At 40.1% G+C, this 68,270-nt stretch overlaps 2 protein-coding genes across 2 annotated transcripts; one reads left to right on the top strand and one right to left on the bottom strand.

The window, feature by feature from the left end:
* Positions 1-13,634: 13,634 nt before the first annotated feature.
* picalmb (phosphatidylinositol binding clathrin assembly protein b) lies at positions 13,635-33,073 on the bottom strand (the record flags this gene model as incomplete). The annotated part of the gene is made up of 22 exons (XM_079224725.1): positions 13,635-15,066; positions 16,370-16,474; positions 17,291-17,350; positions 17,504-17,603; positions 17,774-17,804; positions 17,934-18,050; positions 19,270-19,380; positions 20,066-20,158; positions 20,986-21,069; positions 21,460-21,612; positions 21,774-21,874; positions 22,596-22,729; positions 22,821-22,944; positions 23,236-23,321; positions 24,446-24,487; positions 24,578-24,684; positions 24,786-24,897; positions 25,060-25,153; positions 26,027-26,129; positions 26,230-26,305; positions 26,394-26,536; positions 32,944-33,073. 22 exons carry the CDS (start codon positions 33,071-33,073, stop codon positions 15,052-15,054), a joined length of 2,121 nt encoding a protein of 706 aa, XP_079080851.1. The 3' UTR covers positions 13,635-15,051.
* A 6,771-nt stretch (positions 33,074-39,844) lies between these two features.
* zpld1b (zona pellucida-like domain containing 1b) lies at positions 39,845-49,226 on the top strand (the record flags this gene model as incomplete). Its single annotated transcript, XM_079225236.1, has 10 exons — positions 39,845-39,983; positions 41,137-41,357; positions 41,465-41,646; positions 41,959-42,031; positions 43,736-43,833; positions 44,169-44,249; positions 44,465-44,636; positions 44,714-44,819; positions 48,867-48,896; positions 49,054-49,226. 10 exons carry the CDS (start codon positions 39,845-39,847, stop codon positions 49,224-49,226), a joined length of 1,275 nt encoding a protein of 424 aa, XP_079081362.1.
* Positions 49,227-68,270: the final 19,044 nt, after the last annotated feature.

Raw genomic sequence — 68,270 nt, 5'->3', positions numbered from 1 at the left:
CAGTGTTTAGCATGCTCATGCATTAGTGTGAACATACAGAAGACAAAGAGCTGCCCGTCATTAGTCTTCCTGGTTGGTCACTGTCCTCGCAGGTGGAATCAATGTCTCTGCCAACGTCCTGAAACACAAACGGCAGGCACAGAAAGCTCTGTGCACAAGGATGCAGAGCAAACTTTGACCTACTGGACTAAAACATGCAGGAGGGTTTACCTCCTTCTGTAGAAATGAAGGAACCGATTTGCTCATCTTCTTCAGGTGCTCCGGATCCGAAAACAAGGATGGTGACGGCGACGGGATGGATGATGCTAAAGAGGGGTTGATTAGAAAGCAGAAGATACAAATCTTGACTAATTTGCTTGCAAACATGTCCATAATGGAAAAGATCAGGCATTTTTTTTACCATCACTAATGTGTATCCTGTCAGCAGTTGGGTCTTGCCTTGTTCCTTGTCCTGTGACAAACAAACAAAAGAAACCACAATCCCCCCAAATGATCTGCATATATGGACAATCTGACTTAGAGGTTGAGGACATGCTCACGTGGTGATAAAGATGCTGTGATGTCCTCCATACTTTTTGCCAGGTTTTTCGGCCTTGCTTCTGCTCTTCGCAATGCTTTCCTGACCAGGTTTTGCACCTCAACATTGTTCTCACCTACAGTACGTATTGGAGAGAAAAATCTACTTATAGTAACGACTTTACATTGATCTAAATGCGAAGATTATTATTGCTCACATAACTTGCTTGTCTGTAAATTAATCACAGACCAGTGTTTGTGAACCTGGAACGAGCAACGTTTGTCATTTTTGCTGAAGACTTACTTATAATTTTATTTACTTGTACTATGCGCAATGACGATAAAGTTGAATCTGAAATACATTTTCATTTGATTAATCTGCTAATCATTGTAGCTAATCAATACACACAAAATCTAAATATTTGTTGTAAACTTAATGAATGTACAAACTGTGAGAAATCAAGGTATTCCTAGCACCAAGGGTAGGAACTGAAGAATGATGCATATAATGAATGGTACTTTTATACGATAAAGTATATGTTGTTTGATAAGTTTCTAATTTGTATGGCGATTACTTAAAAATGTTTGGGTTTGATTCCTCTGGTAAAAAGATATTGGACATTTGCTCACATAAAATGTTGTGCATACTAGCCAAATAATAGTGCCTCAAATGTGCAGTTTGGTGACACTGGAAAACTGATGTTCATGTCTGAGGGATAAATAGTTGTAGCCTCGGCCTCAAAGCTTTTAAAAGTACTGCTAAAGAAAGCTGACATGAAGCTGCTTGAGTTGTAGGTTTATGAATTTTCTTTTTGTTTTATCTGTCAGTGAAGTAAGAGGAACATATTGCCCATCCCACAAATTAAACACAGTCAGCTGACTGTAGACACACAGAGATTTGGTTCTGCCAACAAAGATAACTTGACACGGACATGATATCAAGGATACTGCCGGATACGACCCATAGTGCTAATAGTCAACATACCGGTCAACAAACCGACCACAGGAGTTGGAATTCTTCAAAACAGCTTAACTTTTAAGACATTGTTAAAATGATGTATGAAATTTTATAAAACCGAAAAAGTGCAAATATACATTTCTTTAAGATGTTGACTGTATAGGAGATCTACATGTTTGTTAATTCTTGACTTAAACTTGTTTTGTTCTCAACATTTAATACCTGCTTTGTGAATTGTGTTTCATTTTTTCATGCAAACTTAATATATTTATCTGTCTGTATTGTAATACTCAGCATCTTAATTTTGGATAAATAATAAATTAAACAGCTTAACTGATTGGAAACAATTTACAAAAACCTTTAAAAAAAATGTAAATGTCTCCTTCACACAAAATGTATTTACATTTCTGCCACTCTTTCAATTTCCATAAATATATTTTTTGCTTTATTAATAGGCACCTTCTTGTTTTGTGGTTCTGTGCGGTACTCTTGGAAAGTTTGCATTAAAAACAAAAATTTTACTATTTACATTGTAAAACATCACTGTAAAATGCATATCTAAATAAATTGACTTTCTCTCTCTCTCTGTCTCTCATCATGTAACACCATTTAATAAAACACTGCGAAGCTCGTTCGTGTAACAACAAAAAACTGTTCTGGACACTGTCTTGCTGGACACGAATGCATTTCTATATTTCTATGTGATCCTAAGATTCTAGCGTGATCTTGTGACACCGCGAGAATCCAGCTGCCGCACAATTTAAAAACTGTGGCATAATTGTGTGAAATGAATTACATTGTGGTGTGTCGGTAGGCTTGTGAACGTTACATCTTTATCCCTTGAGCTGACTGTCCCGCCTTGTGTTTAGCAAAGAACTGCCGTGACTGGGTATGTGCATGCACACGTGTGGCAGGGTTGTTCACGAAGGTAAAAACTGCGGTGACCGGTACATTCATGGTAAACCCTAAAGTTCAGAGCAACTCCATAGCACCACCGAAAGAAAATCTCTGGCGCTGCCACTGCGTATTGCCCTGTTAATAAAAAAGTGAAGTTGGTGCTTACGGTTTGAACTGTTCCTCGAGTTGGACCAGGTTTCTGACGTGCTGCTCACAGATGATTCCTGACCTGCGTCTGAACTGCTGTAGTTTTCCCAAAGGGGTCGCTGACTTGCCTTGCTGCCCCCTCTACTGTAACACTCCTCTGAGCTCACCGGAGTGCTGGCACTCACCGGCCCATCCAGATCAAATTCATACCCAGACTTTCCTCCTGACCCCTCATCCGTCACAGCCGGGGGCAGAAAGGTGTGCACACTGGTCTCGTCTGTCATGCCCAGGTAATGCCGGTAGTCTCTAGGAACATATGCCCGCGCACGTGGAGTCAAAGTCTCAGTTGCCTCAGCTGGTCTTCTTGCCGAGGCACCTTTTTCGGCGTTCTGCCCCTGCTTTCTGCTCTGGGAGTGGACAGGGCTTACATCCATTTTACGCTCATCGGGATCACTCAGAGAAAACATGCTAGTGGCGCGACGCATGGAATTTCCACGACTGCTTGATCTGCCAAAGCTGTCTTTTCTGCTCTTTGGAGAATGGATCTCTTTTCCTGATCTGCTTGGGGACTTTGGGGGTTTCTCCTCTCTATTAGCATCTTTTGAGCTCCTTCTGGACTCAGCTGTTGCATAATTGGACAGGTTGTTTTTGTCATCATTCACTACTCTTGACCCTGTCTGTCTATCATGAGGTAACTTTGATCCATTCGGAAGAGGTGGAGATGATTTCATGACAGCAGGTCTTGGTTTCTCTGATACGCAGTAATTCTCAGGGTCACCACACTTTAACTCCTTAGATGAAAGCTGGGCACGTACTGGCTCCTTCTTTTTGGGGCTTTTGGGTTTGTCGAAGGAAGATGATCCCTTGGTATCTGACTTGACCTCACCCCAGAATTCACGGAGAGTACTAAATTGCGTTCGGTTTGTGCGTAGGGTAGGGGACAACTTGTCTATTGTTTGATTCAAAGGAGTAACAGTCAAATTGTGATAATTTCTATCAGAGTGTTCGCCATCGCTGCCTGAATCATTTCCAATCATGTCCAATGATGTCAGATCGTACTCCGACCTTGTAAATCTTTTATTCAGTTTGAATTGATTTGCACCAACTTTACCATCACCAGGAGGTTTGGGTTTGCCGGTGTACAATGGAGGCTTTTTCCACTCCTGCTCCCAGAAAGACTTTAGCTGCTTTATCTTCTCTGCAGTACTTTCTTGTTGTGGTTGACCTTGTCTGTTTGCGGGAGGGCTGTTAATTCTGTCTTTGTTAGGCGTACCCTCCTTTCGTTTAGGAGACATGCATGATTGCATGCTTTTATCCTCACTATCCCTCGTCTGTGTGTCTTCACTTGAGCCTCTACGCATTTGTGTTTTAGGGGCGATTTGCTTATTACCTTGCTTGTCGTTCATATATGGGCTGTTTCTGGACAAATAGAGCCTCTTCGAGTCTGGATCTGTATCCAGGTGAGACACAGGAATAGTATTTGACAGCATGTCTTGCACTGAGGTTTCTCTAGATTGGGAAATGCTGTCAGGTTGTGCACTGGACTGGATGGGTGTCCTTGGCTGCACACTAATTCTGTTTACAGATACAATCTCAGTGTCTGAACCTCTTCTGTCAGCTACCTGGAGACTGGCTGCTAACTGTAAATAATCAGAGTTGTATGTTGAGTCATTTTTGTTCCTCTGAGTTGAAGTATTGATCACCCGACTGTATACAGTATCTTTCTGCTGTTCTCTTGCATCCCCAGGATTTAAAGCAGACTGATCATAAATTCCCTTTTCGTTGTAAATCCCAGGCACAGTGGGCATATCAGGTGCTATGTGTGGCTTGCTTACTTTGTCCTTGTCTTTCTCCGCTGAGACGTGACCAGGTTTTTGTCCTTTGTCAGCGGGAGAATTGCTGATAAGTATTTTCTGTCCCGTGTTGCTTTTCTCCCAAAAAGATTTCAGATGAGAGATTTGGGCTGGTTGGCTTTCATCGTTATTATCTTTTACTTCCAATGACCAAATTCTTTCTCTGGTGTTCTTCTCTACCTCTTCTTGGGTTTCTTGTGTGTCTCTGTCTGTTAACTCTTTAGCCTCATTGGACTGTCTTTGTAAGGGATTTCTTCTCATTTGAAGAGGTTCATTCTTTCTGTCACTTATAATATCCCCAGAATCTTTTCTAAATGAACCTTCACCTTTTGATGTGTTGATTTCTGTATGTTTATCAAAGCTCTGCTTGGCCTTTGGACCATCTTCTGTATTTGGCCAATCAATGCTGTCTGTACTGCGGCTAAACCAGTCCAGCACCTTAGCGATGGAGTCCTCATCACTAGTGGGACTGGTGGTTTGAGAGGATAGTCGAAAAGCGTGTTTTGGATTTGCTTTCTTCTGGGCTCGCTGATCAGACTTATCAATGAAGTTGAGATCATAAGACACTGGGGGGTCTGGATCTGAAAAGAAAGGTATATCAAAGTATTACATCTTAACCCTAGAACACTAACGTCGGGTGATTTTCACCCGAGCGATTGTTGTTACGCTATTTTCATTGTGTTGCTTTTGTCTGAATTGCGTGGGTCCTTCTGTAGCTTCATGCTGCTCACAGACGTGAGTGGAAGTGGGCGTGTCTTAGTGGAGGTGGGCGTGTCTTAGTGAAGGTGGGCGTGTCTTCCTGCTCCGATCACTGTTTTTTTCTACAGGACAAGTTCTTTTTCTTTTTCTACAAGACTCACATGTCCCAGGAACATGTGGACCAAATAACAAGTCCATAGCTCCTTTATTTATATTTTTAATCAGGTTTTATTGACGATTCCCTAATTATTCACCGGATTTTGAGCCTTTTTTCAGCGTCTCCCCGTGATACCTGTTTATCGTTTTATGAGAAGTTCTATAGGGTAAAAATAAAATAAGAGTACTTCAACTTGCCTTGTATTGTTGTATTTGAATATATTTCGATGAGAAGTATATTTTATCAGGAACATTATATCGACGTTAGTGATGCTGTGACTATTTTTAACGTTAGTGTTCTAGGGTTAATGTAGTCAGAAAGCTACTGATGTCTGTGCTGCAGCAGGTATTTAACAGGACTAAGAGTCAGCCATGCTAGCTGCACTGTGAAGCTGTACTTTGAACCAAACGCTAATGTCAGAATGCTAACATGCTGATGTTGACCAGTTTAATAATGTTTCCCAGATTTACAATCTTAATTTAGTTTGTTATCATGCTACCATTTGCCAATAAACACAGCTGAGGCTGATATTATTCGCCTCTGAGGACTCTCACTGGGGATGCTCCAGTTGCTTTTTGATTCATTCTCTGGCCTTTTGAGGGAATGGACTTGACTAAAATAATATTAATGCTTTATCCAGAGAAGAATACCTCAGAGTACCTCAATGTCAAGATGTTTTTACAAAAAAATTATAATCTTTCAGCCTGTATCAGATCATACCTTAATCTCTGCCAGGTGAAAGCCTGAGGAGAGGTTATCTGTTCGGCCATATGTGTGACTGTGTGCGTCCGTGACTGATTGCGGGTGGGCCTGTTTCTATCCACAACTTATCTCACATTCTGCTGCATCATACTGCAGCATATTTTGGTGCTCAGCAATGGCTGCATGCTCAAGGACCTCTCATTTTTGCTGTTTTGTTTCTCAAAACACCTTGTTATCTGCTTTATTTGCCATTGACTGCCTGATTACTCCTCACACCACTCTTATCTGAAGGGTCACAACATCATTTTGTCACCCAAAGGTCTGTTCTGTTTTTCATTTTAGGATTACTGCGCATGTCCCCTCTGTAGACCTCTAAAAATCTAAGAAGAAAAGGTTACTCTGAAGTTGAATTGCTCACAGCTCTTGTCACAAGTAGCTTGTTTCATTTTTAAAACCAAAGGTGAGGAACTACTGCCTCAGTTGAAATGTGATAACTGGTTTTAACTACAGTAAGTAGAGTTATTCCTTGGAACCACACTTACCCACAGTGCTTTGGGGCAGACTCAGATCTTCCAGCCTCAGTGCTGTACCCACACTGCTATTGTTTTCTCTGTTTGAATCCTGAATGCTGGCTGTGTGCAGGACGACATCATCATCTCGTTCATCGCTCTTCTGTAAGATCTCTCTGTCAGTGGATGCATCGCTCCCGGTGTATGTGGCAAGTCTGAAATGATGCAGGTTGTGAGTTGCAGTGGAAGGAGGAGAGAGCTTAATTAAAATGTTGGGTTCAGAGTTAAAGGAATTGTCCACTGACCTGCCATTTGTTATCGAAGATGCGTTTCTTTCTTTCTTCAAACTGGAATTAGACGAAAGCTGAGATACATCACAGAGTGGCTGCTGGGAGTTTTCATCTAGAAGTTTGGATGGCTGAGCTGAATGAGATACTTGATAAGAAACAACACTTTTCTGAGGTATTTCATCGTGGCCCTTTAGGTCGAACTGGTTAGAGTTCTCACTGGACCCTCGCTTGAGGCTCCGTCTTGGGGTGGGAACAATCCCCGCCGTCTCTCCCAGAGCATCTGACGCCGGGCCGTTGCTTTCTGACTGACTGGAGCTACGTTTTGAGCGAAATGTCCTCGTCTTTGGCACTGGCCTGAAGCCTACAGAAGAGCACTCTGATGTGAGGGAGCCCCCTGAAGTCTGACCGCTCTCTGCTGGGTGGCTCTTCAGTGGAGATATGGGCTCTGTGGGAAACAACGGAGAAAAAACTCAGTCTAGATTATGCTTCAATATTGGTCTGCTAACGCTTTGCACATTGATTTTTGTATATTGTGATTTCAGAACATCACAAAAGTGTTTTAAGTTTCAGTTCAAACCCGTCTCAGATGACTCCTGGTCCCGACTGTTTGACATGTCATCATTATTTGCAGGTGTCTCAACAACAATAAGGGAAGCACGGTTGAAAGGGTTGTGCCTTGGCTTAAAGGGAAATTACCATAATGAATGTTTGACATTACAAAATGTGCAATTTTATTGTGACATGGTTGCAACAATACAGTCACAGAAAAAGGCTGATCTGTTTTGTAACAGTCGTTCTTACCGTTCTTGGAGAGCGGACTGCTGAATTTAGATTCTCTTTTTCTGCATCGCTGTGGAGAATTTAAATATTAAATCAGGATAGATTAACTTAAAGGAAATACAAGCACTATAAAGTATTATATCCAGTTCAGTTTAACTTGATGCAAAACATTTCAGCAGCAAAAAATATATTCTCAAAAGTGTACTGTAAACTGCATGACTGAAGCTCGCTGACTCGTAAATAACGCTGGCAACAGAACTCTACCCAACCCAATCAACCATTGATAGAAAGTAAGAGAGCATCCGATAAGATCTGGCATTCTGGGAATAAGGGAAAGCAAAACTTTAAGTAATTGATTGACTGCATTTAGAAATGTATGTGATAAAACACAGGAATTACACTGCAAAAACTACAGTAGAACTATCAGGCTACAACAGAGTTAGAACTGGAGTAAGTTGCACACTATAAAAATATTCGGCATAACAATCTGTTATTTTGACAACAACAAAATCCCCTGCTAACAGGATAGAGAGGAACATCCTGATCCTTTTTGGTAAAATTTCATTCCAGAAATAACGACCACAGTAACATAAACAGAAACCTCTACGTCAGAGTCATTATGCTGAGAGCTCTACTGAGTTAATCCCTTAATATGTCAAACCACATCCAGCAGTGTTGTGAGCAGTTACTGCTGCTGGGCTATACAACATATTACAGTCAGCACCACCTATGTGTGCACAGGCTGAGTCACAAGACACACACACACACGCACACACACACGGAATTTAAGGACAAAAAATGAAGAGGTTAAAGACAATTTACTGACAGATCAGTAAATCTATGAATAAGAAAGGAGTGTGTACTTGATCTTCAGCGGTTGCAGTGCTTCCATACTTCTGGCTGGTTTTGGTGGAGCGCCGATGTCTGAACCTCGACTGCTGGGTGTCTTGGCTCTTTCAATTCTGAGAGAACCGTCTGCAACAGAAAGGAGCTGTGTTTACAGCAGCTCAGGAATAACAACAATCTAAATATTCTGTTTTAAAATGAAATGATGCATGATGTTGATGCACCGGACATGGGGTGACAGAGCCTTCTCCATAGCTGCCGCCTTCCTCTGGAACTCTCTCCCCAAACTCATCCGTGACTGCACTGACCTTCCCATATTCAAAACACAAATCAAAACCCACCTCTTCAGAACTGCTTTCAATGTGTGATTGTGTACTCCATGTTCTTATTGTTTTTATTTGTATTTATCTGCTTTTATTGTATAGCTTGTATGATGAAAAATGTTTTGTGCCACAAAAAGCACTATATAAATTAAATGTATTATTATTATTATTATTATTATTATTATTATTATTATTATTATTACTATTATTCAGTTTAGTTCTTTCCAAGCCCTATTTTTGACCCCAGCACTCTTAATGTTTCATTTTCACAAGTTTTCTCGAAAGGGTTTTTGTGATCCCACAGATATCAACAATCTGCACCGAAGGATACATTGTTGCTCGGGCAAAACCAACATTTAAATCTAATATTTTCACTAACTGTGTCACTTCACTCTGATCTTCTTCTCTCTCTTCTGTAATGTACACTATGTCCCCTGTGTAGGCATTGGCAGGGAGCAGCGTAGAAAAGGTTGGCTTTAAACTTTGGTTTCACCCCGGGAAACATTGTATCCCTCAAGGCGGACAGAAGACATCTGAGGGATTGTGAAAATACCTCTGAAGATAAGACCTGCTACTGGATAACAGGTTAAAAAAAAATCACGAGTGCTGAGGTCACAAATGGAGCTATAACATGTGCTTTAAAACAAGCCCTTTGTCAACAGTGTAGAAGGAACACACCTAAACTAGCATTCCTCTGTTTCATGGAGGCCAGGATGATCTCCGAGCCGTGGATCTTGTCCATGTGTCTGCGAGACTTGGCCTCATAAAACCACTCTCCAGTTCGGTACTTCAGCTCGGTGTCTGGCTGCGACCGAGTGTCAGGTATTATCTCCAGTTTCCTGCAAGGGAAACACAAAGTAGACATTTACAAATGCTGAAGTCAAGAGGTTTTTCTGTACAGTCATTCATTGTCTATTTATGCAATATGGTAATCCTAGTTGAGTGGCATTTCTCCATTAATATTTATAATCATGTACAGCTTTGTTTTTTTTAATCTCCTGAAGCACTTTATGAACTCAGTTTAAGAAGGTAAATTGTTTACTGCGCTTCACTGCAATTACAGTTGCACATGATCTATCTCATGGAAAGAATTCGGAAAACATTCCCATCAAGTTCAAATTGAATCAAAGAGAAATGGCTGCTGATGAGTTCATCTTTCTTCTTGATGCAGAAACACGGCGGTCATGTGAAAAACGGGCAGCATATTATTACAGGCTGCTGGCTTAATCCTTTTACACCGGACTGGCAAAGACACACTGAGCATTCAGCCTCCCGCTGATTAAAGAAAAGAAGTTGGCCGGCCAACTCCTATGAAACTCACAATGAAAAGCGGACTGTTTTATTTTATTATTTACATGCATGACTGCATTTTTAATAGGAAAATAGAGGTTTCTCCTTTTAATTCTGCACATGGAGGGATCAGAAAAGATACTGGGCCTTTTGTTGGTCTTAACTAGCCTTGCATGTACACTTAGAGGAATGTTTGACCCCTCCCAAAGGTTCAATGGAGAGTTTAACAGCTGATTTTAAATGTTTTTTTCTGAAAGGAGGCAGTATGAGGCATCACGCTCTTCACAGTTGAGGTGTCTCTCATCATTGCAGCCTTTAAGGGTTTCTATTCTTGTCCGTCAAGGCAGCATGACCCTCCATGTGTGGACTTCATCTTGGCTTTAATCTAATTGCCCATCTCACATGGAGGCAATGGCGTCTGTATCCGGCCCAGCTGTAATCGTGTTATTCCATTATGACCAGACAAGTATTATTTTGACTTATTAAGACCAACAAAAGGCCCAGTATCTTTTCTGATCCCCCCAAAGGCCTCTTCTCACAAAACTGGCGATGGAAGGAGCAGTTATTTAATCATTAAAATCACATTAGCTGAATAACATGACATTAGCTTAAATGCTGACCAAAACATCTCTGCTCAAGTAAAATAGGCCGAGTTGGATGCCATTGTCATCTGAAGTATTCACCAACTTAGAAAACAATCCAAGGATCTAAGCTTATTTCTTTTGCCTGCTTTATTTCTACCTGATTCTCTCCTCCTCGGCCTTCTTCAGTTCGGTGTCCCTCCTCAGCACCGTCATTATCACCTCTTGCTCCTCCTCTGTCAGGTAGCTCAGGTCAATCATGGTTCCTCCTCCTACTTCCCTCAGCCTGCAGGTGTGGAAACGCTCAGCAAGCAGGGAGCAACCAGCTGGGTCTGTCACTGTCAGGCAAAGGCAACATTCCCCATTATCACATCTTAAAAAGTTGTTTCAATATTTCAAAACCTGCCAATGTCCAGTAAATATTAATTGTTTGTTGATCAGAACCACAGCATGCCATTCTTACACAACCACTACAGTGACTTCCATACAACAGGCCTCTAATTAAGGCTGCAGAATGCAGTGGCGCCAATTAGTTATATTAAAATAGAAACATCTGCAACACTTGAACCTGTTCCAACAATAACACTTATTGATTGTAAAGATCACTGAAGCATCTGGATTTGTTCAGAAACAGTGGTGGAAAGTAACTAAGAAGATTCCCTCAAGAACAAGTACAAGTACAATTTTGACTTATTTGAGTAGCCAACGTCCATTTTGTCTATCTTTATACTTCTACTTCACTACATTTCAGAGGGAATTATTGTAAACTACCATAATCCCTTTTGATACATTAAATACATCACTACACCACACATGTCTCTTGTGTGCTCCTTTTGCTTGTTTATTTAAGAAACCCTTTGTTGACACATCAGTTAATTATACACACTCACTGACCTCACTCACATTTCTACTTTGACTTTGTTATAAAGTACTGATACAATACTTGTAAAATGATATAAGGTCTAGGTCCAACATATCTTTGTGCAGTTCCAGATTCTGAGATAAAAGTGAACAAGCTGCAGGACACTGCTGGAAATGCTTTCTTGTCCAAATCAATGAAGAGAAGTGCACTTCCGCACAGTCTCGCTTGTTGCTTAGATATTTATTTGATTACAACGTATTGATTTTCTTCACATCAATTTTACCTTCCACCTAAGCAATCAACCATTTTGTTGTATGTATCCATGTTTACAAGTAGCTTTCTCTGTTTGGCAAGATACATTGATTTTTAAATGATAATGTTTCTTATAGTTCAATTTGAATGTCTCCCTTAAATTATAAGCTATATAGGTAGACTTACTTTAATTGAGTTTCAAGCAACGCATTGTCAAAAGTAACAGAAACAGTTAAATCAGGCCACTGATAACATTTTAGTTTATGTTTATGTCTCTACTTGTGAATACTTGATAATGCAAGCAAACGTTTGTAAAAAATAAATAAATAAAGAACTTCAGTTTTCTTTTAATAAGTCAGAGTGTGTCGCCTACCTTACAGGACGTCTGCAGACTTGTCACAAACCGCCACAGTAGCTCCCATCCTGATGTGTCGGTTAACAAAAGAAACAGGTGGTGTGGAGGTGTTTGTTTCCACCGAGGATCTGCTGCTGCCGCTGGATGTGCTGCCCGGTCAGGAGGGATGGACTCTGTGTGTGTGTGTGTGTGTGTGTGTGCATAGGGAGGATCTGACATGTACCGCCAGCTGAGTAGTTACTTTGTTCATGGTGTCATCTGAGCTGTAATGGCAGGTGGTGTCCAACAGGTGTCCTCGGTTTCCACACTACAGCCTATGTTTGGCATCTTCAGTGTGTTTGACAAGCAGGTGTGGAACCCAGCAGGCCAGAGCAACCGGAGGTGGTTCAAACAGCACTAACGTGTTCACAATACAAATAATGAGACGTTTGAAGGGCGGCCCTGATGTGACTCCCGGAGCCACGATCAGCCCAGAAAGAAGACAAACTAAACCAGCTGGAAACCAGACTGTGGCTGAAGCTGGGGAATCCTCTCTGGTAATGTGTGCTGGCTCGTGACCTAATTGTAAAAGGATGAACTCCAAGTGGGATACACCCTTCTAAAGCCTTCTTAATTAAGAGATGTGTTTATCTACCGGATGAGTGAACCATGAGCTGGCTGATTGTGCAACTGGTTAAAAAGACGACAACTTTATCCATATTTGTTTTACTTGAGTGATTATTCTCTCTCCGATTGTTCCATTAACTTTTTGAGAAGCTTATGGTGCTGAAAGAAGCTGAAGTGCATTAATTAGTTAATTATATATATATTTATGTATATATATAAATATATATTTTTATCAACCTATCCATTTTTCAATTAAAAAATCCAAACATTATTTTGTTTGAGCTTCTCTAATGTGCTTGCTACTGTTTTTTGACGTTGCACATTTAACATATTTGGGGTGTTTTGCTCTGTTAGTCAGACAAAACAAGACATAACCTTGGGCTCAAGCGAACTGCTGTTATTGGCAATTTTAACAATTTACTGATGTTATACCACAACTCACAATTAATCTAATATATATTATATGTATATATATATATATTTATATATATATATTTATTTAATCAAGCTTTGATTATTGTGTGACTCCCCAGAAAGGCTGGATTATCATCCAGGCCTCCAAGGGCCCTTAAAACTCCAAATTTGTTTTAATTTGATTAATTGTAACTGCTAGGAATATGGCGATCGGCGCAACTAAAGCAGAATATCAAATAACATGGTGACTTCCCGCAAGTAGGTTGTCTTGTCTAGATAGTTTTAAAGAGTTATTTCAGCTATTTGACAAGGTGCAGTTTCACCACACAACAAACCAGGAACCATACAGTGTTCAGTGTACACTGAGGTCAGCTGGGGCCCAGCAGCTCATTGTTTGATCTAAGGCCAAAACCCAGGTTGAAAACGCCACATCCAATAGCAGTAAAGGGCCTTCTATGCAGTGCCAGGTATTTACAGTATCTTAAATGAGTAATAGTCTACTCTAAATTTTACAGGTTCATAATATATACTTATGTTTGCCGTTAAAATTCAATAGATGAAACAATAAATAAAAGTAATGCACAACAGTTTGTGGAAGCTGCTCTTTATTTGTAAAAGAAAGAAAAGACGTCAGTCATTGTCTGCTACACGTTCTAATTACATAAAGAAAATATCTGCGGAGACAAACGCAGAGAATATCCTGAATCAAACTTAGGTAGAGTCAAATTTGATTGAATTGCTTTCATATTTCATACATCTTTCACTTTTGTAACTCAAAGAACAGTCAGTGTTTATATACATGAAGCACCGATCAACAGTGCTCCTCCACGCCACCCTGGTCCTCTGGATAGTTTTATACAATTAATTTACATCAAATCTGTGACCCTTTTCCCCGTTAGCGTAGCGACAGCTAACCAACAAGCAGACACACTCCGCCGCCTCGACCCCGGCCCTCCCGCTCCCGCTGAGGAACTGTCGCGTGGAAAGATGTGTGCAACATGAAGACAACTCTTCCACATTCAGAGTAAAGGCAGCCTTGAATACGGTCAGTGAGTCAACGGCATGCCAAGCTTAAAGCAAATGGAGCCCACTGCCCAGTGTGACGCTTCAGATTCGTGGATGAAGTGTTTCTCAACTAGACAGGAAGCTGATCCATTGCAAAAAACCCTAGGCACAGAATCGACTACATACGGTAACTGACTCGTACTCTAGCCCCTGCACTTTAAGTACAATGGGGATTGTGAAATCTTTCCTCTAGTAAAAAAGTTTCTTAACACAAAACTCGTAGAATATTTAGTGCTCTATCATTCCGCTTAATAGGTGTAATTTATATAATAGCTATTCTTAACTCTACCTCTCAATGATAGTCTGAGATCCTTGTTTAATGCTGAAGCACTCCCACAGGTGTTCAATGTACTGTAGATTTTACATTATTTTTTTCCTCCCAATCTTAAACCAATAATCATAAATAAATACAAACAACACACAAGGAATGTCTACTGTAAACACTGTAAAAAAGACAAAAACTAAACAGGTGTAAACGCCGTTAGCATCACTACTTAGTGACAGTTAAATAACTGTAGGGAGTGGATGACTGATGATCGGATCAAGAAAGGGAGGGAACGCTCTCCTTGTCTCCTTCCACCCCCTCCCCCGCTGAACATCGAGCCTTTACATCCACCCACAGCATTTCCAAATACATAACATCAAAGTTTCTCAGCACCCATATCTATCTTCACAGATTACACTGTAAAATGGATAAGGACTCCTCTTTTAAGGGGGTTTAGACAGCATCATCGCTCCACGTCTCGGACAAGTTACAGAATAATAGGTGTGAGCTATCGTCGAACGTCATTTCGGCATGGTTACCATGGTTTCTGACAGTCGCCGCACCATTGTGTTCTCGTGTCTGTATTTGGGGGGAGTGAGAATGTTTCTCCGAAGAGTTAGACTGCAACGAGGACAAAGCTTTGCTGCAGAGTGCTTCATCTTCCGAGAGACACTTTTCTTCAAATTACATGAACTGCATCTGCAAGAAAGGCAACAGGCTTTGTTAAAGAAAGGCTGAAATGTGAGTAGAAATAACGAATACGTCAAGTTGACTGTTCGTTAAACTCTTCCCCAGAAACCCTCACGGCCGCCGTGGCAGCCATAACAAGGCAGCTTTGAATTTATGTTGCTGGGTGTTCATGGGCAGGTTGTGTTTCTCTTTTCCTCATCATACTTTCAGGACTAACTGGCTCAACCACAGCAATAGAATGAGAGAAATCAAAATGTTTGCCATGATCGTTTGATCATCCAGCCATGTCGATTCAAAAGGAAATGTCTGTTCTAGTATTGTTCTATTTCTATAAACTAAATACTGCAATAAAAGAGCAAAGGTGTCTCTTATTACGTCGGCCATCAAATGGGGATGCTGAATTTTTCCCCGGGATCTGTTCGTCGTTTCATTGTTTTGAATATTAACCTGAATTTTTAAAATTTTTCCAGTAACGTGGAAGGAAAGAGCTTAGCGAACAACCAATTAGGTAAATTCAGCAATGGCTACAAGATTCACAGGAAACAGGTTTGAACAATCAGTGATGACAGTGGAGGACAAAAGGGTCAGAATGATTCTGGCTATGTTAAAGATGCAGCACATCTGTCAAAACAAGCAAGAAATCCAAGCAAGGAAGGTCAAAATAAAACAGAATAAATGAGAAAAATACATAGCATCTAATTAGATAATTAAGGCATCAAGTATGTATAGATAATAGAGAAACAAGAAGGGTGTTAGCACTGGGCGTGCAACACATGCAGGTGCACCCGCTAGCAAAGGGCATGCTGTACCTAAAGAGATGCTCTACAAGAAATCCTTGAGAGAGAGGTGTGCAAACGGGTCCTGTCCAGGGGCTCGGAGAGGACTCTGGCTGGAAGGACTAGAGGCTGCAGAGGGCTATTTCAGGAAGAAATACAGGAAGTAGGAGGACCAGAGGAGAAGTCAGACAGTCAGTACAGAGACTGAAGGAGGGATGAGATTAGTTTGGAGAGGCTGTGGTGTATGAACGAAGGGTTAATAAAAAGGGAGTTGTTTGGGGGAGGAGGGAGTCAAGACAAGGGAGATGATTCACAGTTTTGTCCATTTCAGCTCATGAGAGTGAAGGGTCCATTGTTAAAACTGTCATCATCTTCAGCAGTATTCACACCGACACCAACGCTTACACAGTGACTAATTATGGAACACGTCACGGCACAATGAATACACCTATTTACCCAACCTCATAACTGTGCAAATAGATACTGACTTCATTGTGCATCAGCTCGGTGGCGTTGTCAGACTGCCGTGCACCCACCTGAGCACTAGACACAGAGCCGAAGGGGTTGGGTGGCCTCATCACAGGCTGGGAGTACATCATGGTGGGTGGATTCATCATCCCCATAGAGCCCATTGGTGGAGGCTGCAGCGTGTTGCACAGAGATGAGAGACATCATTTCAGTGATGGTGGATTTAGGTCAATTACTTTACACATTTAAAGCCAGTATGTGTTGAATTTATATGTGTAAAGATTATTTTCATTTTCATTAAACATCAATAATCTGCTAATTATTTGTGAGATTTATTGATTCACCGTTTGGTCTGTATTATGTCAGAAAATAGTGAGAATCTCTCAGAGCCCAAGATAACATTTAAAATGCTTGTTTTGTCCTAAACCCAACGGTATTCAGTGTATTATGGCCAAGAAAAAAAGAAAGAAAAAAAAGGTACTTTATCTGCAAATGTAGAATTGTTTATTGGCCACTAGGGGGCACCAACCTCAAATGTATTTTACTCAAACTCTACACACACTGCCTTTTCAATCAACCTCATTTAAGCAGCATCGATCACTAATAGTATCAAGAAGACCAGTGCTAAAGAATATCTTTACCTTCCACAAGTTTATTTCCAAATAATAAAAAAAAAAAAAATTAAGAAAACCTTGTGCCAGCCAGTAAAATAAAAATATATATTAATAAATAATAATAGTAATAATATAGTTTAGTGTGCTTTAAATACAAAAAAATAAAAAACATAAGAGAATATTCATGAGAGCAAAGCAACGGCTCACTTGACCCAGTTTAAGTACATACAATACATTTTCTAAATAAAAAGGAACAGGTAAACAAACTAAAGGCATAATGTAATAATGTAATATCCGCTTAATTTTTGTTAAAAATAGATTAGGAGTGAACATGAGCTCCACAGACTATACACCGATATGTGTCGTCATACTGACCATGCCGTATCCCATCATGCCTGTGGGTGTGGTAGCAGGGAAGGCCATGACTGACGACGGCTGAAGAGACACAAACAGGCCGGTAAGAACACAAATGACCTCCAAAACAATAGCACAGCAGCACACCATTACAACATCTGCAATTAGTTGGCAGGGAACTTAGACAGAAATATAAAAGGAACCGAAATTGTGAGTGTCAAATCTGTGTGTCACCATGGAAACGGGGTTCCAGGTCGTGCTCGGCGCTGCTTTGGGCTGCCAGTGGGTGCCGCCGGTCATCCTCCTCTCCCCCGGCTGGCTCCAGTGCATGTCACTGCAGATTAAGACAGTTGATGTTAGCACCAGCTTGTGACTGCCCTGAAAGCACAAAGCTGCTCCTGTTTCTGTGTGTGTGTGCGTGTGTATGTGTGTGTGTGCGTGTGTGTGTTTGATGTGTGTGTGTGTGTGTGTGTTAAAGCCACAGAGCGCTGATGCGTCACTTACTTTTTCATAGTACCGTTCCCAATGCCAAGGTCTAAAAAAGAAAAGAAAAAAAGGACATTTAAAGGCGTTAGCTGCCTATCCGCAAATATTTTGTCCTTTTTGTGCCCTAATAAACATGTGCTTTAATTTGTGCAGCTGAAGGGCAAAGCAGCACACTCACTGCCACAAAGGTTGGCCAGGGAGGAGTCAAGGTCGTCCGACACCAGCTTGTCTGGCAGCTGACCGGGCGCCTGGTTGGAGCCGGCAAGAGTCGGTTTCAGGATGTCCCCAGAAATATCTGACCAGACAAAGAGAGATAATACATCTATTTAAAGCATTCTGGATTTAGTTACACAATACAAATTATGCAAATATGTCCAGGATTTTATTTGTATGTTTTATGTTATTGTAATGCATTATCTTTTGTGCATTCGTTGCCTTTATTAGATAACCAACAGTGAGATGAGACAGGAAATGAGTGGAGAGAGTATCAGTGCTCAGTCTTCTGCTGCGTTAACTTGAAAACATTAATGCTACATTGCAAAAACATCAATTTTAACAAGTGAAGTGGTCTCATATTCCTTCTTCAAGACCGAACTTTTATTAAAACCTAAAAGAAATCTGTTAGTGGGGAAAAAACTGATGCACGTCTTGTGTTTCATGATTTTTCTTCAAGAAATGACTGAGATTTTTTAGGACAGAATAGGCAGAGTGCTACAATATCCTTTTTTATTTAATTTGTTTAAATAAGCTTTTTTTTAAATTTTGGAATTGTACATTAATTGGGCTTTTGCCTAAAATCAGTGCATTTCAACTCAGAAGGAACAAGAGCTTGATGTTACAAAAACAAAAGTGTTTAGAGAGCAACTTTGCAAGTGCTTCAGAGTTTATTTCATTCTTTTTAAAGGGAATGAGACGTACGTACATTTTACCATGAGGTGACACGTTGAAGACTGAAAGCTCTGTTACCAATATTCTGAGATCATTATTGATTCAACAATAAACTAAATAACTTGTTTAGAGATTCTTTTGCAACAAAACAATGATTTTAGATGAGAGTAGTCAGCATTAAATGGAAACATCATGTACTTATGGGCTGTTTGCAGAATCTGATAGAGGTGGTAAAAATAGGGCGGGGAGGACTATTGTACTGGTGGCATATGAGACATGAGACAGTGTTGCAGGTGTGTCAGCCGTATCTGACATCAGGATAAGATACAGCGGACTGAAACAAACTATCATACATACTAATGTATACCTCTCGGTTGTATTTCGTCATAAAACCACTAGGACATATTCATTTGTTTCTTAAAAGCCTCTTTTCCACATGACCCTTTTTTCTCTTTTCTCAGCTGAGTGACTTGTATTTTATGTAGTTCCTTATCAAACACTGGAACAAGACTTGGCCTTTGATTATTCATTTGCACACTACAGATACGACATATACTGCACTAAAACACAGAAATGTACTGCACATGTGTTGCATGTTCACTTATACGTAAATACAGAATCCTTACCATCAGAATTGAGGCTGTTGCTTCCTGCGGCTTTGGCTCCAAAAACAGACTCAAAGTCCACTTGGAGTCCCCCTGCTGACTGCTGTGGAGGACCCTGTGGCGTCGAGTATCCTTCATGAGAGACAATAGAGAAGACAGTTGCAGTTACAGAAGTTACACAAGCTCAAAACTGACCACCGCTTGGACTTTTGGGTTCTGCACTGGCCCATGTAAGTACAGTGTCTGTACACCAATCACTGGTTAATGTAACGGAGAGCTGAATACCACCGTTTCTCTTTCTACAGAACAGAAAACTAGCATCGCTCTACTGCCGAATGAGCTAGAGCAGGGTGTCAAACTCATCTCCCTGCTGACCCACCATCACCCCTGAATGACAAGCCAACGCGAGGAACATTTTCAACAAGTTTGAATCTGAGATACAGAATATCACAGTATGCCAACACAAAAAAAAAGCTAGTTATAAATATTCCCTTTTACACTCAATAAAAACAAATCAAAAGTGCATCTTAAGGACACAAGGTAATACAACACACATAATAATGTTATAACTTCAGCCTTTTTTAACAGACTCAGTGCTTTCATGCACAAACATACAAAAAACAGTTGTGAATGAAGCAAACTATAACAAATAGTCCAGCGTGTAAACTGACAGTGAAGCGTGTTGTGAACGCACAGCATTGAGGAGTGGGAATAGATGGCACTCTGCCGTTGCGGGCCGCATTAAATGACATGGCGGGCCGGATTCCGCCCGCGGGCCTTGAGTTTGACACCAGTGAGCTAGAGAGAGCTTCAGTACCTCTGAATAGACCTGCTACAGTAGAGGGCTCAGTGGGGAATGGAGCCTGGTGTGGGAGGTGCTGGGCAATGGACACTGGACCACAGAAGGAGTCTGACACGCCACAGGTAGCAGGATGAGGAAGACAAAGAGAGCGAGAGAGAGAGAGAGAGAGAGAGAGAGGAAGAAGAAGAAGAGCAAAAGGAAAAGGCGTTTCAAGGCCGAGCCAGAGTGACAGGTTGGAAATGACAGCAATACAGGAAGAAGACAGCTAACATGTCTAACAATTTTGTTGTTAAATTCTGTGTGTTTTAAGTCAAGTTTAAGAGATGTAGAAGGATAAAAATGTGCAGAACAGTATTGCTGTAACCAAGAGGAAGGGATTAAAGGAATAGTTTGACATTTTTGGAGATATGCTTATTGGCTTTCTTGCCAAGAGTTAGAGGAGAAGATCAATACCAATCTTGAAGCTACAGCCAGCAGCTAGTTAGCTTAGCATAAAGACTGGAAACGGGCGGAAACATCAAGCCTAGCTCACTCCAAAGAATAAAGCCATTTGATTGGCTGTATGGTCACTGTGATCGAACTAATAGATGCACAAATAGGGGACGTCACTATGAAATCAATAAATATGAATTCATCCCTTTTTGTTTCAGGCTTTTTTCTCACAAGTGAACACAGAGCACATCATTTAAAGAGCAGATATTTATGGAGGAGCAGAAAATAACCAACAGATATGAGTGTTATCAATCTTCTCCTCTAACTCTAGGCAAGACAGCAAATAACTGTACTTTCCAAAATGTCAAAATGTTCCTTTCTATTAGTTTATGACCACATTTCTACAATACATATCAAAATAAGAGCCCTGGGGGTATTGCATAGGATCCTATGTTTGCCAGGGCTCAGGAAACATAGGCTGAGATGGTGAGCCATCATAGTACCTGAGATGGAGTGTTCTATCCGCACTGTGCGTTTGTAATTGGTTGAAACGGATGAGTTTGTGTCAATAAAGGGATTGTAACGATCTGGAGAATCAAAAATAAGGTTGGTAAAAGTAGAACAGGTATCAACTTAAAAAGCTCTACGGCATGTTTGTATTACAATGCAACATCATTGAAAGAGAGGATGAACTGTGAAGCAAAAATGGTTGTATGGCCTCTATAGTGGGACATGGAGGGCCCTGGTTGATACATTAGGAGGTGTTCTCGCTAAAAAACAAACATAATTTGAGCTTGGTATGAACTGCAATGAGGATCATTGTACAAACAGACAAAAGAAGATCATTTAGAGATTTGCAGGAACAGATCATCAACATTCAGCACAGTTACCATGCAAGCTAGTCATGCTTATAAGTGACAACAGAGAAATGAACAAGTGCAACAAGACTTTTGAGGAGAAACAAAATGAGTCGTTACCACCAAACATTTCATGACTGGATGTCCTAGAGGAAAAGCTAACACCGTCTGAAGACACGACAGGTAAGTGAGTGGCATCGACAACGAGCTTTGAGAGGAAAGGGTTAAGGTTGGGCATGGATTCATCTCCAGCTTCAGCAGAGGTGAAAGGATCTAGGCAGGCGGAGGAAAAAAGAGACAGAGAAAAGACAAAGACAGAAAAGAGTGGTGGGCATCAGAGTCAGACAACAAGAGAAGGAGAGCATGCAGAAAAGGTCCAGAAAGTCCAGAAACACAGATGTTTGGCTGGAGGTGTTGAAGAGGCAGCTCTTTACCTGCCCACGCCGTTGCCGCTGGAGGCCCTGTTGAGCCTGATTGCATTGAGGGCTGGAAAGTTGACTGCAGGTCAAAAAGGTCGCTCTCCATCTTCACGGCACTGCAGACAGAAAAATAAAGACAACTGATATTTTGCCCCTCTACAGGCACGGCTCTTTTTAGTGCAAAAGCCAAACAAGTAAATCCAAAGTAAAATGGTGTCAGTTATGATTGGAAGTATGTCTTTGAAGGTAAAAGTTTAAAAAATAAATTAAAAAACAGTCTACGGCCTTGTTCAGATTACCAGCCCAAATCCATTTTTAGCATATCCAGATTGTATCTAGACCGACTGCAAGAAAATAAACCTGATATGTGATTTTTGCCAAAAGAATCCAGACTAAATCTGGAGGTTTAAAATATGATTCCTATTGGATATCTACAAAGTGTCAAAGTCAAAGTGTGGAAGCTGAGCAGAATCCATGCTGCTACTAACAGAGTGCAACACAACACGGAGGAGAACAAGACAATACAATTGTCTGCTGGCCCTTTTACTTTCCTGTCACTGTCTGCTGCCTCCTCCTTGCGTCGCAATGTTCTGCACGCCGACTTCACAGTGCGATTGTTTCGAGGGCGAATGTTTCCTCGCTATAAAGGCGCGTCATCGACGTAGCTACATAGTTACACATCGCCCACGCCGTTAACTTTAAAGCAGCAACATTCAAAAGGAGATGTATGTTGCGGAACAAAAGAAATAGCAGAATGGCTATAAAATAGTTTTAAAATGATATTGGAAAACATATTTCGTAACTAGAGAGGGGATGAACTGTAGATGTAAGCCGTACCCGTTAGAGCAGCTGGGTGTGGAGAAGAGGTCGATGGCTGGTGCGGTGCTGATAGTGCCCCCTGTGGTGGAGATCGGCGATGTATCAGTGGTAGCAAAGGAGGGCCTCTTGGACAGCTCTTTGAGCCTCTGTTCCTGAGTGAGAGAGAAACTCGAATTCAAGCATACGGGCAACATCAAGGCATCTTTAAGTGTACAGCCGCTTTGATTCAAACAGCAAGTCCACCTTCAGAGCTTTGAGTCGAGCCTGTTCCTCTTCGAGAGCTGCCTGCTTCTCCCGCTCATCCACTTTAGTAAAAGACATCCCCGTGCTGGCGAGTGATGACACTGCATTTGACAGAGTGCTGGCCCTGCAGGAAAGACACAAATTCTCTCTTGATTGATTGATGTATCCATTTTATTAGATTTATTATTGAATCTCCATTCTTTTGATCTCTTGTGTGCACTAGTCTCAAATTGTCTAACCGTTTACGTTCGTCTTATCATCATCTTGTCAGAAAGGTTTGACTGATTTATTGACTAGATGTAGCACAATCGAATAAAACGTTAGAACATGGAGCAATATAAATGGAAAGGCAGTCTCTGAGAATTGAGGAAAAGATGAGAGGAATTCAGAAATAGTGACGGGAGGATTGATGTACCTGCTGGCTGCAGTTGAGTCCTTGACCTTTTTGCCCTCTAAAGAGGCCAAGTGCTGCTCCAGAGCTTCTAGAAGGCTACTGGGAGCCTGTCGTGACAGAAAACACACAGTCAGCAACTTCCTGAGACACAGAAAATGTAGTCTGCATGGATGTCAAGACTATAAAGGACAGTGGTGGGCAACCAAGATAGAGCAGAAAACCCAACACTATGAAATGCACCAGACAGACAACTAATGTCTTTAAATAGGAGGTTCAATTTTGCCCCACAAAGTTAAACTATCAAATTTGGACTATCAGTTACCCACCACTGATCGATTACTGCGTTGCATTCCAGCCAAAAAGCTACATTGGATGAGAGTAACATCTGTGTGGGATGACGTACTGCACCACGGCACTTTCAACAACCTGGGCGTTGTTGAATCGGCCGTGTCTAAGCACAACGGGGAAGCCACTTTACAGGAGATGAGCTACACTGGTTCACACCTCAATGACGGGACCAAAGTGATCAGAGTTTACCACAGCGAGCGTTTTTTCCTTCAACTGTTTTTCACCATCATGTCGGAAACAGAGCAGAGGCATGCAAAAAGACAACACTGAAGCAAGTCACGGACATAGAAGAAGAGTGAAATGATAGTACTTACACAAACTGTGAACTAAAGTGGAAAGATAAAGGGGAAAATACAGAATATAAAGGTGGTGACAGTCAGAGGGGAAATGCGCTTTAGTTGCAGTTCTGTTCCCCACAGCACAACTATTTTATTTTTAAATAGGAAACGTCTAACTGTCACTGGGCAGATTTCCTGGGTGGGTTTGCAATTACTGTGATTAATTTAACACACTTAGTGTGGACAACACCTTTATTTACTGTAGAAAGAGGGAGCAGAAGTAGGGAAGGGAAAGAAGAAAAGGAGTAAAAGCAGAAGAAGGAGAAGAAAAAGAAGGAGAAGAAGAAGAAGAAACAGGACCAGAACAAGGAACAGGAGAAGAAGACCACCTCCTCTGGCGAACATGCGCTCGAGAAAGAAATCATGCAAAGTGTTTTATCTTAAAGAACATTTGTGTCGGGTGTGCTACTCTCTAGTGTGACAAAGACAACTGACGATAAAAGAGCAATTAGAGCTGGAAATAAGAAAAAGAGGGCAAGGAAAGGCTTCCTATAAAGAGCGGGACAACCTGTGATTTCAGATCTCTTTTCCAGGCCGGTGCTTACCTGTGATAGATCTGGAATGTCTCCTCGATCGATGCCCACCTGCTGTTAGACGAGAAAGAAAACCAAGTTACCACCGTGTCTCCGCGGCATTTTACTATCTGTGAAAAACAACAAACATTTAGTGTCATTTACCTCTGCTACTTTGAGGAACTCTGATATCCGGGTCATTCGGGTGAGAAACTTCTTGTAAATGTCCAAACCATCTTTACACTGAATCTTTTTCATGTCAAAGTATTTCTCTATTTGGTGAAACAAAGAAATTGGAATGAACCAACCACGCAATATTGTGACAAAAGGAACTGACGAGAAAGAGAAGGTTTCTAAGTGAAAGTGCTCTTACCAAGCAGGTTGATAATGCCTTCATTATAAGCAGCAAAGAGCCTGATGGAGTCTTTGAAGAGGAGCATGAAGGCTGCATTGATGACGCCATTAGTCAACTCGTTGGCATTGACCTGAGGGAAGGCAATCATTTATCTTACAGCTTTTCCACGGCGGTTTGTTGACGTGGAAGAAAAAGGAAGCCTGTGAACTACGATAACGCAGCCTCACTCCTCACACTAGCAGCTTTCTATACGCGAGCTGCAGAGCCGCGGGAGGCTTCACCTTAAACTCACATTGAAATCGAGGAGTGCATCCATCTGGTTCTGAATAATGGGGATAGTCTTGAGCAGCTTCTCTGTATTCATGGTCCTCATTACGCCATCCACTCTGTGTGGACACACGGGGATTCGCAGCAGGAGAGGGAGGAGAGAGGAGAGAGGGAGGGAGGAGAGAGGGAGGGAGGAGAGAGGGAGGAGAGAGATGGATGAGCGAGCGCTGGAGCTCTTAAAACACGATAACAGACGGACTTCATTTACTTCAAATGTCTTGTTGAGGATGAAAAACAGAACCCCCAAAAGATTTTTAGTTTACATAAAGAACAGCACCAAATCCTCACATCTGAGAAGCTGAAATCAGAAAATGCAGCATCTTCGCTAAATGAAACGGCTATTGATTAATCGTTGCAGCTCTAATCAATTGATCTTTTGCATTGAAATACTTTTGAATGAATCACTGAAATTGCCATTTAAAAATATATATTTGGGCATTTGTTCCACACATATTTGGACACATGAGGACTAAAAATAATTCGATAATTAATCAGTTAGCCTAAATACAAAACATGTTTGACAATTTTGATAACCAGAAGTGATTTATCAAAGAATACATTGAAATGAAAATGCTGTCACTCATTTGAAGACATCACCTTAAGCTCGGGGAAACTGTATTTGGTATAATTTACATTTTTCAGACTAAACGATGAGTTGATGAATAATATCATCTTTTTTTAAGTTTTTCCTGATCCGATGTGAGGTCCCGGGACAGGGATGTCATGTGTACAGATTGTAAAGCCCTCCGAGGCAAACTTGTATTTGTGATGTTGGGCTATACAAAATAAACTGAATTGAATTGAATTAATAAAACTGATGATGATGTTAATCAATAATTAACATAAAAAAATGACCATTCATTTTTGACAGATTTATAAAAAGGAAATAAATACATTTAATACTGCCTAATAATAATAAAATGACTCCTTACCCGCGTTTAACTTTCGTGAAGTCAAATGCAACCTGTCTGTACGAAACGGCTTTTTCGTTCAGGTATCGACTATACCTCCGGATAAATGTGGACATGTCATAACCTGGAACGTTAAACGGCAAAAGGAAAATGTACTTATTCACATTGTGCATGAAATCAGAATGACTTAGAACTAACATCAACAACCGCCATAAAATTGCTACCTTGTAACCCACTTTTGTCCAAAAAATTACTGAGGTTGAATAGTGTGTTCCTTGAAGCCAAGTACTGAACAAAACGCTGCAAGAAAAGGGAACCATGGTTACCACCTTAAATAGTGATACATTAATGCTTGAATAAGCTGCTCGTGTCTGCTGGAGCGCCTCACCTCGTTGCCGTAGACCATGAGGTGTTGTGTGGTGATAAGCGACTTAAACACAACCACCCAGCTGGTGTTGGTGGTCCTCTCAAACAGCGAGTCGGCCAGTTGAGGAATGTTCACATTCATCTCGTTGGTGCAATGGATCAAATCTGAAACAAAGTAGAGGAAGTTCATGAGATCGCGAGGTTCAGCGCATCTTCACAAGACATTACAAATGATTATTACTAATACACATTTGTAATAATCAAGCAAAAATAAATAGCGGATCTTCACAAGGCAGTGCGTTTGTAATAATCAGCCAAATTAAATGTGTAATTGTCCTCGGCTGCAAAACAAGTCCATCAAACTGTAATAAGTCGCACAGCTCTTCTTTCATATATCATGCTTTATTCCTCAAATAATTTGAACGTAACCGCTGCAAACACATGCTAGAAAATATTTTGTATTATGATAAGACGATTAGTCAATTAATCAATCGATCGAGTATTAATCAATAACTATTTTGATAATCAAGTAAAAGTCTATGAATTTTTTGGGGGTAAAATAAATTCCAAAAAATATACAATCAAGATTCCTAAAATCAAATGTTTTAACATTTAAATCTTTGGACAAAATAAACAGTTTGAAGACAATCAGATGATGCTGTTCTAAATGGTGGTTATTTCCCCCTCTTTTCTGACATTTAAAAAACCAAATGATCAATACAATGATCAGCAGATGAATAAATAATGAAAACAATTGTTAGCTGCAGCCTTAAATATAAAATACAAATATATTTTGTGGGTATTGGCCATCAAGTTGTGATACACTGGAGCTTGAAAGTTGTGTCTTCCTGACATTAACTTCCTGAAGTTATTTCAATGTTCCTGCCAACTGAAATAAACTTTAACTTTTTTTTTGTGCATTTTACTGATTTATTGATCTTTTATGAAATCACCCACCAAGATCAAATCTGTTATATTGTGTGACACACAAACAGTCATAGCCAAAACCTCATCATGTAATGAATATTGAGGTGTCGAGTCAATGTCCTTTTTATATTTAGTTGAAATAATATCGCAACATTGCGTATAGAGCTGACCAGATATACTGTATGTTCTATGCCGATACAAATTTTTATTTTATTCAAAAAACAGTTTTCATCTGTTAAGATACATTTACTCGTAGATAATGCAACGTACTGCGAGTTAATTGCCACGTTGAGGTGATAAGCAGACAAAAACCTGCTGCCAACGCTGGCAAAGTAAAAAACTACCGCAGAGGCACAAACCAATTTTTGGAAGGTCTGAACTAAAAGCAGCCTGTGATGTGACTCATGCTGGTTTGCCCTTCACTACAGGTCACACATGTGCAGTTTGGTAACCTGCAAGCAGCATCAACAAAATCCCAAACGGACGCTTCTCATTACTCTTTGACAGGATGTTTTACAAAGAGAAGTTTGGTTAAGACCAAACTGAATGCGTTCAACAGATTCAGAAATTGAGCTCCAATGATTTAAACTAAACTAAAAGTTGGACATCTTTAGTTCGCAACACAATCGATTCAGTCGGAAACTGCACTCGATTAGGGCTGAGACAACTAGTTGATTGATTGATAAGTCGATCAACAGAATATTATTCAGCAAATATTTGAAAAAACGACTGACTTCATTCAGTGACGCCAAATGCCAAAACATTTGTTGCTTAAAGCTCATGAAATGTAAGGATTTGCTGCTTTTCTACAACTGTAAAATCAAATCATATTTACTCATTGAACAGTTTTTCTCCCTTAAGGAAAATTGAAAAAAAAAGAAAAGAAATTGTAATATGTATGTAATTGTAGAACGTTAACTCCTCATGCTATTATAAATCACCAAAATGTATAATAATATTATTATACAGACTTGACCTCAGTGTTTCCAAAAGTAGCTTTAATGGCTATTTTTTACTTTTGTATGGCATGTCATAGTCTAAATGATTGATCGACTAATGAAAAAAATAACCGACAGATTAAAAGATAATGAATATAATTATCAGTGCCACCGAACTACAGATTATATCTGAGTCACTCACAATAACACAATTATTCTACTCAAAGTAAAATTCTGCAACAGTGTGTTAAAGCACGGACGCTTTCTACATAAAATTATCATAATAAACAGTAAATCACCATCCATGCAATCAAGGATCTCTGTCGCACAAGTAGACACTGATATCGATCATTGTAAGTGTTAAAGGCAACACAACATGCTTTTGAAAGAGCAACATGAAGTGCACGGCATCAAGATGTCAACCATACATGTTCATCCCGCACCACTGTGCTGCTTGAATGATGTTAGTCAAAGTGCTAATGACCCTGCCATTCACAGCGGTGATTAGACTGACGAGGCAATTGGGCCTCCTTTTCTGTCCTATATTTGACTTTTCAAAAGGCGGGGGACTTTAAGTAGGACAGGATCACCTTCCAGAGAAGCAGCAGCCGCAGTTGGCATGGGTGGATGAAGTGCCCAGAGGTAGGAAGGAGGAGGAGGAGGAAGAGGAGGAGGAGGAGGAGGAGGAACATGGGGGTGGAGACTACACTGACAGCTCAGTCATTTTGCAATCAGCCCGCTAAATATTCACAGTGGTTGACATTCATGATTTCTAATCTAATTCATTCATGGGACACAAATGTGTCCATGTGTTACCACAGTGTGTCAACCACCATGAAGGCTGGGTTTTAATGTGTGTATTAGGGCTGCAACTAACGATTATTTTAATAATCGATTGATCGGTTGATTATTTTTTTGATTAATCGATGAATCGGATAAAAAAGCAAAAAAACATTAATTTCCAACCCTTTGTTCAAAAACAGAAGTGACAGTGCAAAACATGTTCAGAAAGCACAAACAGGTTGCTCCTAGAACATCCCCGAGCTGTTAATTAAACAAATTAGATTAAAATGGACTAACACTAAAAACATACACATGTATGCTTTACATCTGCCTTTTTACTGTAATTGATCTCCTTGGAGCAGAGGCTGCTTTAGCATGCCCTGCTTTATCAATAAGTATGAAACACTGGGACAGAGGGAAGCTGCACTGCTCCTCTCACGTCTGTTTGGACCGAAACCTCCAGGCCCAGTCCACCTCATCTCAGCTCTGCATACAGAGTCCTCTTCCTTAAACTATTTCATTCTGGGCCTCTTACGACCACGAAATGACGTTGTTGGCTAAGCCCAACTACGTGATTTGATTCATTCTACTTTGAGTAAAAAACAACCTGCAGCCAGATCCGCCGGTGAGCCGGTTTAACGTGAACGAGTGACAGCGTGAACTGACGCCATGTTTCACCACGTTACGGTTTTCTACAAGCAAGACTGAACTGTAACGGAACATAACGGAACTTTAACGACAATACACAACCCAAACACGTTAGCTAACGTGATAGCAAGCTGACTAGCTTCCATTAACAACACGTTTGAGGGAAATGAAGCCGCTGTAGACATCTTAACGCTGGTTGGCCAAGACTCGACACGTCACATCAAAGATGTTCTATTTTTGCTAAGATCACGACCTCAGCGTTTTCTCCGCGACTTTATGACTGCCGTAATAATCGCGCGACACAACGAATCGATAATGAAATTCGTTGCCAACACTTTTGATAATCGTTTTTTATCGATTTTATCGATTTGTTGTTGCAGCCCTAGAGTGTGTGTATATATATATATATATATATATATATACACAATGTCACAATTAATCAATTCAGGATATTGTTATAAAAATGTCTACGAGAAAATAGGTTGTCTATTCATGTGAATAAGTTCCCAGTATATGATACATGTAAAACAAATGGTTCACTGCATAGCATTGCCTAATACAAAACTATTTACAAATGAAACAAAAAATATCAAAAACTAACATAGTTTCTCTTCAAATTAGATATTATTTCATGAACTAAAATACTGTTGTATGACCATGGTGTTGCAATACAACTCCGATCTCTAAGTCAATACAAAAGTATATTAAAAATATTGATTTATCACACAGCAGCACTTCATCTGTGTAGGTTTGGGTATCAAACCGTAATACTGTATTTGTAGCACTGATTCATAATCTTGTTTATGTAAAGGTTCCCTGTGGGGTCTCTCACACGACGTCATGGATCAACAGGTGGCGGAAACGCAACAAGATGCACAGCAACAAGATGCACAGCAATGTCCCAGGAAGGGACGGCAAGAAGACCTCAAGCTCGTCAACATGGATGTAAACAATGATGGATTGAAAATGCTTCACAACATTGGCTTTGTGAATGTTGTTGAACTTTTGTTTGATCATTAGAAAACTATTTTCTCATTTCAATGACAATGTCGTCAATTTCTTTGCTTTTTTTAGGCCAAATTCAACTAAAAACTGTCATCGACAACTTTTAAGAATTGAAAACTTGTGTGTCTTTGTTAAATAGAAAATGGGTTTTGTACAAAAATATGTTGATACATTTTCCAAAGTCAAGTAACATCAAAATGCAGAACAAAGTAAGTTAATCATTGAATTCATTTTACAAACGAGCATGAACAATAATCCCTCGTTCCAACTTCTCAAATCAAAGGGGTTTAATGCTTTCTCTTGTTTTATGTGAAAGTAAACTAAATATCTCTTGGTTTCAGACTGTCGGTCAAACAAAAATCAAGCATTTTGAAGTCTTAACCTTCCCCTTTGACCAAATGATAAATCGAGAAAGTATTTGGCAGATTATAAAATAATGAATTGTTTGTTACTGTCCTGTATTCTACTTAAGTTTATGTATGATTGATGACACTGAATTACTGCCCAGCTCTTACTATTCATAAGGTTGGGACTCAAACGTCAAAATAAGTCAGATGCAGCAGGTAGTCGGCCTTTAGCCCGACCAACACAGGATTTTTTAGGCTGATTTCCAATATTGACATTTGATAGCATGAACATGTAATAATTATTTACCGGACTATATTAATTTTCCTGATTTAAATCAAGATTTTGCCAATTTCAAAAACGTACAACTGCTTGTTTTTAGACAGCATTCAACGTTTGAGAATCTTGGGTTCTTTTGTTAAATGAAAGAAGTGTTTCGTTAGTAAAAAACATGTTTATATTTCCCACAACAGGACAGGAACGTACTGTATGTGTTATACTGGAACAAATATCAGAACATTTCAAGCATATCCAACTATCATTATGCATTAAATACTTGCTGTTACTCTTTCCATATGTACAATATAGTCATCTCTCCACTAAAGGCAAAACATGTCTATAAAGTACTCAGAATCCATTAAGGAACTATACAAAAACCATTACTTCCTTTCTGCCAGATAGGGACATGAGAAAACCATTAAGCTGGCATAAAAAGATCCGTCTAAACCTATATAATACCTATATAATACACTATAAAACAAACCATCCAGCCTCCATTATAACATAAAAGTGTAGGACACTGTGTTATTATCTGTGTACACATACTGTTGTGTTGTGTACTGAAACACGTCAGTCACTTTAGATAGCTGGCTGGGTTGGGACGAGCCAACTGAGTGTCGCTGCCAACTTTCACTCATCTCACCTCTGGGGAGTCAGTCGCCTGAGCCGCACAACAGGTGTGGGACCTGCAACTATTACCATTAAAGCAAAAATATGCAGCACAAGTTACCATCATTCCCATTTAAGAAATCTAGATATTTTACATTTTTCTTCCTGGACTATTAGTGAACTCTTAATAATGACGCAGGGCCTTTATAAAAAAGAAAAACACTTTCATTACTGCCATCATGCCTTTGCAAGTGCAGATCGATATGCAGAACATCTACCACTGCATCTCTTAAGTACAGGACAGTGAATCCTCTGACTGCAAGTGCATCAGACTAATGATCACACGAGGATTTAAGCTCCTATGCGTGCGTCAGGGTGCATGCAGAAGTGTGTTTGAAGGTAGGAAACTCGCAGACCTCAGCCACGAGCTGAGATTTCATCATGACCCCCCTGTGACGACCAGCAGCTCATCGCAGCACTCGATCACTACAGCTGAGTGACACTTGTCCTGCTGCAGGTGCACCAAGATGGGAGATGAGATTGGATTCCTGCAAATGTTAATTTCAGGGCCTGTGAGAGGCCCACTTGCTCCCACTGGTTATTAAAAAAGGTTTCGTTGTTCCACAATGCTCAAATAGACACGTATCCTGATGTGTGCTGCTCGAGGTTCAAACTCTAAACCGATGAGGATGACGAGAGCGGCGAACAAAACCAGCCCGCTAGACAAGCTAACTGTGACAGCTATTCGTGACGAACCACGGGGAGAAACATCCCTTATCGGCCTTAATGCAGGGCGAGGCTTCTTTGAACGCCTGTCAGCCCCGAGTGGCACAGTGTCAACAAGGCCTGAGCTCGATGTTATAACAATATAATCTCTCTGGCATGTAGCAGCGGTAGCATGTAGCCTCTCGTGAGGCTTTGCGGCCTTGTCCGCCGCTCAGATGAAGCGCTGCTCGCGCTTGCGGTGTTTCAACCCTCGCGCGCTTTGTGTTTTTATATATGTATACTTTATTTTATTTTTTTAAAGAAGATACTCACAGTCCAAGTGTTTCTTCTTCGGGCCCATCACTTCGTGAGTGGTGGCCTTGCATACTGTTTTGGACACGGCGCATCCCGTTACACTGTGCTGGGCTGCAGTTATCCTGTCTGTAATGCTCTGTCCCGACATCTTCTCTCACTCAGCGCAACAAAAGACTTTCAGAAAGCAGTCTGGGTTTATCTTCGGGTGCGAGCTCTTTTAGAAAAGTAAAGAAAAACCTCCACCTCCTCCGCAACCTTGCCGTACCCCCCCACCTCCCCTCCGTTTTCCCACCTTGGTGGAGATAATACAAAAAAAATAAAAACTAGGCTATGGCAGACGCGGACCAGGGGAGGGCGGAATAAAAAGAAGCGGAATCCGACAACAACAACAATCACAAAATGTGTGATGGTCTCGGTCTCGTTGCGCCGCTCGGCTCCGTCAGTCAGACGTCTGGGCGGCCGTGATTGCAGGGTTCACTCGCTGACTCATCCGACGACCCGGGTCTGTGTCTCTCATCCCGATGTGGCACACCGGATCCCTGCGTCTCTCCTCCTGCCTGCCTCCGCCGCTCCGCCAGTCGTCGCCGCCGCTTCTCCTCCTCCTCCTCCTCCTCCTCCTGCTGCCGCTGCTCCGCTTTAAAGCGCGATGAAAGAAGAAGAAAAAAGACCACCGAGGAGGGGAAATGGCGGGCCTGCTATGCTGTGCTCTGCGGGTGGAACAAAAAAAAAAGTCTGCACGCACAACACACAGCGCCCCTGCAGAGCCTGAATCAGATGTTACACCGCTGAGCTCCACTTGAGTCTGTTGTGGTGCAGGTGTACACTAACTGACCGCAGGCCAGCTGGAGGGGGGGATGCACAAATGCTCAGTCACAGGAGTGCTAGAGGCCTGGGTGAGAGGATGAGCAGGCCTGCCAGGGTGAAGCAGTGAGACTTTATGGATGTGATGCTGAGTAGAAGCATCTCGAATTTCACCTGAAATCACCGTAATAATACTGTGATAAAGAGTGTGGGTATAAACCAGAAATGTGACGGCCTTGTTTCCATGTAAAAGATGCTCATACATGCTGGTGTGACAATAATCCAAAGAAAAGTAATCCCGACTCGTTAAAATGATGTAGTGGTGGATACATTTATTGTGTCTGAACAACTAGATCAAAAGCCACCCGGTGATTCTAAACAGAGACGTGTTAGTCTATAACAAAGAGACAGTGAGGTGTTCAATTACAAGAAAGTTCAAGGGGTTAAGCTAAAGTCTATTAATCCTTTTTACGCACGAGTCTGTAAAATATAAGAATATAGATATTAACCTTTATCATGGTACAGTGTCCTTTCAAAATGAACCCAAGAGCTTTTATTGTGGTACTATTGTGTGACACGTCCCTTTTTTCAGTAAATATTGTGATACAAAGTTCCTTGTATCACAATATGCATTAAAAAATTCAGAAAGAAAACTAAGAAATCAGCAAATATGACTTATTTTGAAACAACTAAATCAAAACTCTCCTGTGGACGCTAGAGAAGATTTATTCTACAACAATAGAAAGTTGTAAAATATTTTTACAAGTAGATGATTCATTTTTAATGATCTACTTCTAAGTGTATTGAGATTTTGTATGCATATAAGTCTACATGCTTGGTTTGTTAGTGGTATTTCTTGTCGCTGCATGTGTCTCTTTATGGATTAAACCTCTTCCTTTCTTCCCTTTAGTATTATTTAATTGTTTTGAAATGTGTTTTTAGTCCACTCTCCTGTGATGCAGCTTTGCAACTTTGTTTTGAAAATGTTTATACAAATAATAGTTATTATTAGTTTGCACCGGAATGTTGAAAGGACATTTCACCCTTAGATTTAAAGATCTAAATAATACAAGATTGAAACTATATTTAGTCTGACAGGACAGACATTGTTTTGTCTTTGATTAACTGTTAAGTTCTGTAAATATGTCTATTCTTCTAAAGCAATAGGTTAAAACAGTGCTTAAGTTCAAAATGATGCGAGTGGATAGTGGAGGCAGAGCAGAGGCAATTACAAACTGTAATCAAAGCATTAATGTACTGCTGACTGAATTTATAATAATACATCATCATTTATGAGTTGATTATTTTGTGTATTCATAATTTGAGTCTGCTGTCAGATGTTCTGCAGCGTGACACAGTGAGCACAGGGGGGCAGCAAAGTGCCACGATTATCTCCGAATGTTAAAGTCTGTCATGTTGCTCACTTATGGATTGCGGATCGGGTCAAATTGTCAAACTTGCCAAACTTCATGTATTAATGAAACTGACTGTCAAGTTCAGAATAACTGTGACAGAGAGTGTGCAGTAAATAATCCAGCCAAAAATGAAGAATTGAAAACCCATCCAGTTCTTCCTTTCAATTTTCACAATAACTTTTTTTTTCTGCTTGAATATTAATTTAAGCCAAATTCAGTTTTCACGTAACTTATTCAGTGTATTTGTGGATACTTTATCGATTATTCTGTATCTAATCTTGATTTCCTTACTCCATGTGTATGCATGCCGATACATGAGCTGTGTGAAATATAACAATATATGTTTCCTCTGAAGGGCACGTTAAAGAAAACCAGTGCTCCTCACTTGTTGTTTTCTTAATTTAGGGTTGGGTTTCATACATAAACAATAAACCAGTCTCTCACCTTGGATTTTTTTGTTGTTAACATTTCAGAAGAAATCCCCTTGAGAAAAAAAACCCTGTTGTGTTAATAATCTGCATCTAATAACCTGGACCACAAGTTTCATAAACCGCAACAAATCAAAACAATCTTAACATTACTCACTGAGGATCAAGTTGCAGCATGTCCTTTGGTGAGGGGTTGACTTTCCCGGCAGTGTTAAAACTGGAGCGTCACATTACAGCCAGTGCTCTCACGGGTTTTGTGATGCAGCCCAGAGTGTAAGTTAAATGTGTGGATGTTTCAAGCTGATCAGATAGAGATGGCAGATCTAAGTGTGGCGGTCCCTCCTGAGCCATTCAAGATGAACATGCACTGCTTTGAAAATCCACATGATACACAAGACAATTAGAACTGTTTTGGATGTATGTGCAAATGTTTTTCGCAGAACCACAAGTGTATGATTTCACCTTGTATCCTAAAGAAAGTCATGTGACTGAAACACAAGCACAAAAGTAGAGACTAAACATTGGCTAAATGGGCCATTTGCTGGGTGGGATGTGTAAAATAGACAGGAAGGTGATGGGTGCACCATATGTATTCATTTCATGTGGATGTTGCCATCTGATCCTGTTTGCTCTGAATGGCACTTGTCTGCTTGTAAGCATTTGATTTCAGCCCTTCCTCATCAGAGGGCCGATCAGCAGCTGCCTAGCAAACACCTGCAGCCACCTGTGTTTCTCAGGGCTCTGTCCTGTTTGGCTTCAAGTCCAGATCTGTTTCTGACACGCAAGGCAACAGGATGAGTGACACACAGGAGATGTTTTTGATGAAATAAATTGTATCATGAGTAGGAAGGGAACAACAATTAAGCATGTATTGTTCTATGTGCTCTTATTTTTTTTTAAATGAATGGATATACACACACATACAAAAAAAAGACAAGTTTAAAAAAGATGCGCGGGGAAACCCCTGGGCAAATTAGCTTTGGTCTTCCCACACACACAAACATTCCCCCAAACTACTTGGCCCAGAGCCCTCAAAACCTTTTTCACTGCATACATTTTGACTGAAAAGCACAAGCACAAACTAATAGCACTGACGATGGTATCATTTTATTAAAGCATCCCAGTAAGCAATGACAGAAGGATCAGTGTGTGGAATTTACTAGGATCTAGTGGCGAGGTTGCAGATTGCATCCAACTGAAACCCCAATGCTCACCCGCGTGTCAGAAAACAGTGGCTTTCAAGGAAACGTAAAAAACACAAAAGGCCCCATTTAGAGCCAGTGTTTGGTTTGTCCCTTCTGGGCTGCTGTAGAAACAACAATTCTTAGTTTCAGGTAATTATACATCAATAAAAACATAGTTCAGAATATTATATTCCATTTTTGACAATAAAGCTAAACTATTGTTTTGTGGATGCGAGACAACGCAACCAGATGATGTAATTAATGTAGGGCCAGTAAAACATCTAACAATGGAAAACAATGTGGAAAGCATGAAGGAAATATGAAATTTCTGTGTGTTTCATGTATAAGTTTGATGAAGGTTACAGTCCCAGTCGTTTGTCAGGAAATTGTGCTCCATTTGTGCTCCACTCAGGTTTTTATTTCTTTATGTGCAAACTGGAAATGCACATAAAACAGGTGGATAGAAACCACAAAACCAGGAACCTCAAACTGAAGCAGCTAAATGGTCAGTCAGCCATCATTCATTTGATCATTTACATCTGCATTCTCACTGTGACATGCCAAAGTGTCTTCAGTGATTAAGGCTTATTTTCTGCCCCAGATTTTATATTATGTCAGTTCATTTGGGAACATTTGTGATTAACCACAATATTTCCCTAACCCGGACAAAACATTGTAGTTGTGTAACCTTCGCGATTCCACTAATGACTCCACAGCATCGCTATCCGATTGTCCGGCTGTAATCCTCATTGTTGATAAAACCAAACTGTTAGATAGATAAATGCAGTACTGAACACATGTTGACCATCATGAAAAATCTGAGATCACCAAAGTTCACACAGACAATGAACCACTGCACCAATGTGCACAGCAACGCATCCAGCATTTATGGTTTTTACTCTGAACAAATCAGATTAATCTAGAGTTTTGCATGATTTTAGTATTTTGACACAGAGCCCCTCTATATAACAGGGCATCAAAGACAAAAAAGGTAAAAAAAAAAAAAAAAAGATGGCCCGTACCATTCCAGTGTTGTGTTTTTCAAGTGCGTATTACCTAAAGATTTGCAATTAAACAAATTAACACAAAGTATTTGTCATCCAGACAGCCTAGGGCCTCGGGGAAAATGCTTATTTTGCTCGGTTTTTAATTCAGCCGTGGTCCTGCAGATGTGTCTAATGTTGCATCTGTTCTCAGACGACACGAGGGAATGAAGACAGTTAAGAACAAATAAACTTTGAAACTCCACCTGCAGTGGAAGATCATGTGATATACAATACAATGTGATGCGAAGCTCCAGAAAAGCTCATAAATTGATCTTGTGGTCACAAAGGTAAGCTCAATAAGCTGTTTGCCTGCTTAACAGCGACTGAGTGGCGGCAGGGCACAGTGTGTACTGATAGCTCCATCAGCTGTTAAGTGTTTGTGAAGTGAGGAGTCCGCAGGCAGTCAATGCCAACATAAAACAGGTAAGAAAACGTGTTTTGAGAAAGTGCGAGTCACCGCAATCACAAGAGGACCTTGAGCATGCAGCCCTAACTGGCCACCATATATTACATTCTGCTGTAGCACAATGCAAGATTAGCAGTGGAAAAAAACAGATGTGTCCACTCACTCAGTCACAGCCGAACACATAACCTCTGCACAGGCTTACACCTGGGCCCTATTCTTCGTACCTGGCTTACTGAGCTAGCCGGCTAATTTTCAGGATAAGATGACGTAGGTCTGGCTTTTCGGTTCCTCGAAGCAAGTTTAGAAAAATCACCATAGCAACACAGCCAAAAATGTAAACCTGCTCCCGCGCAGGCTAACTGAAATTCACTGGATAAGCTAGCCACTCCCACCAGACACAAAAGGCAGCTCCTTCCTCATTGATGAAGGAGCGATATTAGTTATATTAGTTTTATAGGGAGAGAGTTCTTCCAGATCTCCAAGATCCGTTCTCACATCTTGATGACTTCCTGTACGAGCGCTATCGATTCTGCCGACAAGGAATCACATATTTCCGAGAGCTTCTCGAACCACGAACATTGAACACCCAATAGACAATTATTATTTGAGGCTCCAACATCCCCTATTTACACCTCTTTGTATACATCTGTTATGTCTTCTAATACCCGTTAAATATATTAAAATAACTTCCGTTATGTAGGGCAGTAAAATAAAAGGGAGTGGGTTATCTCAAGGCCGAGTAACAAACCATAAAACACACAAGAGGTTCCACTTTTACCTTCTGCAGCGCGGTATACACGGTGCTGGAGCTGTACACGCCACTGAATGTCTTGACTCTAAGTGATGGCTTGTGCATCACAATTACCCACACACAGCCCTGCATCAGACCGTGAGTTGACTTTTATGTTCATGTGAATGTAGGCCACAGCAGCAGCCGATGACAGCTTAATTCAAGGGCTGGGCCCCCCCTGCTGAGGCCCACCGTTTGTGTGAGCTGACAGACGGAGATCAGACTGAGGAGAGACGAGTGGGAACCCTCCGAGTACGCTCAGGTTTCTGGGCGCTGTGAAAAGATTTGTCCAGGCCATTCAGATCTGATGGAGTTTCCCATGTTCTGCAATGCAGCAGAGTTTTTGTCAAAGTGTTTGGATAATGAGTCCCTCTATCTTTCTCATCACACTAAACAGATACACGTAAGGCTGATTTGTGTTTAGTTTAGGTCCCCCATGCCATCAAAAACTACGTACCTCAGTGTTGAACTTTTCTCTCGTCACATACCAGGGGATGAGGGGGTCCATCCAATTACTTTGGGAAAGGCAGGAAACAGGTGCAGAAAAAGAGAAGTGGGGATGAAATGAGCTGGAAAGAGGGTGACCTCAGTTTAAAAGGGGTTGGGTAATAGTGGTTTGAGCCAACATGAGCGCCTGAGGTAAAAGGGGGCAGAGGGAGCAGGATAAGAAGGATCAGGGGACCTGAGGAAAGAAGGTTGTACTACTTTGATAGAGGTCAGAGCGTGCAGCAGTCGAGCAAACAGGCGAAGCTTTGGGGGCATTGTTTTTTAACATTTGATTTTGAGATACGGGCTGTTTTTTAACACGAACCTGAGTAATGTGGATAATGCAATGTTGACCTTCTGAAGATGATACTGGGCAAACCTCTCTCAGGTGCACAAATGACACAAATGTGCTTTTTCTTCCTGCTGATGAGTAATGCCGCTTCGGTCTCCACACAGTTTAATGGATACAACTGTGACGCCAGCTACCACAGCAGGTTTCCTGGTGAGCATACTATCACATAATATGGTTTCTCTTTCCAATCTTCTGCCTACAGGGGTGAAACACAGGTACAACTTTGATGCATCGTTTATAACACTTTACAGCACACTATAATAGCAGTAAGCAAATATAATATCATTTTCAATACGCTTAATAATACGGTATAGCATATTATATGATTACACACATGAACATGGCTTTCAGTAAGATATAAAGCATTTATTAACTGTTTATACGCACGTACAAATCAATGTTTATGGCTACATTTAAAACTTATGAAGACAACTTACTACATATGACTAACCATGTTACCAACTACAACTACTGCAACTATGTTATATTATGTTATTATGCATTCATCATATCATGCATTCTCCACTTGAAGTAGCTGAAGTGGTTAAATTGTACTTATCAACAAGGAGCGATTATGTGCGATGAGTACATTACTTTTGATACTTAAAATATATTTTATGATAATGCTAAAATTTTACTGTTGAGGACACTAAGATCATGTCCTCCTACAAAGTTTCCAGAAAAAAATATTTAACAGCTACCTAAATAGATTTACTAAAAAAATAAAATCATAAAAATATTATATATAGGATAGACACAATAACATAAACACTTCATGGATAAGGACATACGGTTGTAAACTTTGGTTGCTTCTTTAATTTGGTTGATTTTAGCTCAAAATATATCTCATATTCAGTTGAAAATTCACATATGAAAGTGCTCATTGTCAAACCTCTTTCACAGCTAATGAATATCAGGAACTGGACTTCAGGCTTACATGCTTCGCCTTTGAGCAGTGGTTGTGATTTTAAGTATTTTTATTCTCATCCCACTGTATTTTAGTTACAGGTTCTACTGGGATTCAGTCCCACCAACTAATCAGAGACTATTTTCCTCCTGAAATGTCAGATGACTGCTTGTAGCTTGGCAGCTGCACTCTGAGTGACAAGAAGCAGGGGGCCGCTGCACCAAAACGTTGCACGAACATGTGATTGCTTGTGAAGACTCAAAAAATGTATCTGCAAATGTTCTAATCATTCCGGCAGCAGTGCAGTTGCTTCCAATAATTGCTGTATTGTAAACCACTGGTCTTACAGCTTTTTTGTTGTTTCATGTGTTAACTCTTCCTCCTATGTTCCTCCAGGTGAGCGGGACATCAGTGTGTACTGCGGGGTTCAGACCATCACCTTGAAGATCAACTTCTGTCCCGTGCTCTTCTCCGGCTACACCGACGCAGATTTGGCTCTGAACGGTCGCCACACTGACGCCCAATGCCGTGGCTTCATCAACAACAACACCTTCCCCACGGCGGTCCTGTTCAGCATCAGTCTCAGCACTCTGGAGGCCTGCGGCAACAGCCTGGTGGTAAAGAATACACAAACACAAGCATATAATCAATAAGCTATTTCATCATGTTGTTTATTGACTTGGGAAAAAACTAAGTGATGTGGCTGAGACGTTCCCCTCTGCAGGTCAGCACAGCCTATGGGGCCAATGCTTATGGGAACATGTCTCTGGTACAAATTGGGAATGTCTCCGGCTATATCGACACCCCTGACCCGCCAACTATAATCAGCTACCTGCCTGGTTTGTTGTACAAATTCAGCTGCAGCTACCCACTGGAGTACCTGGTGAATAACTCCCAGCTGGCATCGTAAGTTGCTGCCCAAAAAATCCTGTTCAAAAGAGAGCTTGACCTTCAAAAAATTACTTAGGGGATTTAATATTAAGATTCATTCATTTAATCAGGAATGAATTAAGATTTGTTTATTGTTCTCCTAAACTGCGATGACAATTAAGCGCCTGGTTTAAAAGCCTGAGTGGGTTTGTGTCATATGGTATTCTGAGAACCATTTATTTTAAAATATGCATTCTTAATGATTTAGATGCTAATTTACATGCATGCATTATGCTAAATGTTTTGCCACATAACGCATTGAAATAAATGTCTTGAATCTATTTACAGCTCCTCTGCTGCTGTAACTGTGAAGGACAGCAACGGTACATTTGTGAGCACGTTGAGTATGATTCTGTACAACGTGAGTACACAGCTGCGTTCAGCCTTTTATATGCAATCATTTCCATTGTAATGCATGCATTTTCAAGTTTTGGATTAGGTCATAATTTTTTTAATCAAGTTATTGTTTTCTTTTAATTAATCTGTAAGCTGTTTAAAAAGTATAGTTAGCGAGACTGAAATATCACTAGATTTACCCTTACAAATGATCTTTTTGTCAACAAATACCATAAAAAGATCAGAACCAACAATGAATTCAATGTTTTTTTTATTTTGTTACAATTAGCATGGGCACAATGTTTGTTTTGGAATCCATCCGACTCCCAAAAAAACACTTGCTTCTGCATATACGCCCCAAAGCACCAAATATCTCTTAATCTGCCACTGAAAAAAGTCCTCAACAAATGTACGATCGCATCTAATGCACCTATTTCTGTTTGAGTGATGCTTGCTTAAAGCTACGGTGTCCAGCTGTTTTAATGAATCAATAAGCCTTGCAAAAAAATGAAAGTACATTTTAGGTGCTAAATTATATTATAAGATAATTATTATAGCAGCAAACATCTATTTGCTGTGGCTAGATATAATGGATTAATGTCTCCAGAATTAAGTCACACTCTTTCGGTGTGTGTTATAATCCAAGCTTCTCTCTGCTTTGTTTGCGTAGTCGGTCTGACTGCGTGTGCATGTTAGTGCAATTTGGGATTCTGCACCTTTAAAGATTTATGTTTTAGGTGGACCAAACCAACCCTGTCTCCTAAAAATTACGTTCCCCCAGAACTAATACGCATTCCCAATTACGTTTGATCAGAAACGTATCTCCTCCCTGATTATGTTTGTGTTTGACGTATTGCACATACGTTGATTATACACGTATAGGTTGATGAAACATCTTAACTGTAACAGTACGTTGTGTTTGACATATTACAATATTTCTGTAAGACCAGTACAGTAAAGATGTTTGGATGTGGTCAGAAATGTTCTGAACACATTCATATCAGTTAGTATTTTGAAAACCGGATGTTGGGTCCCGTGACTCCTTCCGCCCGTTTGAATATTTTTCACGTCAGATTCTGCACTTGATGTGACCACAGAGATCCGAGTGTCTGCTGATGATCGCAGTGGTTTACTGCACTAGATGGAGTTCATCACACACTTTGGGCTGCATTCACAAACAACCCGACTCAGAGAAGACCGGAGCCGGCGCGAAGGAGGCCGTTAGCGACGGCCTGACGGCGACGCCAAGCGTCTGAAGACCGAGCCCCGGTGCACGCAGTAATACGTCAAACACAAACATAAAAACAATAAAACAAAAATACGTGTATAATCAACATACGTGTTTAATCAACCTATACGTGTATAATCAACGTATGTGTAATACGTCAAACACAAACATAATCAGGGAGGAGATACTTTGGGGGAACGTACATTTTAGGAGACAGGGTTGAACAAACAGTACTGAGAGACACAAAAAGGCTGTCAAAGTTAGGAAGTAACGAGAGATGGATTAACACACTGTTGGTTTTGGTCTTTTCAAGGAATTTTATTGGCAATAACAACAATATTGAAAATCATGCCTTGGAATTTTGCCAGCCTTACAATTTAAATGCTTATTATGTCAAGACTGAGCCCATTTGTTAATTCCAATTTTACCATTTCATATATTGAGTGAAAAAACAATCCTATTTTCCTTTCTTTCTTTACTTTGACTTTTTTTTCTGGACAGGATTCAACATACAATCAACCTCTCTCTATTCCAATGGCTGGACTGGCTCTGAAAACCAGAGTATTTGCTGCTGTGAAAGCCACAAACTTAGACAAACGGTACAAGATACCATCATGTTTTTCATTATTGAATCTTTATTTTCTCGTAGTTTTCAGAACTCAAACATTGTTCATGTAGCGGACATATTTTTTTCCATTACTAGAACAACTTCAGTAAAGCAAAGACAATATTTTGGTCAATCACAGCTTTCCCACCATCATTTTTACGGATTCAGTCCTCTTTTTTCTATGGTTTGCCTACATTCATTATGCCATTATGTTATTATTCTACATGAAGGCGCCAGTCTGTAGCAGAGAAAGCCCTGATCTGTGCTTTCCCATGTGCAGTTAGATCTCTATCCTCCATCCCGGCTCACAGTTTTGTCCGTCTGCAGGTGGAACATCTTGATGGACTACTGTTACACAACCCCCTCAGGGAATCCTAATGATGAACTTCGCTATGACCTTTTCTTTGGGTAATCTCGCTTTTTTTTTCTTTCAAGATGATGACTTGATAAACCACAAAAGGGAGTCATTATCTATTCAGGCTCTCCAAAGGGCTTATCCCGAATGAATGCTACTTTTTTTTCTTCTTAATTAGTGCTTAAGCATAAATCTAGACGTCAAATCTGTCATTGTTAGTGTGTGCATGTTCATGTGTGTGTACATTTTGTGTACTCTTTTGACACAGCTGCTACAAAGACCCACAGACCACAGTTTTCGAAAACGGAAAGAGTCAGTCGGGCCGTTTTTCCTTTGAGGTTTTCCGTTTTGTTAAACACAGACACCAGAAGATGTCAACCGTGTTCCTGCACTGTGTCACCAAGCTTTGCCGGGCAGACGACTGCATCATGCTCATGCCGGTAAGCGTAAAATCATGAATCACAGTTTGTTACTTGTGACCTCAATGAGGACTGAAATCGGATGATGTGATTGGCAGATTTGTGGGCGAAGGCGCAGGCGGGATGGGGAGGAGAGCCTTGATTCCCCACCAGCGGCATCTGGGACCGCTGTCATCACAGCTGGACCAATCATCACCAGGAGTGGTATGAATGATAAACTGACTCTTACAGGAATAGTTTGACATTTTTGGGAAAAAGTTTATTGGCTTTCTTGTTGAGTTAGATGGGAAGACTGATATCACTTACTGTTAATGCCAGAAGCCAATTAAGTCAACTCTTGTGTAGGCAATCGATCTCCTGCAAAACAATTTTAATGTTGTTCAAAATACCCTTTTTCAACTGAAACTTGCTCTAAATACAGATAAGACAAAACTTAAGTTGTTTTCAAACAGTCGGAGTAGCCCACAGCATATCTCTTCGGTGGTCACTCTTGAAGGAAGTGAAATAGTGGTATTTTGATTGATGTCTCCCTCACTTTTCAGCCACATGTGCAATACCTGGTGAAAAAGTTGAGGTTAAAACTGGGTTTTTATTTTCAAAATAAGCTGTGCTTTTCAAATAATGTAAAAAAACAATTAGTTGCGGCTACTTTTTTATGTGTGTTGGACTATAGTGATCTTCTTTCTATGCATGCCTCTGCTAACTGTCTTCGTAGAGTGGACGCAGCTTACCAGCTTCACTGCGGTACATTACACATTGTAAAGCTCTGACTCACCACTGTGAGTTACTCTCGGGTAGGACGGCCTACTTTGGCCTCCTGTAGGCTCTCTCATTGGTACACCCTTATTTATAAGACAATCCTTGGTCTACTCCCAAACTACCCGTGTGTTTTCATCATGCAGAGAAGTGTCGGACAATACTCTTTGTGTTCTCAGGTCTTTTTTATGCTCACTGTCCCAAATGCCAGAACGGAAATGCGAAAAGGGCTTTTGTGTACTTTGCACCCTCATCTTGGAATATGTTGCAGAATGTTTTAAAGCTCAAAAAACTGATACCACTGACTGCTTTTAAATCTAGAATGAAAGAAATAGAGGCAGGTTCCCTAAAATGTAAATGTTTCTTAAATTGACTCTGTTATGTCACTGTCTCTTAACGTTTAGTTTCTTTTGCCTTGTCTTGTTCTGTTTTCTGTCTGTAACTATGTGTTTTTTATACTGCTGCCTGTCTTGGCCAGGTCTCCCGCGAAAAGGAGATCTCAATGGGACTCTCCTGGTTAAATAAAGGTTTAAATTAAAAAATAAATAAAAGTTATCTTATCATAAAGACTCACTGAAAGCTCACTAAAAGTCACTAATTAACTTGTTTTATCTTGTTAAGTGTGGCTTCAGCTGCAGGGGTCATAGACCCTGCAGCAAAGCGCACTTCATGTTCTCCTGCGGGCTTAATAATGATCATCATAGTCCCACAAAAACTTTGGCGCGTATCTCCTCCCATAGCGTTGCCAGCACATGCGTAAAAAAATACATCAAAACGTGCGGCCTGATTGGGAATCGTGTGCTATGACTTTTCTAAGAGATTCGACCGGCCATTTTCCCGAAAAGTGCAAAAAACGGAGAGAAATTGTCCCATTCACTTGACTGGGGTTTCGGACTGAAGAGAGCAAAAAAAACATTCATCTTTGTGCCCACAGTGACTCGCCATTATTTATCGTAGAGAAATGATTTAAAGTTTAAAACGTTGACAAAAGTTTGGAGTTTATTTGCTCAATTGGGCATTTTTTGATAGCTAGCACAGTTTTCATGTAATTATTGTTCAAGTCTAGGAAAATGTGGGAACCATTTCAGAGTTTACAATGGGTGTGTATGGGGCAGGTTAGAGCTGTGATGTCATTCCTAGAGCACGAGGAGCTGTGTCCTAACGAACCTTTTTGTATTTGTATTTTGCCATTCACTCCACAATATTTACTTTTGAGGCATAATTTATATATGAAAACATTGGAAATATTTTGCCGGTGGTACACATGCGTCGTGGAATCCAACAAACGAATACTGTTTTGTCAGCAAGCCTGAAAGCGACATGAAGTCCAGGCAACTGCTCCATCAACCTCCATGTTAAATCGGACCACAATGTTCTCTCATGACGGAAACGTGAGCACTTTACAAACTGAAGTTACGCTAGTCATTTCTAAATCCTTACAAATATTTAAGTAGTCGGAAACGTTCTCAGAAGTCTTGTGCTTCTCATGATTGCGTTATTTTCGTGATGGGATTCACGGTTGTCTGTCAAATACAATAGTTTGAAAGGTTGTTTTCTCATTAAATCCACAGTCCAGTCTCCCGCGCTGTGACAGTGTCACACCTGTTTTAAGTTAGCAATCAAGGCAGTCACCATGGCAACCAGTGACACGCGGGCACAGATGCGGGAGGAACACGTGTGATCACGTGATATGTTGCAGCAAAGTGCTGTCCCATTCATATTTACACCATCAAGCCCTCACAGCTAATGTTGGCATATATATATATATATATATATATATATATATATATATATATATATATATATATATATCCAATCCACACATAAGTGCACACGTGAATAATATAAATACTGAAAATAATATATAAATACAGTGAATAATACTGTCGCGTGCACTCAGACTCTTGACTTTTGATCATATTTATGCAAAAAAATTATAATATTATTATTTTTTTTTTTTTTAAAGTCAAGGAGTTATTCATTCTTTAGAGATCAAGGACAATAGGGGCTGGTATTCATATGCAATCACGTGATATGTTGCAGCAAAGTGCTGTCCTATTCATATTTACACCTCATCAAGCCCTCATAGCTAATGTTGGCATATATATATATATATATATATATATATATATATATATATATATATATATATATATATATATAATGTACCTCAATAACACATCTCACTACCGGTAATGTATATATTTTGCGACGTCTTACGGCAGTAGTAGCCACAAATTTCTTGTGAAATTTTCTAGTTTGTTTTATTATTGTATGTATACAAAAATGTGATATTGTGGTTATTAGTGAGCTTTAGAGGGACTAGTGGATTTCGCTACCCTTAACAAAGCCATGATAGCTGTTTCCCCATAATTCCCTGTCTTTATGCTAAACTTTGCTAAGCTAAATGGCTAGTGGTATTCATATTTAATTTAATGATCATTACCACATGAGAGTGGTATTGATCTTCTTATCGAACTCTGCAAGAAAGCTTAACACTGAAAAGAGGTCCACGTGCAACAATATTCAACACCCTCTGATATATAACACCCTCTGGAGCACGTATTAACCGCTTTGCTTTTTGTCAGAGAGTTAGGTGTTGGTCGGTTTAGTTAAGCTTTAAGATTGGAAACGGGAATACTGCTTGCCTGGTCACCTCTCTCACATAATCTCCTCTACAAACACAACTTGTCATTTGTTCACATTGGTTTTCTTTGCAGATTAAAGAAACCCAATGGGATCTCATAGAAATGTGTTACATGACAACATCTTGACAACACACGGACATACAGAAACAATTGAACGTGCTTGAACACCAATGGCCATTGTTGAATGTGTTTGTTGAGCCATCCACCTCCTCTCCCAGCCACCTGAAGTAGTCCTCTGACTGTTATACTACGTCACTCTGAGCATATTCAGGTGGATGCATTTAATTAGAGTGTCCACCACGTCATAGGATCCTATTGTCTTTCCATTGGCATTGTTTCCGTAGTGCTCACACATCATTTTAACACAGGATGTGCCACCATCCAGCAATGTGCTGTTAAGAGGTCGTGGTCATTATGTCCCGTATTTCTCTGAGATCAGACTGGGAAACCTGATATATCGTGTCAATTAGTGAGCTTTAGAGGTGCTTGTAGGCATATTGTTTCCCCTCTGGGCAGAACCAGAACCAGTTTTCCTTGTTTCCAGTTTGCATGCTAAACTAAGCCTACCGGTTTCAACGTAACTTTTTTGAGAGTGGTGTCAATCATCTTCTCTATCTCCAAGCAAGAAAGCAAAGAGGTGTATATCCCAAAATGTTTAACAGTTCCCTTGAAATAAATAAATATATCAATACATCCACAGAGCCATTTAAGATAATGTAATCAGTTTAAAAAAAAGGCACAAAATGCTTATTTCTCATCGATAACTCAAAGTGTGTATTAAAAAATGTGTAATAAATGTAATCTGTAAATTATGATAATAAACATTATTTAAAATATTTCTTTCCAGATGAAACTCCTGTGAACAACTCCCAACTTGGTAAGCTCCCTTATGCAATGTTACAAAACCGAGAAAGGTTTCAAATATCACGTGTGACTGATTCCTGATAGGTGTAGAGTTAGTAGATACCCATGGAAATTGATGATTTAAGGCAAAGCACATGTCTGTTTTATGTTTCTGCTTTTCTCCGCCCCAGCATCTGGAGACCCCTCCCATCCAATGAACCCAGTGACCAGTGCTCTGATTTCAGGCGTGGTCATGCTGGGTGGGTTCAGTGTGGGCTTCCTCCTGTTGTCACTCCACCTCCTGCAGAAGTCCCGCCTCCCAACAACCACAGCAGCAGGTGTTTGGAACACCACCTTTAAATGAGTAAACAGCTGCAAATAATGACCTCTTGGTCCTGAAAATATATGCAGAATGTTTTCACATGTTGGGTACACAAACTGAACAATGTGTACATGTGTACTTCTCTTTGAACACGCATTATTAAATGTGGATATTTTATTGTTGTAGGTGTTGTGTATTTATTGTCTTCAGTATCTCAGTATTCTTGTTATTCATCATCATCTATTATTTTGTCAATTACAGTATTTACAGAAGCTTTACACTCATAACTCCAATGATAATGGACAAACACACATTTTTTCGATGAAAATTATTATTCTTTAAAAATCTTTTTTAAACGTGTTATAATATGTTATCATGTGGCTAATATCAGATTCCAGTGTGGTCACAATCCTGAACTGACCTGCATGACTCTGCAAAAGAACAATAACAAAGACATTACAGGCTGACGTACAAAAGCAAAAATGGAGGCCACCGAAGTCGGCGTTTACAGTTCATGCATAAGTTGATCTGCAGTGGAAACCAGCAAATTTGTGGGAAGATGATAACAAGGACGATGAGAAAAAAAAGGTTTAATTTTTTTCAGTCTGTCTTTTTGTGGAGCAATCACTTCTACTCATGTGGAGGTTGCAGAGTCTTAGACAGGATTGGTTGGATCTAGTGGCATAAAGGTTGAGTGAATTCCCCTTCAAAATGAGATGGTACACCTCAAGGGGTTTTATCCTGATGCATCAATGTAATAACAGAAGTAGACATAGTACTAAAAACATATTAACATTTACATCATATGTATTTTGCAGAGTGCAAAGGGTGCTGGAATAGATATGGGATGATTTATGTAACGAGTTGCTTTATAATCATGAGTTAGGTGATTATGACATTATATACAATGTGCTTATAGTTATATCTGACAGTGATGTTAATTATTTACAATTACGTGTAAAAAAACTGTTTGTATTTAAAAGCAAAGTACCAAAGGTATCAAAAAGATAAGCTCAAAAAAGTTGACGTTTTGAAAAAGTGTTTTTCACATGACAGCAACGACATGTAATGCTTAATATCAATATAACAAGCAATTGTATGTGTACGCTTGTCTGCACAATCTGGCTTTAACCCGTCTTTTCAATATCAGTAAACACCTATACCGTCTCCTAATGGCTGCCTAATGACATGATTTGTTTGTGAGCAATAAATAATTATTTTGTTTAATTTTCTCCATGATGTATCTGACTACGACCAGTTTACTTATTCATCTTTAAATTGACAACATATCTGTGAAAGTCTTTCAAAAGTCATGACCTCATTGATGTCCAATCTCCAGGAAAATGAACAAAATACCAAACACTGACAGAGCTCATTTGATGGCTGCTAGAATTAGTCTTTCAATTTTTGCCGTATTGATTTCCTTTTCCGATGACCTATATAAAGGTCTGTTGGCGGCAGTTGCATCTCACGTGTCTGACTCTGCGACTGTTTTTGTGACTCACACAGCTCTGCTGCATTCACTGTTCTTTTTCTCTCTAATCCCTCATTTCAACAGCCATTTTGTGATGTATTCAGCGTCCACAATAGCCACAGATAGCTGAAAGGAGAGGAATAAATGCTATCATTCCCCCCTCTCAATTTACTACCGGCGATAATTGATTCCACCTCCCAAAATGGAAATGAGGCTGGGATTTGGCTTTGAATGCTGAAGCCAAGATCAGGAGAGTCAAGAGCAGAGAAATCATATTCTTGAAAGATATGAGTGAGGAATGTATATTAGGGTGTGTGTGTGTGTGTGTGTGTGTGTGTGTGTGTGTGTGTGTGTGTGTGTGTGTGTGTGTAGAGAGGACAGACGGACTTATAGCATGTTTAAGTTTCAACTGGTGACAATAAAAAACGTGTCCTGTATTTGATAGTGTGGTTTCATACGTTTGATAAAACATTGACGGATCCTCCAGCTTGACCCCGATCAGAGCGTTCTCTTCCCAGGTGGCTCATTTGACAAGATCAGATTTCCAACTGTCCTTCAATCATTTTCTTTATGCTAAACCTCAACATTAAACACATGTTTATGAAATGTCTAAATGTATGGGAATGTCTCTTCTGCAAATACAAATATTCAAACGCATATATTTATTCTATTAACACTTTCACAAGGTTTAACCATGATAAATGTGAGTCACACTGTCAGTCTGACTAATATGTTTGTTTATGATAACGAGACTATGAGCACAAAAAGCCATCATATACAAGTATTTTGTGCCAATTTGTCACATTAAGCATTGTCACATTTAACCACTAAACACTGCGGAAGACGACAGGTCCTCTTTCCTCCATTATGTGTGAGGCCCCAGGTGAATAGATACCATCCTCTTTCTTTGCTATGTTTCATATTAGCAGGAAAAGGGGGCTGAATTTCACACACAAAGTAATAGAGCTTTATAAGGACATTTTTTAAGCATGTAACTTTAAAGTGGACTGTGTTGGGTTTCATCATTGGCCTCAGCCACAAAAACTAACTGAACCGGTTTAATCCAATCCTAAAACATGTCATGTCATGTTCACCATATGTTAATAAGCCCACCGCTCTCTTATCCAAAACCAGCAAAGAGACCGAGGAAGTAAGAACCAAGAGGCAAGCAAATATCCTTGATTGACAGGATTATGCATCTTAACGTGGATCTATATTTTTAAGATGGCCTCATTGGACTTTATTAGGAGTTTCTATGTTTTGACATTTACGTGCTTTCTGGCAGTGAGATGGCTTTATTCAGCTTCTTCATCTTGACATCCCTGTGTTTTACGGGCCCAGAGCCACTCAGCAAATCTGTCTGCGGAGTGTATGCCAGACGACCAGGTAAGATTAGCATGACCTTCAATCTTAATTATTTGTTTTGGACTGAAGGAGTCAAATCGATTCTGGTTTAGATAGGGAGGCCATATTGACTTTAGTTCACGCCACATATTGAACTACTTAATCTAGCACATACATACTTTGCATTTTTGCACTTCTACTGTTCCTAAATTAATAAAGTTTTTTTCTTTCACCCCAGCTATTTTATTAGATTTTTTATTATTATTATTATTGTATATATCATTCATCCCTGTTTTTATATCTTATTTTTGTCTGTAAATTGCTGCTACGTCGACACAAAATTTCCCCTCGAGGATTAATAAAGTATATATTCATTCATTCAATTTTGTGCCCCACTGACCAATCACAGCGCATGTCAATGGTCACGCTGGGCCACTGACCAATCATATACGTCCACGCCATTTCGCAGGCCCTGCACATCAAAGAATCCGCCCAGCTTGTCAAACTATAGATCTGATTTGTTGAAGTCCATGACAATAAACCACAACGTCCACTCCCGGTGTACTTTAATCTGCAAAGGCTTAAACTGCTTTGCTGACATAGAGACACCGGAGAGAAAACATGTGATTGGATGAAAGCTTCTCCTTAAAACCAGCTGCACTGCGCTGAAGGCTGCAGGCTGGAAGCAGAGCAACAGAGGAAGACAGGAGCTGTGCAATGAGAAAACAAGGTGATAGGGAAGAAAAATATATATAATACATGTAGTGTATTTGTGAAAAACAATTAAATTATAAAATAGCTATAACTTTGTGATTCTGTTTAAGCCATGAGCAGTGAAGGCTTAGAAGGCCCTGACGGCCCACCACTGACGGTGGTATCTGAGTTGCTACTGTCACCTCACTGCAAGAGGGGCTGGGGTCCCCGATCCCGGGCGGTCCTTCTGTGTGGAGTTTTCACTAATCCTCCTTCTGAATTTGGGTGCTGAACAGTAGATTGGATTAGCACGATTATTTTCAAATCAGTATCTTTAGATAACAATGCAGTCTCATCATGAGAATACAATATTAATGTGGTGTGTGGCACATCTGCCATCGACCTGGCGATTAAAATCTGCCCGGTTGTCTACACTTGAGCTTACTGATCCTCAACCGCATCCAGAACAATGTGGACTTTGTGTGTATTGCATCAATACAGTGTCCAGATTTCATATTATGGTGGTGGTTGTGAGATTTGTTAATCTTTAGCTGTGGAGACTTAGAGCAGATTTAGGGAGCAGAAAGGGTATCTGAGTTCTGTGTTTTGAGCCAGATAAGAAGATATGAAAAAGAGGGTCCAAAAAAGAAAATTTCCAACATATTTTGACTCAATATAACACAGGCACATGCAATCTCACAACTCTCCTTTTCAGAGGAGAATGAGAGAGTTGTTCCACTTTCTTGCTGTGATTTCATCATTGCCGCCTGCTGTGCAAGAGACGTTGCCCAACATTTATGTTTAAGCATTTCTTAAATAATCATGCTTCCAGTAAATAATTCCTCAGACCACGAGCAGGCCAAGGACGGGAATATTCTCAGACTTCTCCAACATCAAGACAGTCAACATCAGTGGGGTCTGATCCTTCCACCCCGCCACTATGATCTCCTAAGGCAGAGCTCAAGGACTATTATTTGTGTGCTTATGCACTGGAGTATCTCATCCACAACACCCAGGTGAAACATCAGTGTCCTGTTATAGTATGGGTTAAAAAATACATCAAGACTTCAAATATTTTGGTTGTGTGCCAAGTGTGATCTCATTCTTTTCTTCCTCGTAGGTCATTGCTTAGAAGGAAAACAATGGGAACTTTATCAGTACCCTCAGCATTGCTTTGTACCAGGTGCACCTTTCCCACATACTTAATTATACCACGCAACTTGTCTTGATACCTGTGGGTACTGAACTGTGAACAAACATCTACAGTACGTGCAGTTGGTTGTATCCAACTTGACATCACAGTGAACCATTTACATTATATGACACCTGCAGATTCTTCGTTGTCTGGTTCCGACCTGGACATCAAACTTAAATTTAAAGGTAATTTTTGCAGTAAGAAATGAGGTAAACAGCTTTCATTCTCAAGTTTGGGAGTAGGAGTTTAAAGTGAACAAGTTATACTTTTATCTTTCCAAAGTTTCACTTTTAGTCCTGAATGGCTGCATTCAAGCTCACGTGGATGTCTAGATTAAAAGACATTGACTCCAACCATGTGGTCATGTCCTGATAGATCTTGAATTTGAGGATTCCACCTGTGACCTGGAGTCTCTGACTTGGGGACCTCATTGTGTCTCTACGCCTCGGTGACTCCCCAGACCTCCGACGCCAACATCTTTATTTCTGTTTGTCTCGTAAGTCACACAAAAAAACGTTAAAACATATTCTGTTTAAAAAAAGTGGAAGCTTTCCACTTTTTCTAATTAGTTAATTTCCTCCAGTCCTTCAAAGCTTTATAATAGGTTATATCTGTCGGCCCAGCAGTTTAAATTAAAACTCACCACAGTTACCTCTATAGCCAAAAGGGGGCCCAATTTTTTATTTTGTCTATCTATATTTCTATAATTAATGCACTTCCTGTATTTATCTGTGTGCTGTGCAAATGGGGCACTTGTGAGGTATGCCTTTTATTGTAAGGTTCTCCATTGATCAGTTCACATCCATGCTAGAGAACGGGGATAACCAAAAGGCCCGCTTCAAGGTGGGAAGGCACTGAATGCATTTCAAGCAGAAATCTTCAATTCCAGCTGGATCATAAGATCATGTCTCTCCATCTGGTTTGATCCACATCAATGCAACAGGAAGAGCGTGTAGACCGGAAAAGCATCACTAAACCATCTGTGCTCACAGTGGCAATAAAAACCAAGACAGAGAACTTTATGCTGCACATGCATTTTTTTGTGTGCATGTGAGCAGTTAAAGGAGTCAGACAAAATGTGTACACACTGTAAAAAATAGCACACACTAGATTTTTAAAAAGCAATGTTTCTGTAACAGAACTCTTCATTAGGCATTGTCAAGTAAACAAACCAAATTGAGACATTGTGATATGCACAATTAAAGGAATAGTTTGACAATATTTTAGGAAATGCACAAATAAGCCTTCTTGCTGAGACATAAATGAGAAGATTGTTACCACTCTCAAGAGTGGAAACTAAAGCGACAGCCGGCAGCCAGATAGCTTAGCATGAAGACTGGAACGAGGCTCTAACCAAATCTAGGACGTTAGTGCTACCAGCACATCCTGAACAGAAACCACAATGTTGATTTTTTAATTTTCTTTATGTATTAAACAAACAAGGTCATATATGTTAAGGAGTAAGATTTAGAGGCGCTGATGGATGGATATTTTTTTCTACCTTGGCCAATGACAGTCTAGCTCTTTTCCCATGTTTCCATATCTTATGCTAAGCTAAACCTAAGGGCAGTAGCTTCCTATTTAGCTTATCTGTTGATCTATCGCTCTGCCACATTGTCTGTGCCTCTAGAAAAATAATATATATTATACAAGAAAATGTTGCGTCTACTCGGCTACATCACGAACATTGACTGAAATGTAATACGTGAATCACATAAATGAGCCAAAAAGTCCAGTCGCTGTCAAGGTTTTAGTTTTGCAGCAATTGTAACTTTCTAGCCTTTCTCTCCTGCTTTTGCCCTCTTTCTCTCAGTAATTTAATAAATGTTTCCAACATTTTTCCAAATATAAGATTCCTCGCATAATAAGACACTGGCCCTGTCTTTCTTGCAGCCATTCAAACCAAAGACGAGCGTAAGTATGTTATGTATTAACTTGACTGGCATGAGAACAGCATTTCACAAAGTTTAGCTAATTACATTCCTCCAGAAATATAAAGCTATTTTTTTGCAGTAAGTCAATAATGTATTCTGTTGTACACTGGAATAGTGCATCCCATAATGTCACTCTCATTCGTGCACAGCGCTGTCTGGTGGCCAGTCTGATGGCAAGGGCACGCCTGCTGGCCTGAGAACAGCTGTGGCCGTCCTCGTCGAGATAAGTGTGGCGGCCATTTTGATGGCGGTATCTTTTTATCAAAAACTGAAGCGTTTAAGCTAGCAGCGGCCCATAATGTTGATGAACAGAGGTCAGCACAGGCTAAATGACATTAGGAGTTTGACAGGGTGACATTCACATACTGGTGGAAGTGCATAATGTATGTATGTAGGACTCTGCTGTACTGAATCAAATTATTGATTGGAGCACTTTGTGTTTCCTTCCAATCCTTCACAGACTGTTAGCCGATATGAAGGTTGAAGTCTGGATAATGCACCTATCATGATGCACTTCATTGTAAAAGGAAAAGAAAGAAAGACAATTGAATGTGTCATCTTAAAGGAATAGTTCAACTTTTCTCCAGGAAGAAAAAGCAAATAAGCGTTTCTTCCTGGATGAGAGTGCCATACATCTTGTGAATAAGCATATTTTTCACAATGTTGAACTATTTCTTTAATTTACTTACTTACTTACTTTTTACAAGGTGGAGGCAATGAATTATAATTATCACTCTTTTGTCTCACATTAAATTTGGTTTATTGTCAGTGCGTAACTATTCTTTGATTCAAGTACTCGACTTCTTGTTTATAAATGAATATCTGTATGAATCATGCACATTAAAGATACCGACAGGGGATTGCACGCCTCGCAGCAATCTCTAATCTACTTTGGATGCATCGATTTGCTGAATCGATCATTTTTCTGCAAGACATGTGTAATTATATTCTAGATGCACAATGAGAGTGACAGGTATCATATGAAATGCAACCATGAGAATGAGTGGGTACATTTTGTTATTTATTTGAGTGTTTAAATCATGCATTCAAGCCTGCATCAAGGGAATAAACTGATATGATGGCAACTGTTCTTAGAATGTTTGTATATATGCCCACAAAGTGAATGACTGTATATAATTGTGCCATATTCCCATGTCATGCATTATTATTATTAAAACTTGCAACATGAAACAAGAGGTTGTCCTCCAACAGCAGATACTCACCTTAAGTATGCTCAACATGCTGTTGACTGCAATCATATGTTTGAATGTATTTCACAGTCCACATGAATAAAATCATACATATAAGATGGCTTTGGTAGTCTTCAGTGCTGTCTTGGAATTTGAAGGAAATGAAAAGGATTAATTCATCAAACTGAGTATAACTGGCACACAAGCGCACTATGCTGTTTTATAACTACGGAGGAATGTCGATCGTACAAAAAGTGGAGCTGTTCAATATGAATATTGTGTTTCAAATGTATACTTTCAGGAGTTTCCTTCAGTTTGACGTTTGATGTGCTTGGCTTTGGAAGCACAGAGGAGAACAGAAAGTTTCTGTTGAGGTCTGTGAAGTGATGTTTTTGTAATAACCCTCCACTAGAGGGTGTCTAATCACCATTTTCTTCATTTTATGTTTTTAAAGGCTTGTGATTTTTTTAGTAAACCTGTCCACAGTGCCAATAATTAATACATTTTGTGTGGAGTTTACCACCATTTCAGTCAATCAGGATGAGATTTATTGCTAACAAGTTTCAACACCAGCTTATTTCTTTCATGTCCGCTTTCTGAAGGGCCGGAAAGTTCACAAGCTGCCTATATATCCAGCGTATGTGGTCATGGGAGTTAAGATAGAAGATTTTCTAAGTAACCTAGCAATAAGCAAGATGTGTCATCCTGTACATCATGAAATAAAAACAAGCAAAGCAATCAGCTAGCTTGACAAATTATCTAATTATGAGTTCCTGTATTGTTAAGTAGGCCATGACAAACTCCATGACAAGACGACCCACTTTGAAACATGAGGGGGATAAATCAGCTGAGCTGGAAGGTAGTGCTCCATTAGGACTGCAGTAACTGTATGTTTGGGATAAATCCCCGCTTTATGAGTTCGCTGTAATTTAATTAGACCAACAGGGATAAATGCATGCACTGTCGCTCTAATGGTGTGGACATTAACCTTTGCATCCAGCTGCTTTACTCTCTATAACTTTAATAGCCTTGGGGGAACTGGAGTGAAGCGCTACTAGAAATGTGTTATGCACATTGTTGCTGGATGTTGCTCTGGACCGTGGATATTTTCTTGTATTATATCATTTTTAAAGTCTAGTCATGTTATGATACATCTTTGTTGGCAGCCGGTGAATAGCTGTGTTCAAAACTCTATTTATTTCAGACTATTATCTGCAAAAAATAAGAAATCTTTGTCTGTGAGGGCTTAACATTTGATCGGTTTTGTCCTCAGCTGAAAGAATAATTGTCCTGTCATTTCCATTCTAATTAATATGCATATGAGTCTGTCTGTGAGCTATACATTAGGCTTAGTAGACAGCACAATCATAAGAAAATGATGGATCAGCTATAATTTTGGACTGGCATATGAACATGAAGATTTGGGATTTGATGACTTTGAATAAACAGTGTCAGAGTGGTGCCATATGATGATGGGATGTGCTAAATAAATAAAGCTAGGACGGGTTCAAGGTAGGTAACTGTGGACAAGTTAACAAAGGTAGACTCTGCTGGACTGCTGAGCAGGCAGAGTCACGCTGGAAGGTCCAGCTGTTCCATTAACCTTTTGTAATGAGACAGTGAAACTGTGGGCAAAGTGTAATGTCATGTTCAAATCATATCAGACGAAGCAGAAGAAGTGCGAACAGGACACCATTTCTGTGCGACATCCTGTACGTGTTTAAGAGAATACTTCAACATTTTAGGATATACTCGTATTTGCTTTCTTGCTGAGTTATGTATGAGAAGATACTGTCATATCCGTTTGGTAGCTGAACAATTTATTGAGTTGGAGCCACCTTTAGTGTGAAACAGAGTGAATGCACAACCAGAGCATACTGGTGAGCCTTCAGGGGGTCAAACAAGCTAATGCTTGTGGCCACTTGACCGTAAACGCCTCACAAAAGAAGATTATTTCCAATCATTAATCACTGCAAAATGTAAGGCAAAAATAGCAAGAGAAGAAAGTCTGAGTCTACCGTGAAAACAGTTTGATTAGCATGTAGCTGGAAGTGTGATGTTTGATGTGTGAATATGAGAGCTTGAGCCTCTGGTTAGCTATCATCTTGAAAAATAAATCAGTTGCCGTGAGTATGGTATGCTTGTATGATATAAGAGATAGAAAGTAAACTTAGAGGCAATCAGATTCCTGTGAGTTCAGTTTGGTTAAATGTCAATGAAATTAGTTGTGAGAACACATTTTCTTATGCAAGCAAGACAAGTTTGAGTCAATATATTTAAAATCACAAACGACATAGATTTTCAAAAACTATTTGTGGATTTGACAAGCTTCTTGGCTCTAAATCAGGAACACTGATTGCCAAAATGAGCAGGAAAATTCGAAATGGTAAGCCTGCTGTCTTTACTTATTTTTTCTAATTCTAAACTAAGAAGTATTGTCGGTGTAGCCAAAGCCTGATAGCGTATTTCTCAGTATCAAAAGGCAATATATATTAATTTTGTAACACTCTTATGTAATTTATTTTTGAGTCAGTCCCACATTCACTGTCCTGCTACTGTATTGGCACACATGGCACACTTCAATGCCCAGGTGATTCTAACTTTTCTGTCAAATTAAAGTATATATTGATGTTTTTAAGATTTAGTCTTCAGTAGGAACCACTGGGCTTGAGTGACCCACACAGATTGGGGAGCCTGGAAAGTACTGAGAGACAGACTAACTCACCTTCATGGAATTATAACCTTTAATATTCAAACCTGCATTATGTTTTGGAATCATGGAGGCCGTGCAACACACCATATTAACATATAATAACCTATTCAAGTTAAAATGTTGCCTATCATTATTTATCAATATGAGCAACGTTATTATTCATGGAGGTAATTTCTGTATAACAGATGAATGTAAGTCAAATAAACACTCTCTTTTATTTTAGCTCTGTTTTTGTTCTTTACCAACTCCTGGTCTTTAGCTGCAAAATGCTTCACTTAGCAGCTAGTCACTAATTTGTCTGCTGTTTAGTGCTGGTCAGGTAATATCAGAACGTTTTTTTTAACTTTTATTGCAAATGAAAATGCCGGTGAGAACATTGAGAGTGAAACAAACCAATTATAAGCACAAGGCTGTCAAACCAATTAACTAATGGATGCCAAAAGACTGCGCAGAGCACAGGTAAACTGTAAAGTTGGGTAATAGGTAATAGTTGGGTAATAGGTCTCTGACATTATACACAGTCATTTCATTCCACTTTAAATACTAATGTCTATTGTCTATTTTCCACCTGATTACACAAATCATCGGGTGAAATTACAAGTAGGTGCAAGTCTTAGATGTGCTGACTGACGACAAACACATTGGAGGTTTTGGTCTTCGTGCGAACTTAAGTCAGAATAAAGACAGCTAAATGTCAAATCCCTCCAAAAGGGGGAATAATCCTATTCTAGATGAACAACTCCAGTCCTTCGCTGTACCTTCAGTTAAAATCCCCTCAAAGGTATTTTCAGGACTGCTAGATAGGCATCCCTTACACCTGGGTGAGTACAAAAAGAATCACAGGTATTTTTCTAAGAAGGGCTGGCCACCCATGAGAAACGTCTTCAAATTCCCTCTACCAGTTCAGTTTAGTCGATTTTAAAGCTCTCTGAGAGAGGACCCGTTATCCACTATTTCCTTCTTCTTAGAATCATGGCAATTTATATTCAGGATCATTTCATTTCCTGCATTTGAATATTCCATTGTTGTGGCTCGAATAAATTGCCTGAAAAGTGAAAAAGGCCAGCATCACCTTGTCCCACTTCATCTTAACTTATTTGTCAAGCTGTCCGTCATCCTGTCAACAGGGGGCTACTTGTTAATGATTGATGCAGCACCTCTTAATGTGATGGATGAATCTCCTGCTGCATGATGGGACGGGGGTGAGACACACACCTCCTCAACCACATCTCTCTGTGTGAGACACATGCCTCGTGTCCATCGATGGAGGAACAAAGGCATGTTCAATTCAAGCCCCATCAATAATGTACAGCTGAGGAGGTCTTTGGTAAAGGAGCCCTGTAAAGGCCGGGTCATTGTTGTGGTATAGCAATGGTATTTCTATTGGTTTATTATCTCTGGATCTTTACACTGAGTCATGTATGGTTTCATTGTTTTATTCATTGTCGCATGGCAGCGTCACTGATGTCTGAGAGCCCTCTTGAGCTGTTTTGTTCTCTGGAGCTGCAGCCCTGGTGCTGGAGAATATGTCAAAAGAAAGCTATGAAGAATGCCATAGTTTTTTATTTATTTTTCACCCATGTCATACATTTTCACACACACTGTCTATACAAACCATTTTGCTTTAAGTAGAAGATGGACTGAAGCAGAACTGTGTATACAATATGACACTTTGTTATATATAAAGACAGTGATAGGAGAGATGAAGGGATAATAAGGAAAGCGAAGACAACAAATGCAGCAATCATTTAACTATTGTTACGTCCCCTTTTCCGTCTGTGGGATAAGGGGGGAACGAACACAGGTCAGTCCAAAGAATAAGGGAAACAAAGTCAGAAAATAGGAGTAACAAAGAAACAATATTTATTCGACGCTGGCGGTTCACAACACAAAAGAAAAGGTTCATGCATGCATGAATCAAACTGGCTGCTGGTGCTCTCGTAGCGTTGGAAGCGGCCGGTGTTACGGATTAACAGGCGGCCGTGTTAACTGGTGACTTCCGTCCGGAAGTCACCAGTTAACACGGCCGCCTGTTAATCCGACGCAGTTCCTGGAGAAGTAATGAACCGAGATCCGACGGCGTTTGATCCTCCGACCTCTTTGGGATTTTCACAACAAGTATAACGCAGAAATAGTATTTTTTTTATGGTGGAGGCAGAAATGGAAACTCTTTGCACGGAGATAAACCACAGAGATAAGCCCCGCCCCCTCTCTGGCGCGTCCAGCTGGAATGACGCGACAATGCAGACTTTAACACAAGCAGTTCAGTTTGTCAGGTGCAACATTTATGAAAGTGTTGGTCAGTTTGTCTGCTTGACAGTCACATTTTGTTGCAATACAAATTATTGAAGTGAGATGAACAGACTGAAAACATTATATATTGACAACGTTTTCCTTTGGGGACAATTTGCGGTGAAAAAAAGGGAATAAAATCGCAATACTCAATATATCGCAGAATCGTGATAGTATCGAATCGGGACCCAAGTATCGTGATAAAATTGAATCGTGGGACCTCTGGTGATTCCCACCCCTAGTGTCTGCACCAGTGTACAGGGTACCCCAAACTTATCTACTGCCCTCAACCTCTCACCACAAACCTTCCACCTGTCAGTGTGCATTCAAGAACGAACAAACAAAATCCGCCCCGAACTCTTCCGACCTCCTCCTTTTAAAAAGGCCGACCGTCTCGCTGATTGGCCTTCACAGGTGGCAACCAATTAGCCAATAGGAACCTGTGGGGGAAAACAAGAGGGGAGGGGAGAACACAACACTGACAGTAACACTATCAAGAGACATAGTCAAATTAATTGACAGAATCACATAGCATGAAAATAAGACTTAGATGGCAAAACAAGATTTTGACTTTAGGACACGCAATTTAAGAATCTACAAACAATATCTGATCGATATTTTTGAGGTCAGACTCGCTTGTGGATAAACTCAGATGGGCTTTGGGCTTTAAAAGTAATCAATATCTACCCTAAAATGGAAAGAGAAACAGTGGATGATGTTATCTGTTTTATATCAGTAAAAACACATGAACAAACATCTTGCACAACAGAAAGAGAACAGAAAGCTGCTGTGATATAAATGGGATGTGATGGAAGCAGGACTTTCTAAATTTTTAGCAGATAGAAATTTAAAGGTGCAAGATCTGAGATTGGGAGCATTTTGAATGCCTCTCAATGGCTCTCAACATGGCCTGCCGCTCAGAGCTAACAGTGCTAACAGCGCTAACAGCTCTAACAGTACAACTACGGCAAAGGGTATTATAGGTGCTGAGGGGGAACCAGAGGGTGGATGCTGCGCTTTCGCAACGATGCTGTCGGTCGGGATGCCGTTTATCAGCTGTAATCGCCTTATGAGAGCAGTAGAGAGCAATGGCCGTTAGCTAACCAATGGGGCACACTCACATGCACGAACATGCACTAAAAGCATGCACAGATGGGCTATGTAAACAAAGCAAGAGGAAGCTGGGATAACAAAAACACAACCAATTAGCACGAAGCACTATCTGCAGTCTTTTATCTTTAACCAAAAATATTACAATCCATCCTCTGATCACCATGAATAGCCTATCAATGCCAAATTTCATGGCAATCCTTACAATAGTTGTCAAGATTTCAGTCTGGACCTAAGTGGTGGACCGACTAACTGGCTTTGTCGCTCCTTAGTGTGTCTAAAAATAGGAGACAACGTTTCGTGACATCTGTCGAAACCGTTTGGCATTTGTGACAATCAAAATATTGAGTCCTACAATGAGGAGCTCACATTTGTCTGTATTAAGCTGTGACATTCAATTTTGAAGGTCATGAGGAAAGTGAAGGAGAGTGTCAACAATGCCTCTGTAACATGGACAAGAATGTAGAACTGTATCATCTGTCTAAGAATTGAACATGGGAAAGCTGCAGAGTCTTTTCCACTGGGGAGGATCCACAATTTCCAGTACAAAAAAAAAAGTCCAGCTGCTCTTCAGCTGTATTATGGCAGCACAATGTTTGAGCCTGTCAAGCAGAATCACATCATCAGTGGAGTCAAAAGGTCTAAAAAGATCAAAACGGATGTTTTTCCTCCGTCGGCTTATAAAAGACGATCATTTAGAACTTCAATAACATTGAGTTTGAAAGTCAGAATAAAACCGCGAAAAAAATGATTGTTTTTATTCCTGAATGCAATCAGCTGATTGGCAATCTCTTTTTTTTTTTTTAAGGAGCATAATTAAAGTTGATTCTCTGGCTCACTTCAGGCTGGATGAGGGGCTTCACACACTGGTCAGACGTTTGAGTAGTGACCTGGAATAAACCTCATATAAGGCATCCTGGTGGCTGAAAGCCAAACATATTTCCTGTGTCACTGTCAAAAAGCCATGAAATATTTTTGAACATCCTCACTATCTTTACCAGTGCAAGCTATAGGGCCGAACAGCAGTCACACCTGTTCCCAAGAAGGAATCTCTAACCCATTTAACCTTTCTTCTAACCCGACACCGGGGGCACCGGGGGCACAGAGGGCACGGGGACATGCAGCACTTTACACAAACAACAGCATCCCCTCATACAAGAGAAATGCCCTTCGACACCACCGGTTGAGATGGGCAGCTTTGCCCCCAATCCATCTGTGGCCACAGGGGAGCATGTGGGGATCATGGTTCATAATTCATAGAGGGAGCCATACATACTGAGAGAGACAACCCCAGGCAGGGCCTTTTCATTATGCATTAGATCTCTAACACCAAGACTCAGAAAGCAAACGCTGGATGCTCTGTGATTTTTTTTGAGAGCTGTGAATGTGGGTTATTCGCTTCGTCAGATGTGCGCACGGTCACGCTCTCTGGGCTGGCAGGATATGCAAAATATACAGTAATTGCATAAACTCCTAGGTAAAGTAGACTCCACTTGGCATTTTTGCATAGGTCAGTGATTAAGCTGGATGAGCTACAGAACTCAGGATGTAAAGTAGTCACAAGCAGAACTGCACTAAAGGTTTTGATAAATCCCATTAATGAAGTCAGACTCCAACTTCTTACATCCGGCAGAGCTGCATTCTCAAGAGTTAAGAGAGATGAGAAATTCTTTGAAATCCAGAATAAATTACACTATATTTTCACCTCAGTCATGCTTAAGATTATTGTTGTACATGTTGTCTCTAATATCCCATGTCTATGCTGCTGAGGTGTCGTCAAAGAAAAAATATCTACTCCATTGGAAAATAGAGTTGTATTTTATTGCATTCATATTTTTGACCTGACAAAGTTAAAGGCCAGGGTTTGCTTTTGGACGTTTTCAAACCTTATTCATTCAGAAATGTCTCTCTTTTTTCTCTCTGACTGTCCAACTGTCTGTCTATTATGTGTTGGATGCCCTGCAGGAACAGGAAAATCGACAAAGTGTAGTCAATGCGTGAGCTAACCATCAGTCATGCATGTGATGAAGCAAAAAACACTTTTGGCTCTCTAATATGGCAGCTGGTACAGGTCTTAAAGCTGCTCTAATCAATACTTTTATGTTAGCAATGGATCAAATGATTTTGTATGTTGTGTCATAATTAAGAACCCACACAGCAATGTCACCCAACTCTGCAGTTACCCCATCAGAGTTGTATAGAGGTATTTAGTGCCTTTTAGCTGTTTTGGTTCCCTCTCATCAGTGTATTGTTCTACTGTGCACGGCTGCAGGTAGCGACTAGCTGGTGCACAATTCTTAATATCAACGTAAAAGGGAATCATATTTCACTTTTTCTGATTACATAAGAACTATAGCTTGTTGCACTGCTTCCAAACGATATAAAATCAGTTATTGTCGTTTTTATGACAGATTTTTCCGTTTTAGTGCTGTTCAGAACTCCAGCAAGATCAACCTCACAACCACGAGGACCTGCTGTAGTGTCCTTAAGCATCGACTCTGGCAGCGCTGTAGTCTGATGCTCACTGTGCACATTGACCTCCATGTGTGCAAAGTGAAACACAAATGTTCTAACGGGACCTATTAAATATCACATCATTATTGCACTGCTTTAAATAATGTATTGTAATGTAAAGTTGTTTGTATTCGGTTGGCATTTCCTCCAAGCTTTCAATCGATTGATTAATCCACGTAATTCATTTGATGATTTGTCTAATTCTTGTGCCATATTGGGAAGGACAGACAAAAAGAAGCTGTTCATGTCTTGTGTCAATAACCAACAGACATAATCGCTAAAAACATATTTCCATTATCGTCCATAGATTGACAAAGTAGAAATGTTTTTGCTTGTCTGGCGATCACCCACTCCACAACTCTTTCACACATTAAAATATTTGATTCCACCTTTAGTTGAGCAGAATGATGAATTGCATATTATGCTCCTCATTTGTCTCTTCTGTCTTCATCAGCATTTTTTTTAAACATTCTCTCATTTTTCTCTCTGATGGAGTGTGAAAGAAGGATTTCTCACTTTAAGGTGCTCATATTCAATGATTTAATTTGTTTTATTTTCCTTGTTCTGTCTCAGATTGTCCCTTTCTGTTTAGTTTGGTGTAGTTTCTGTATATTTTAAATGTGTTTGTATGCATGCTAATTCTGATACAGCTTATTTGAGTCTTTTTTGCTTGCTGATTAGACCATACATCACTTCTCCCATCCCAAGTCCCCCCTTTAATACTGTATACATGTGGATTGAAATTGTGCACACATGTATTTGCAAAATTAGGGGAATTCTGTGTTTTCTATGTATGTTCTCTTTTCATCTTTCTTATATGTGCACGCCTGCTCCCGTGGGTGCATGTGCGTATGATTTTTGCAAAAGCAAAGACTCTGTGTGAGTAGAACGCAACCTCTTTGAAGTCATTGTTCACTTCGCTGAGGGAAATGATGACATGTTATATTGTGTTTTTGAACAAATTAATGTGAAGCTGGATATTTGCAAAGATGGGCTTCAGTACGTTCATTGTTCTTGAATGGCACCAGCACAACAGGGGGAAATAAATGTTGCCTTTCAGTGTGTAGTTTGCAGTCTTTCTGTGTTTTAGAGCTCCATGAAAACTTCATAATGTGACTAAGTGCCTCTGCTTTGCAAAAATACTTCCCCGTGATGAATGTATCGTCAGTGTATCATAACACTTTGCGTGAATGCGGTAATACAAACCGAACTCACTGATGCATTGGCTACAGCATCTCCGTATGAAGCCATGTCTCCAGTCTAATGAACCACATGGTTATCTTGCGGAAATGTCCATCTCTTGCTGCCATTAACGTGTTTCATTCATAAATAATCACTTCCTATTTTTACTGCAGCTGTAATGCATGTTTGCAAGCAGCACTTATCATGAAATCGATATACCGTCAAGATACTCTTATGGTCAGCACTCCAGGAAGTAATAAAGGAAAAATGTATATTCCCATACAATAAAAAGGGTGATAATTACATATTAAAATGGCAGATATGTATAAAATAGGACCTTGGTGCAGAAGTATCATATCTGTTTGCAAAACAAGACTCAGTAAAAATCTACTTTTCATGAATCCTACATAAATTTCCTGCGTCATTTCCATATTCAGCCCATGCTCAATCTGCTGTAAATTTATTAAATTAAACAATCTCACTTTTCACAATTTTATTTGAGGACTCTTTTAGGTTTGTTACTGGAGGCAAAATGATTAAGTATGTGCTTCGCTACCTCCTGTTCTTTACCCTTTTTAAAATGCTGAAATAGTGCAGGGTCCCTGTGGGATTTTCTGAGGAGGGAACCCGAAACACAGCGGCTTCAGTGCACAGAGAGCTGCTCCCATGACGCATTTGTACTGGAGAAGGGGATTTATCCTGTTTTGGGGGGAAGCAAGATCTGAGATCTCAGCATCTGCTCTCCAGCTTGGCACTGTGAGTGCTGGAGGCAAGGCACATCACCACCATTTGATTAAAGATTTATACCCTTTCAGACATGTTTTCTCTCATTTTTTGCAAACCATATCTCCTGCGTTTTGCTGAGAGCTGTTTAAGGTGAGGGAGTAGCTCTTGTCTCAATTGTTTTGCTACTTTTTTTCAGCATCTAGAATGTCAAACAAAAGAGTTGTGGATTTTCAATAAATGTATTCAGTTTGGCAGAGTTTAGTAAGCAGTAATAAAGGATGTAATGGGGGGGCAATAGAGCTCTTTACATTTTCTCACAAATTGAAACAGAGCAAAAATCATTACATTTTTAAAATTCTATTGGTTTTGAGGTTTGGATCATCTTCACTTGATGCATGATTGGGCCGGAGTTGAACTCCACTCACTCGCTGTTCTAAACAAATGTTTAAAAGCCTCCATTCAGCAAATTTGCATTTGAATTGGAAATGGCTCAGCACTGTCTGTAACTCACGGTCCACTATTGTAGCTGGTGTACGTGTGGATTTCCCCCCTCAAATCCATTCAATAAACAGATACTATTAATCAAGCCCTATTTATGTGAAAAATATCCTGAAGCACAAAATCACATTCTGAGAAACGGCCGTGCATCTCGACATATTGAAGAAAGGTGAATAGTATGACCTCTAGGGAGCAGAGTCCCAAACATTAAAGGTGCATTT

This window comes from Taurulus bubalis (genome assembly GCF_910589615.1).
Source record: "Taurulus bubalis genome assembly, chromosome: 10".
In the NCBI taxonomy this organism is placed as follows: Eukaryota; Metazoa; Chordata; class Actinopteri; order Perciformes; family Cottidae; genus Taurulus; species Taurulus bubalis.
The sequence above is the reverse complement of the archived record's forward strand: the minus strand, read 5'-3'. Positions and strand labels throughout refer to the sequence as shown.